Source organism: Ictalurus punctatus, chromosome 14 (assembly GCF_001660625.3).
Source record: "Ictalurus punctatus breed USDA103 chromosome 14, Coco_2.0, whole genome shotgun sequence".
NCBI lineage: Eukaryota > Metazoa > Chordata > Actinopteri > Siluriformes > Ictaluridae > Ictalurus > Ictalurus punctatus.
The window spans coordinates 16958315-17028494 of NC_030429.2; the positions used below are offsets into that span (position 1 = coordinate 16958315).

Below are 70180 nucleotides of genomic sequence, written 5' to 3' on the forward strand. Positions count from 1 at the left end.
GCTGTTCTCTGAAATTGTTCATTATTACAACTAGTTCAGACTAGCAAACTGTAGTGAAATCAAATCTTCCAGCTTACTGTTCTTTAATAATTAATTAATACATAATAATTTATGTATCATAAAAAAATATAATAAGTGTATTATGTATTGTCTTGATAAAATGTGTTAATTGTGGTAAATGTGCTCAGGACCATATTAGCAATGAGAAACCTATGTGAAATAAGAAATGAAATAAAATTATCATGCTGAATTATTATTTGGTCTAGTTTAGGTTGCTTCATTTCTCCTATAGACACACTAAGAATGGCAGTCCAACAGTGATTGTGGTCATTGCTTTGAATTTGGTACAACATGAGATTGAAAAGAAATACACTTTGCTTCTCTAGAACTCAATTTTATATCTTGCATGGTAGCATTACTTGTATTGTTCTCCGCTTGATATATCGCTTTGCTTGTGTTTCCTCATTTGTAAATCGCTTTGGATAAAAGCATCTGCTAAATGAATAAATTAATAAATATAAATGTAAATACACCCATTGGGCAATGGGAGCTGGGAATGTGCAATAAGGAAGTTACTGGTACTTTGAAAAGATTACTTTACTGTGCAACTTTACTCTGTTGAGAAACCTTTCTTTGTTTTCTGTCATGTGATAGCAGGTTAATGACTGGGAGTGAGCTGAGTTCCTTTCGAGAAATTCTTGTGAGGAACATTATGGAGGGTTGATTATTGCATAGTTATCCTTGTAATTATTTCTTGTATATATACAGTCTTATCGATAGAGGAAGAAGAATCAGATACAAAGGTGAATACACAAATCTTTAGGTCACACACTCTTGGTAAAATCATGACAATAGTACAATCTAGAAGAACGGTCACAAAAAACATTACAAAATCAAACTAGGCACATTAGACATCTACAGTGCCCTCCACTAATATTGGCACCCTTGGTAAATATGATCAAATAAGGCTGTGAAAAATTGTCTTCATTGTTTGACCAATTATCTTTTGTTAAAAAAAAATTGTTTAAAAAATTCACAAAAAAACACAACACAGGTTTACAAAAAATATCCTTGTTATAAATATATTTGTGAGCAGACAAACATTGCTGTCACCTATATGCTGGATAAAGAATTGAAATAGCTGATATATAGTCTGATTTACCAATGTCACTATATGGTAAACTGTAATAGTGTTCTATAATAATACTTTTTATAAAATATACAATACATTATGCTTATTAAAAAAACATTTTATTTATTTATTATCAATTTGTAATTGTTAATATTATAATATAATGACTTTTCATTATAAATGATATTGATAATATTGATAATGATAATATTATATTATAATATAATGACAAATCATTATAATATAATGACTTGAAATTTAAGATACATTTGTTGACTTAAATCTGTCTTACATCAAAATTTAGTTCCCCAACTAAGAACTTTTGAATGCAACATGTAATTTATTATAATTCACTGTCTTGCTGTTGCTTTGATTGCCACTGCAATGTATCATAGCAGCCCAAAGACCTGCCAAGTACATTATTCACCTGGACACACACCCCATGCTCTGCAGTAATAATTGATAGCCAGTGGTAGAAGATCATAAATTATGGCACATTAAATGGTCACCAGGTGTGTTTAGCTGTCATTAAATATTGCATTGTTGATTTTATTCAATCTTATCAAATTGCTTTGTTAATTGTACCATATTGTTCAGTTCATAGCTACAGTGATGGGATGGCCTCTCAATAATTTAAGAGCCTCATACATACAGTTATTTTATTGAGTCTATGCACTGTTAGATGTTTTTATGGCCTTTTTAATTTTAACATTTTGTTGAGGGAATTGGTCATAATTTCCTTATGAAACAACCAGAGTGATCATTTTTATTTTTGTATTTCAGACTGTCACGATCTCGCTGGCAGATGGCACTGCAGCGGCGATGTGCACGGAGAGCCAGAGGGCGCGCGTGTGCACGAACCAGAGCGAGCACATGCTTGCGAGTTACATTGGAACCATGGAGACTTTGTTTACAATGGACATGTGCGTTTGTTTCTGTTTTGTCTCCTCCTTGTTAAGTTATTGGTGGATGTGTGAGGGCGCGTCTCAATTGTTACCAGCTGTCAGCATTTAAGGTAAATGACATTAGTTATTTAAACCCCTCGCGTTGCTGCGCACTTTGTGCAGTATTAAAGGTTTAAATGAGTTAAATATGTAATGGTGCCATGCGGTAGTGTTTCCATGCCCTGCTCTGGTTTCATGCTTCGTGCTTCATGCCTTAGTTCTAGTTATATGTTGATATGTGTAATGGTGCCATGAGGTAGTGTTTCCCTGCTCTGCTCTGGTTTCATGCTTCATGCTTCATGCCTTAGTTCTAGTTATATGTTGATATGTGTAATGGTGCCATGCGGTATTGTTTCCCTGTCCTGCTCTAGTTTCATGTTTCATGCCTTGGTTCTAGTTTCATGTTTCATGCCTCGGTTCAAGTTTTATGTTTAGACCTTGTTTACCGTTTTCTTGTACTTTGACTTTAGTTGTAAATAAAGACATTGATCTGCACTTGCTTCCTGTTCGAGTCCGTTTAGAGTCCGTTTCATTAAAGAATACTGCGCCCTCACCATGGAAGCAGCAGGAGAGCGTCATGAGAAATACACGGATTACTGGTCGCGTTTCTTGTCAGTGCAGTTCCCTCAGAGGACCGCCACCGAACTCCCGCTGAAGACATCAGGATTGGGGAGCTACCCGGTGTATTTCTGCAGCCTGGAGAATCCCAAGCCTGATAAGAGACAGTGACTTGGTTTCTTAGTGTCCCAGTTTTGCGGCCCAGTCCGGGACTGGGCAGCGCGACTGGTAAGTACTGGGTCCTCCGCCCTCCATGATGTCACCCAGTTTGCAGAACTTTTTCTCGAGTTCTCCCAGCCAGGGCATCTTCGTGGCCTGGATCTACTGGGGTGGCGAGTCCATGGGATGCCCCAGGCTGACCTGCCATTCCACCTGTATTACGAGTGGGTGGACAGGCTAGAATCTGCAGCTTCGGCGCTCCAGCCCGAGCTCAACAAGGCAACCTCGGGGTCCCAGCCCGAGGAGGCTGTCCCGCTGTCCTGTCCTGCCGAGGAAGCTGTACCGCTGTCCTGTCCCACCGAGGAAGCTGTCCTGCTGTCCTGTCCCACAGAGGACGTCTCTCCACATCCCAGCCACGCAGAGAATGTCTCTCCGAACTCCAGCCACGCAGAGGACATCTCTCCAAGCTCCAGCCCTGCTGAGGATGTTGCCCTGAGCTCCAGCCCCACGGAGGACGTCTCCCCGTGCCCCAGTCCCGCTGGGGGGGTCGGGGGGGGGGGGGGGGGGGGTTGTCCGCCTGCCTGCTGCCCAGCGGAGGCCGCTCAGTTTCCTGGTGCAGCGAAGGACAGGTTACCCAGGGGACCAGGACCTCCATTGGAGGGGAGTGTTCTTTGGCGCCTTTGGAGGGGGGTTCTGTAACGATCTCGCTGGCAGATGGCGCTGAGGTGGCGATGTGCACAGAGAGCCGGATGGCACGTGCGTGCACAAACCAGAGCGAGCACATGCTTGTGAATTACATAGAAACCATGGAGACTTTCTTTACAATGGACATGTGCGTTTGTTTCTGTTTTGTCTCCTCCTTGTTAAGTTATTGGTGGATATGTGAGGGCGCGTCTCAATTGTTACCAGCTGTCAGCATTTAAGGTAAATGACATTAGTTATTTAAACCCCTCGCGTTGCTGCGCACTTTGCGCAGTATTAAAGGTTTAAATGAGTTAAATATGTAATGGTGCCATGTGGTAGTGTTTCCATGCCCTGCTCTGGTTTCATGCTTCATGCTTCATGCCTTAGTTCTAGTTATATGTTGATATGTGTAATGATGCCATGCGGTATTGTTTCCCTGCCCTGCTCTAGTTTCATGTTTCATGCCTTGGTTCTAGTTTCATTTTTCATGCCTCGGTACAAGTTTTATGTTTAGACCTTGTTTCCCGTTTTCTTGTACATTGACTTTAGATGTAAATAAAGACTTTGATCTGCACTTGCTTCTGTTTATAGTCTTGTTACGTAACAGACTGAGTAAAATGTTCCATACTTACGACATATTAAACACACATATCATTCAAGTACTTCTGTCAATTAACCACTAAACTATCAATATTTAGAACGATCAAGGGCATGCATTAAATCCACCATATTAGACAAATAATTGATTGTAGTTTGGCACCAATTCTATTATATTTATGTAAAAAGGTGAAAATAGAACTTATAGAAGCTTGATACAAAATATGTTTTTATAAATGAAAGGGGGCAATACTATACTATGTATAGTATACTATGTTTTTATTTGATTATTATACTTTTTTCTACTTCAGTAAGTGTAAATGATGAACAGGGATATATGGTAAAAGCATGTTTTTTTGTTTGTTGAGCTTTATGTTGTGTGGTGATTTGATCATTTTTTAGTGATTTGGTAACTTCTTTAAATCCTATAAATGTTTTTAGAATTCATGCACCAAAGAGCCTGTATGCTGCAGGCTCGCAAAATTTGTGTTATTTGTGATTTCTCTAATAAAGTATAGGTAGATCAAACAAAAATTGGACAAACCCTTAAAATGCTTGTTAACATTGTGCTATAGCACATTTTCTTGGTGCTTCAAGTGTTCCAGTTCATTCTTGAAATTCATAAGTAATATTTCCATTTTTATGATAATACCAGCAGCAACACAAAACTATTGGTTTGAGCTTAATATATTATTAATGATTAATAAATAGAAAATATTTCATAAAATTCAAATAATTGGTAAGAGTAATAATAATAATTATGTTTGTAAAGTATATTGTAAGGTTTATTGTATATTTTGTATATCAAGAGTGTAAGATATTATTAATAATTAGAATAATATTTAGTGTTATTATAGTATATGTATTCTTCTTCTTATTATTATTATTATGTAATTTGAGAACCTTTATTTACCTTCATTAAGTATATTTTAATATGTATTGTTTATCATGAATGTGTTTGTTTGGCTAATTGAGCAGGATGGGAGTAACTGGAGCCTTAAGCATTTAAGTACTTCTGTGTGTGCCATATATCTGCAGCTTTGTTCAACAGTCTCTGAACCAGTTTTGTTTGCATTTGGGATTACACTATCCGCCAAAGAAAACAAGTTCTTATAGGTCTTTACACAAGAATATGATATAGACGTTGAAATTTTTATTTAGCTTTCAAGTATCATGTATTAAGTACAAATTGCCCTTATACCACAGTAAAGGTCAGAAAGAACATTTAATTTCACAAATCACATTTAAAAATATATTAATAAGGAAAAAAAGAAGTAAAGTATCCATCCATCCATGGATGGATGGAGAAGTAAAGTAGTTTAAAAAAGAAATTAATTAGTTGAAAATAAATCTAACAGTACTGCACTATGGTATCAAGTAAAATCAATGCATCTCACAATATCAACACATTTATAGTTAGATCACTTCATTGTTAATTGTTAGAAACAGTAAATTTAACATGTTAATCAACAGTAAATTTAGAAGCAATAGTCAAGTTAGAAGTTCTCAAAATGATGAATGAAATGTGCTTGATCTCGTTTGTTTATCTGCTGGCAGGCTTTCTCTACATTCTTTGTCAGACCAGGTGGACCACAGCTGAAGACACCAATCTTCCCCACCTTAGGAAAAGAATTAAATAAAGGAGTTAGGGATTAGGAAACAAGATCACTTGGTTCAGATTCATTAATGGTCAATATATAACCATTGTATCACCTTATTTATTGTCAACATTAAAATAAAATGCATGAATATTAGAAATAAAAGTAAATTATATATAAGTCTATATATTGTAAAAGCATATATGAGTTATTATGGGGTGATTCATTAATATTGAGCTGATCCTTCCTGAATTATTAATGGGCTAGATTATTTATAGCAACCAGCCATAAAATAAGATGACAACCATGCACCCCACAGATGGCAAATTGTGACCAAATGATAATTATGGGAGAGGTATATCTTAGAATGTGAGTCACCTCAGGGTGAACTTCCTGTAGGGAGCTGAAGAAAGCCAAAAATGGTGGACGACCAAAGTGTGTGACAGAACGCAGGCCAGTAAACAGACTCCTGTTCGACACTTTCTGGAAATGGCGCTCGCATACATACTAAGGAAAGAGGAAAAACCAGAAAAGCTGTAAAGCTATAACTAAAACATTTACTTTTCCATTTTGCAGAATAAAGTTGGTAAATATAGTGTGAAATTAAGCAGTGTGAAATGATGAAGGGTAACATATTAGCTAGTTCTTTAGTTCAATGCCTGATCAATTTAAGAAGTTCCCTACAAGCATGGTGGTCCTCAGATCAAACTTTTCTGCCAGCTGAGTGATGTATATGTGTACAGACACCAGCTCCTGTGCATCCATCTCCTCAACTTCTCGTATGATATCCGACACCCACTCAAACTGACGCTGAGTCCGCGTAACCCAGATAAAATATACCTGGAGAGAAATTGGGCACATTTTACTTCTCCAATAATAAACCACATAAAGCATAAAGTCAAGTGCTGGAACGTCATGTAAATTTTTTATATGTGTTGTGATGAAAGATAAAATCTATGAATGACCTTTTATTACCTTTTTGCACTGAACTTTGAGTTTCGCTGAAGACTTGAAAACTATATCCTTCAGTATAGAAGCAAATGGAGTTACTCCAATGCCTCCTCCCACTAGAACAGACACCTCAAAGTCTTTCCACTCCTGGTGGCCCTCCCCAAATGGTCCATCCAGATACAGCTGAGGAGATTAAAATGTTTCAGAAACGTCCACAAATCAGAACTATAGTAATTAAATCCAAAATCAAGCAAAATAATATATTTGTTTTTATGCAGAGCTGAAAAAAATGTAGGAAAAAAAATGCAGAAAAACTGCCTCTTACTTTAGGATAAGTCCCTAGTTCCTTCAGTCTCTCTAGGTTGTAGATCTCTCGCAGCTTGCTGGTCCATGGTCCCACAGCACGGATGTGCAGGCTGAGGGTCTCCTCATGAGGTGCTGAGGTCAGTGTGAAGGGGTGGTACTCATCTGTGCCCAACTCCAGACAGGCTACACGTACCCACTGTCCTGAACGGTAGGTAAATCCTTGGGGGCGCTTAAATTCCAGATATGTCACTCCTGCCATGGAGAAATTTCACAGCATGACTCACACCATGATGGAGAGTTCAGCCTGAAGTAGCTAAAGCAGACTAGGAAAAATAAATCCTTATCCATAAGCTGCTGCTTCTTAAGTATGTATATAATATTCGGTACCTGAGGGCAACAGCTCAGCATTCACTACAGGGATCTCCACCTTCTTCCTGCTGAGGCTGATGAGTTTATCCAGGAGGAAGAGGAGGGCAGGTGGGATCAGGTAGATGTAAAAGCGTGGCTGCTGGAGGAGGGCAAAGCTGCCATGGATCACTGTCTGCCAGGAAGAAAAGGCGAAGGAGTATTACATTATCTGATAGTCCTACCACAAACAGCAACTCACCCTACTGAAGGCTTATCAAATTATTCAAGCTTTATTCTCACCAGTATATAGATAAGCACATAAAAATAGTGAGTGATCCAAAACCCTCTGAAACTGATACGTCTGAAGTAATGCGAGGCAAAGACATACATAAAGGCTAAGACAAAGAGAAGAATGATCCCTGTCATGCCTGCAAGAGAAGGAAAGTAAGAGGGCGAATGAGAGTGAGAACAAGAAAACATAAAATATATGTACACACCCTGAAATCATTGCTTTTTACCCAAGCAGTAAACAGTATTCCTACCTGGTACTGTACAAAAGAACCAGAAGGTCCACTTCGCTGGTAGCTCTGACCTATAAACAGTTTGCACATGTATCCTCAGACATGGCTCATTCCAGCAGTATAAGGTTAAGGTAATATTACATAAGGACAATAGGAACAAAGATAATGATAATTTACCCGTTATTTGAAAACACTTTGGGAAACATGCAGGCGAGGATGCTGAGCTCACTGACAGAGAAGACGTATAGATTGACTAAATGACCCAAGCTGTGCGTAACTGTAAGATGAGAAGGGATAAAGGTTAGACTAAGATCGACATGACCTTAAGAGCGAGAAATTAAAAAGTACACTCCAACACAGTGATACAAACATAATGATACAGCAAACTCAACACACCAGCTTCTGCAGATGGAAAAGATTTTACTCTGAAACTTGCTGTGTAGATGCTAAGATCGGGTTACAGTTGCAATTTAAACAAATAAATTCTTTTGTATTTCCCCTAAACAGGCAAAAAATATGCCAAATTATCTCAAATTACTAATGTGCTATTGAAATGGAGACCATCACGATAAACTGCACCAAAATTTTGCCAAGAAGTTTTACCTGAAAGGATGATAGCCGTCATTGCCATGAGGCGATGGAGATCTATAGCAGAGTCAAAGGGAATGTAACTGTTGAGGAAGGTTTCCCTGCACATGGTTATGAGGTTGCGACACACTGTGAGCAGCATGTACGGGAACAAGAAAGAGATGCCAGCAGCAGAGCCTCGGGACACTATAATGCCAACCATGGAAGACTCTGTGACACCAGAGCTGCGATCCTGAAAACCGTAGTCTACACACAGAGACATTAGTTTGAATTAAATTTAAATTTGAATTAAAGTCATTTACATTTAGCAACTTAAATCAGTGCAAAAAAAAAACAACAACTAAAATACGCTTAATGTACTCATAATGTACTTTATGATTTGTCATTAAATATGTGACAATTATGGTTACATAATGAGGGAAATGAAAAGGTGAGCCTAGACTCACAATAGCATCTCTCCAGAGCAACCCCAGCAGTGATCCCATAGATGACACCAATGCACACAATATGGCGACGGTAGTTTTCCACAAAGCGTTTAAACTGCTGGATCTTCTGTTGGACGCGACTCCTAATGTAGCGCTCTCTCTGAGGCTTCACATACAGCTTAGGGCTGTAGAGGCCTGATCTGGAAAAAAAAAGTGCAACGAGTACTCTATTAGGTGATCATAATCTCTTACTTCAAGTGATGCCACATGCCACCATTGAGGTATTCAGACCATATATGACTGGTTTAAAAGATGATTTAACTCATAGTGAAATTTTGCAGACATCATGTCACTGCATTACACCAAGCCCACAAACACAGCTGGTTTTAGGATGGTAATCTGTAAATAACAGGGATCACTGTAGCTTAGGTAAAGCCTAATGGATCATCCTGTAATCATACGTGGACATCTGGACATGCAACATGACAAATGGTAGAGCGCGTGTGTAAAACAATAAAGCAGCAATTTCCAGCATCTAACATCTTTTGATATCTTTGTACTCCTGGGTGACACGCAATAGATTAGAAAACCACAATTACAAACATGATGCTAAAGTCCTCACTTTTTTCTTTGGCGAAGTTCCGGGCCATCATCTACGGGGCAATTGTATACAAAGTCACCATCTTTTTTAAAAGAGGAGCTGAAAAAAAAAAGAAGACATTTGTTTGTAGAGTGAACAAATACATTTTGCCATCAGAATTAGGCTTTGAGATAAATTTGAACAGACATTAAAATATATATATATATATATATATATATATATATATATATATATATATATATATATATATATATATATATATATTTACCTGTGTTTCTTTGTGATGATAAAGGACACCCGATGTTGGCTTAGTCTGTTCATGTCATGCATTTCAATTCCTGCAGTTATGTGAAAGATAACACAAGAAAAGGCAAATTAAACGCTGGCTCAACAGAACCCACGAATAGACTGAATATTGGACAATTATCCACATTCTCGCTTGTACAGAAAAATGATGGGCTGCCATCTGGCTATTTCTGTAGTATAGTTGTATGACAAAGTAGAATGCTTGCTATTACATTGAGTGCTCAAAAGTGATGCTATCTAAAAATAAATTGAGCTCAGCACGGGAGAAGGGGAGAGACCCACCACATTTAGAAACAACGTGGAAATTATTTAAAAGCATAGGCAGATAGAACAAATGAGCTTTAGTTTATAAATGTGGTTTGTACACACCTGGACATGTTTTCACCTGCATTTAAGAGACTTTGAGCACAATATGCTGTTGTGATTGTTGTAAAATAAAAGTACAGAGTGAGAAAACACCTTTGATGTTAAGTTGTGCAAACTGCAGGACATTCTCATGGTCTTGTAGTAAGATGTGAAAGTCTTCCCAGGTGATGTGATCTTTGTTATCAAAGCCTGCAGCATGAAGCATAGCTGCTATAGCTTCCTCTGCCTGGTTCTTAGAAAGGACATTACTCGAGATCTCCAAAAAAGATCTAAGCAGATATATGAAAAGACAGAGAAGAATTTTATACGTACTATAATATGGAAGTTAATTGCATACTGCAGTGTAAAATAATGTTTAAAAATTTAAGTATGCATTGACATTATGACAAATTCATTGATTGTTATAGCTGACCAAATAAGTCAATGCTTAATATTACAATATTTACCTTAGTAAAGAACAAAAATCTTCCTTAGACAGGAAACCTTCTCCTTTAATGTCATGCATGGAGAACAAGAGCTTGGACTTCTCCTCTGGGGTTCCTGAAGAAGAGACCATTAATAAGGTAACAGAGGGTTAAATGGGTTTCAAAAATAAAAAGTATTGCATTTAAGAACATCTTCTGGCTACATTGTCCTTATTTAAGTCAGAATTCTTTTTTTGAATAAGTTGACCTTTCATGAAGATGACCAGAACATCGAGAAACTCTTGAAAAGAGAGATATCCATTGCCATCCTTATCTGCCAGAGAAAACATGGACTCCACAAAAGGCGAATCAGGCTTCAGCCCAAGCGCATGGGCAAACTCAGCTCCTGTGAGCTCACACTGAAGAGCCTCTTTGGTTCTCTTGGAGGACACAGCACTCAAATCTCCAGCATCATTTTTATCAATATCTAGAATCTGAGGCCAGAAAAGAGATTTAAGATGCTAAAATGTCAGACTTCATACCCAATTACAAACTCCATTGCAAGAAGCAGCACACTCAACACACACTCACCCACTCACCCACTCACACACCCACACACACGCACATACAAATGATTACTGATTCAGGTGTCCAGTTCCTACCTTTGCAAACGCATGTCTGAAAAAAGTCTCCACAATCTGAGCTCGCTGCTCTTTGGTCACTGCCTCCTTCAGCAGTTCTTTCTCACTCATCTCGGTCACTATCAGATGAAGAGTCATTTCCTTCAGGTCAGACTGAAGCTGATCCAAAAACTGAGATCTCTGCACAATGTTCTCAAAAAGCAAAACCTGAAAACATTTTAAATAGATGTTAAGTACTGCATTTCGACAACGAACACATTTCAACATATCAGATTTTCAACTTATTACATGCAGTTTGTGATTGGATTTGAATATGTGGAAATGTTAAACATAATTATTTCCTACCAGATCATATTCCTTGGGGATCTTCAAAAGTAGGGCACGGTGCTGGTGATCATTAGACAGAAACACCTCAAGGAGGTCCTGAGTACCAAGGTTATGAGTGCGCACAGGGGATCCATTTTCACCATAAATCTGGAGCCGTTTCTTCTCATCAATCTCCAGGCTGACGTACTGAGGAGAATCTGAATATCCTTGCCACTCACAAGCTATACAAATAGAAGCACAGGATGTAACACTTCTCTGATAACACAGGATCATCCAGTAACAATATCGACTGCACAAACTACCTCTGATTCCATGAGGGGTGGTTTTGTCTTTAGTGGGGCCTTGGGTCCTTTTCAGAAACCTTTTGTACTTGGTTGCCCGGATGTAGGCCACTACGTAAGCCACGAGGAAACTCACTGTTTAAGTTTGAAAGAGAAAGAAGAAATAAGTCTAATTTTGGAACCTCTGATAAAAGTTAAAGATCTCAGTCTTGTATCTAAATTAATACACACATCTGTAGTCCTACTGACCTACAGGGAAGAAGAAAAGGGCAATGACAAAAATGCCAAAGCCTGCTTTGCTGCCACTGTCGAAGTAACTCATAGAAGTAGCATTAGTGCAAGGGTAAAGCATGGAGGCTGTGATTGTCTGAGGCTGAGGGCAGGGATCACCTGTAAGTGACAGAGAATCATTGGTTGAAATATCTGAGAACATATGGCAAAAGTAATAATAGGTGATGTGTAAGTTTTGAATGAATTGTACCATTTAGCCAGAAAAACACATTCTCTTGTATGTCTCCACTCTCTGCACAAGTGGTCCTGAGAAGTACATCATGATATGTGGTGCTTCGTATAGCTTGGATCTCCTCCTCTGTAAACAAGCTATGAAGAGAGGACAAAAAGTCAAATTTTAGCCAATAAAAGAGGAAATGATCATACAAACCAACAATCAATCAATAAAAAACAATTCTATATCAAAGCTACAGATCATAGGATTTTTTTTTAAAGTCAGTATTGTGTTAGGGGTCTTGGGTTGGAATTTGTACACATGCATCAAGCATCAGCTAAAATACGTCAAATGTTATCACACGCCAAATTTAGACGTGACAGAAATCTGTTTCTCTTGCTGAAAAAGGAATGTATTTATTCTCAAATTTGGTGGAAAGCTGATGAATGATATTTAGCTGATTTATTCTAGGTGTGGAATTTGTACTGTTAGACAGTCGAGAGGTTGTTAAGCTCATTTAGTCAGCAATGGATTAACAGTGGTTGTTTGTATGTACAGTTGAAATCAAAATGATTCAACCCCCATTGCAAATCAGATTTTTTGTCAAAATTTACAGACTTTCAGCTGTCTGCAATGAACAAATCAAACAAAAGCAATTGAAATAGTTGAGCACAATGAATGCTTCAAGTAGTTTCCCCAAATTCAACTGAAAATGCAACTTATAATGATTTCTCCAGTTACAAAATTTTTCAACCCCCTGAATAGAATCCTTCACAACAGCACAAATGCAAATGTAAATGCAAAACAGGTGTTGCCTCAAGCACACCTTATGCAACTAATCAAGGGCTTCATTAGTTGCAACCAAGTGTGTTTGAGCTGGTACACATGAAATACCTTAACTAGCTAGGGGTAGAAAACATATGAAATACCTGAACTGGCTAGGGGTAGAAAGTGTATGAAATACCTGGACTGCCTAGGGGCAGAAAATTTATGAAATACCTGGAAAGGGCAGAAAAAGGAAGCGATCAACGGCTGCAAGAGAAGGCAGCCTTTCTGAAAAGGCACGTTGTGAAAAACCCTCAAGTGGCTTGCAAAATACCTGCAGCAAGACTTGGTGGCAACAGGCACTGAGGTTTCAGTGAGCACAGTAAGGTGTGTACTAAATGAAGGTTTCCATGCCAGAACTCCAAGACATACACCACTACTGACCCAAAAGCACAAGAAAAGTCGCTCAAAATCATATAAATAAGCCTTGGAAGTTTTGGAATTCTGTTCTGTGGAACTTTTTGGCACGATGGATAAGCAGTATATCTGTAGGAAGAAGAATGAAGAAAGAACACTCTGTCCATAGTCAAGCATGGTGGTGGCTCGATGATGCTCTGGGGCTGCTTTGCATCCCCTGGCACTGGAAACCTGCAGCGTGTGGGAGGCAAGATGGATTCATTGAAGTATCAGGAAATCCTAGGAGAAAACGTCATGCCATCTGTGAGGAAGCTGAAGCTTGGGCGTCATTGGATCTTCCAACAGGACAATGATCCCAAGCATACCTCAGATTTCACCAAGGCTTGGTTGCAGAAGAAGTCCTGGAAGATTCTACAGGGCCATCACTGACACCTGACTTGACCCCCATAGAAAATCACTGGCAGGATTTGAAGAAGGCGATTTCAGCACGCAAATCCAAGAATATTACTGAACTGGAGGCCATTGCTCTTGAGGAATAGGCTAAGATTCCTCAGGAACGCTGCCAGAAGCTATGCATCTTGAAACTGGAGAAGTCAACATTAAAAGTTGTACTTTCAGTTGAATTTGGGGAAACCACTTGAAGCATTCCTTGTGGTGAACTATTTCAATTGCTTTTGTTTGATTTGTTCACTGCAGACAGCTGAAAGTCTGTACATTTTGACAATGAACCTTATTTGCAATTTTGACTGCAACTGTATTTCAAACTCGGTTGTATCAGGCTAGAGTGAGTCAGTCGAGGTGTTTACTCACCTTGTTGTGTGCATTTATTACTCTGAGTTTTAGCTAGCATGTTTACACTATTTAGCTTACAGTATAGTGAAAACAGTATTTGCTCTTTCACTTGGGTCCACATGTTTAGGTCCCAGTACCAACCTTGCAGTCCCAGTACCAAACTACACACTGGTCAGTACACCATTGGTGTCATTACTAGTTTTTAGGGACACAGGCTTGAATTCTCTCTGAATGTGTATTACTTTGCACACACAGCCACGAGGTCAATCAGTGCCATGTAGAACAATATGTCATGATCCTTTTTACCAAACATTCTTCTGCGAGTGGCTTGCAATAACATTTTTCTACCAGAGGAGACGAATTTCCAAATCTTACATCCAACAGCTTTAAAGTTCTGAAATACTTAACAGAAAACAGTGAGGAAATATGACATGTTTTTCATGTAATTAATATCCTACCCATTTTGTTGGTTTTCAAACCAGAATCGGTCTGCATTTCTGATGCGTTCAAACTGGTCCAGGACAATGGAGGAAACTACCGGACCTGGTCCATTGTTTATCTCAAGCAGAACTCCCACAGACAGCTCCAACCTGTTGATATCGTTTTCATATAGCTTGGACAGCTCCAAAAATAACTAAAACAAAACCAGATATTGAAAATCGACCATTAGGGGAAAGCAATACAGATGTCGTTACTAAATATTACATTTCATGAATTAATGTATTACAGCCGATATTCCTACATAGTCTACTGTATATACCTCTGGATTAGTCTTGTTTAGATTGGGATTAATCTCTTCCCAGGTCTTGACAGGTGGAAGGTTGAGGGCCTCTCTGACTTGGTTATAGCTGGCCAGCCCAAAGTCTCTGCCTCTCTCAATGGCTATGGCCAAGGCATCAGTACGTGAGAGCTGCAAGGATCCATACATGTAGTCTGTACAGGAAAAGTAAAAGAGAGGATATGAGTTCATCACTTGCTCAGCATTTCAAAAAGAAGAGCTATAGGAGAAGAAAGCAACAAAAATAAAGAGTAACCTTGCAAATCCTCAACAATTATGTTGTCCTCTCTCTCAGCTGGCTGCGAAGCCATACCCATTATCAGATCGTCCACATCTTGACCAGAGTTTAAATTTGGGTTCTGCAGCAAAGAACCACATTTTAAATAGCTGCTTCATCATTAAATTTGAAAAAGTTTTAAACTTTATCTAGAATGATTTGAATTTTGAACACATTTTTTAAAATTCTTGACTCACATGTCTGTTCCAAAAACTGTTGCATAAGCGGAGTGCTGGAGAAGTACTTCCATCCAGGTTCACAACTGTTCTGTAGTGACAAGTCCTGTTTCTATTAAAACAATCAAACAAACAAACAAAAAGAAAAAATGGTGAACACTGTTCATTTTTAAACAATTACACTACCAATATAATTCAAAGAATACACATTATCGAAGAGAAGTTTATTTAGTAATAAATAAGTCTCGTTTGATGTGTATTTGCATGTATTTACCTCATATAGACACCAGAGGGAACCAGAGTTAAATCAAAGCATGTTGTTACAATCTGAAACTCGGGAGAAATTCCTGGATCAACAGATTTCTGATAGCCTGGAAGTGTTTTAGAAAAAAATACTCATCAAAGCATTCAAGAAATATTGTATCCAGTGTTAAATGATTTTCAGAATAAAATTGTCACCGCATACACTAGCCTATATTTTATGGACTGTTATGTCAAGCACAACGTCTGATTTTGGACAGGGGGAAAAAAGCAGTTCCATGAAACACATCTGAATTCTAACTAAAACTCAGTTGAAATGTTTGATACAACCTTTAAGACTATTCATGTTCTGTTTCTACAGGAAGGATAATCCAACAAAAATAGCTTCCTCAGTAGAAATGATAACCCTGGCTTCACTGACGTAGCTAGCGCCCACTGTGCCCATTAAACAGATCCTCAAGTGGTAACTCACTAAACCACAGGTAAGTAGAGCATGTCAGCTCACCACAACTAACATACACACACACACACACACACACACACACACACACACACACACACACACACACACGCACACACACACACACACACACACACACACACACCCACACCTTCCCTGTGACCTCTCACCTGGGTATGAAGGCACTGAGACTCCTAGATATTTAGGCAACCATTCATAGAATGCAATGTTCTGGTGAAAGAATAAAAGATTATAACACTTCTTATGGAGAGATAAACCATACAAGCATATCAAATAATAATCAGTATCAGGTATGAGTCTTGCTTAATAGTTTTCTTCACCTTTCTGTACCATGTACTGACTCATGACTTGGGCAACTATTTATTTTGCACATGGAGTAGCCTGTAGTTCAAACAAAAGTGTCTTAAGCCCTGTTGCAGAAAGTGCGTGAGGCAACCATACAAGCGGACAGACTACCAAATTAGCACTTCCATCTACACCTTGTGGTTTCTAAATAATAGATGACTTTTCTCTTTACCTGAAATGTGGCAATAACCATCTTCCTGGCACTTTGAAAAAGCTCCTCATCTGACCATGATGGGTGTTCCTTGTGTAGTTGAGTAGCAAGATAATTATGGTAACGGAACCAAATAATCGCCTCAGCTACCATGAAGATATTCTCATTGGCCCAGGCATTCCCAAATTCTGTGGAGACATAATAATCAGTAAACGCAACGAAAGATTAAGAAACCTCAAACCTGTACTGTTTATTTTGTGTTTGTGTCTGTTTTTGACATCAAAGATGTCTTCTATTTACGTAACCTGCATAGTGAGCTCTGGCAGCTGAAAGAAATCCCAACAATAGCACATCTGACAATAGGCTAAATGCGTTTCTTAAAGCAGACAAGCTCCCATGGATAGCATTTTTCTATCTAGACATTGCTCAAAGACTTACATTCATTGAGACATGCATTACAACAGATTATGTGGCAGAAATAAAGAACAGCACCATAAAAAGGCAACAACACAAACAACAACAATACAGTCACCATAGGATTTAATGAGGTTTAGCAAGAATGTAGGACCAGGTGGACAACATAAAAAAGACAACAATGAAGATTGAGTTTGTTTTGTGGAATGAATGAGGTCATTCTAAACTTTTCAGAAAACATTACACTGTTTAGTAGTCTGAAGAAGCATAGAAAACATACACCTCAGTACAGGCGTCACATCACATGTTAAAGCTCCACCATCCTAAATACAGCTGAGTGAAACTACCCACAAATATTGTTAAATTAAATCCTTAATTTCAGTATATGCAACAGCACTTTTTTTCAACTGATTCTTTTTGAAGAACATAAAATCTCTAATGATTTTACCATAGAGCCCCTCTGGGCCGGTCTGTCCGTTGCAAGGGTTTGGAGCACTCCACATGAAATTGTTACTGGCAGTCTGCTTTGGCATGTCAGAAGAAGAGCCTGAGGACAGGAGCCCTCCATGGAAACTCCTCAGGGCATCACACCAAGAGCTGGAGGAACCATAGATTGAGCTGCCATCAATCCAAGCTGTCACATGGTTCACCTGTTAGGAAATGAACCATCAGCTTTTATTCAGTTATTCACTTAAAGCATATTTAATTTGCTCATTAAACTGCTCATTTAATTTCTACACCAGAAAAGTTTCTATGAATATCAGTCATAAAAATATATTTTGTTATGTTACTTCATTTATTGGCTTTAAATGTTGGTACTCATAGAGTACATTTCTTATATCGGTTCTGCCCAGTCTTTATGGGTGTAGTTCTTGTCTTTAATCTAAATTCACTACACTCATCTCTACAGGAAGTGTTACCTGTTTTCTCGGGTTGTTTGGACTCTGTCCACTACTATGGTCCCATTGTACACGTTGGAATTGGAGCAGGACTTCTTCTTTGGAGTTACGCCCAAAGACAGGGTCATCCTTTGGGACTGGGACGTTCATGAACTCAGAAGGGCAACCAGGTCTTCGGGATTCCACAATCTCATACACTACATGAAAACCTATTGGCCACCAGTAAATTTATAGTTGTCTTGTCAGAATGAAACAGTGTATAATGGTTCAGTCAAAAAATCAAGGAGGAATGTTAGCATAAACAGTCTGACAGACTTTCTGCTATGGTAAATTTACACACACACACACACACACACACACACACACACACACACACACACACACACACTTATTTATTTATTTATTTATTTATTGAAGGTGTCACTCACCAAAAAACAATGAAAGAACCGTTCGGTTCTGGACTGACAGTTGGCCAGAGGGGCCACGTGACACTGTGTTACTGATGCGCCGTGAGTTGGGCAGATGCAGTCCTTTGATTTGAAAAACTCCGTCTGAGTAGTGAGCGGACAGGAGGCGCATGAGAGGTGCACCTGTTCAACAAACATTCACAGTGCTGGGATCAGGTTCCTTAGATGCAGACTATGGCCACATCCCATTTTGTTTTACAACTTTTTTTTTTTTTTTTTTTTTACAACTTCCTTGGTAATATTTATAATACTAAATATTACATGAATATAATTTGTTGCCAGGCACCAGTACCTTTCACATATTTGTACTGCAAAAATTGGGTCTTTAACATTTTTGTTGGTGCCACAATACACTGAAAAACAATTCCCTCCATAAAAAACCATAAAGATACAAATATTTAATATATAAAATGATTGTTTGGATCACTGTGAAGCCAACAAAAAACCCCATAAAGAATCATCCATCAGAGACAGTTCTCAATGCTGTAAAGAAGGTAATTTAATTCATACGCCTGTATGGTACAGTTTTGTCTGGGATGTACATCCATCCATCCATCTTCTATACCGCTTATCCTTTTCAGGGTCACGGGGAACCTGGAGCCTATCGTCTGGGATCTACACACTCTTTGTAAAAATGATTGCATCTAGCACCCTAAAGGATCTTTGGTTTGTTGCTACAACGAAGGTTTCCATTTCAGAATAGATTCCAAGTAGAGCCCTTTTACCAAGCTTGAACCTAACTATCCAAGGACCAATAAGAAACCTATGTATCTAATATTGCAGCATAGTTTACACTACTGATAGGTATATATCAGGCTGTTACCTGCTGTCCCCCGACGATGATAGGCCAAGTTATTATACCAGCCATCATATCTCTGAACTTCCCAAGTGATGCCGGATTCTGAGTGACAAAAAAGACAACTACAATTGTGGTGTGAATAACATAGTGTGTGGACCTCCCTAATTAAGCAATGACCCTACATACAGTATCAGAAACACATGGTGCCATTGCTGGTCCCAATTGTCCTCTGATTTGGAGGTAAAAATTAAAAACACTGTAAGTAGAAAGCAATTTTTTTTTTTACATTGGCCTATTATAGGTACCAACTTATACAGGCCTAAATACCATGTGTCCAAATGTTTGTGGACACATGGCCATCACACCCATATGTGTTCCTTCCCCAAACTGTTGACACAAAGTTGAAAGCACCAACATATTCCAGCATGACAATGCCCCTGTGCACAAAGTGAGCTCCATGAAGACATGGTTTGCCAAATTTGGAGTGGAAAAACTGGAGTGGACTGCACAGAGCCCTGACCTCAGGGATGACCTGGAACGCCCACTGTGCCCCAGGCCTTCTTTCCCAAAGTTAGTGTCTGACTACATTAATGCTCTTGTGCCTGAAGGGGAAAATCCCCACAGCCACATTCCAAAGCTTTCCCATATAACTGGAGGTTATTATACTAGCAAAGGGGGACTAAATATGGAATGGGATGTTCACATATGGGTGTAATGATCAGGTGTCCAAAAACAATTGGCCATAGAGTGTATATCATGATCCTTCTTTATGTGCAAACTCGCTTATAGTTAATACATTTCAGTAATGACCAATTGGTGACTAGTAATCATACTATATCATGTTGTCATTTCTGAAAAGAAGGGCGCAAAAGCTACAGAAATAAAGTGTTGTTATGTTCTTGTTACGTTGTAAGACCCAAATGTTTGTTCTGATGTCATATTAACACATATATTAAAACATGCAGCTGACTCCTCCAGCTCTCACACAGCGTCACTAAAATGTTATGGTTGAGATCCCTCATAATACCTGTGCAATTAGCCTTAGGTCTATATGACAGCATTCAACATTATTGTATTACATGAAGAGCTTTACATGCTTTTACATGCTGTTGTGTCTTTATATTCCAGGAGCTTTTCCCTCCCTGTCCACCTGCTGGATCACCTCTCCCTTGGCACACCATGATTTACAAAGTAGCACTGTATTACTTGGGCTAGTAAATACAGTTAATAGACAAGAACATTTAGAACAGCTTTGTAATCATATTAGAAGCCCAGTGGGTTTGCTTACCTGCTGCACAGAGTGTCAGAGTCAGTGAGACTAGCGTCCACCATGCGCTCCTGTGCAAATCCATTCTGGAGAAAGTGGAGCACTTCAGGAGCCAAGACACTTGGAGAACCGTGGAGTGGAGAAGTCACAGCCAGAACTCACTCAGAGGCAGGAGACACTGAACGTAACAGTAGTGCGAAAGAAAACCAAGAAGCAGATCGGTTTCCAGTTAGCACACTGCACACCGTAGGCAGGAGTGAAGCACTGGGGACTGGCAGCGCCTGAGCAGTGTTATCTGAGCGCAACTAAAAAAAACAACAACAGCAAAAAAAAAAAAACCCAAAGCGCAGGGAGTGTGTGGACACAACTGGAGAGTATGTGCCGCTGAAACCCAGTGCCAGGCTTATCAGAGAAGGGATGGTCGTTCAGGTTGACACCTCCATTCCTCAACATACTATCTATGCAAATTAAAGCGAACCCCAGGAGGTGTGAGGATATAAAAGATGCTCAACGCCGTGGAAACACAATTCCCTCTGGACTGCGACTATCTTGCACGTTTTGTGCACACTTTGCGTTGTTTCTTGTGCTTACAGGTAAGCCACAACGATTACATTTAATAGCACTTTTCTCGTTTTTTTTTTTTTTTTTTTTTTTTTTTAAATTTTTTTTTAAAATGTGTATCACATGAACGCAAATTCGAGGAGAAACCGGATCAAATCATAGAATTAGGCCTACATCATTAATTAGCATAATAATGGGACTGATTTTGCACATTTTTTCCCCTGAATAATATGCTATATAATAGTAATTAAAAAAAAAAAAAAACCCGCACAAATAGGCTATGCAAGAAGCTTCAGAGGATATGTGTGTAATGAAGGCAGTATTAAATCAGAGATGCTCCAGTTAAAGCAGGCTCTTATCTGAGTATCTACCGGTAACTGAGCTCCTGTCCTCACTGTGGCGCGGTGTGCTTTCAGCTTTAGCGCACGGATTTGGAGGGAAGATGACTTTCTACGATGACATTTACCCATTCTACCCGCTACAAAGAACCTCGTTCATATTCAGCGGCAGCCTGCTCGCTGTCATCCTGGTTTTCCTGACGCTGCTCGTCACCTTGCTCCTCATTGTGCCTGGGATACGTGGCCGATCGGTAAGGGCACTCAAATACAAGAGCCCATGAACAAAGAACACCTCACTGACTGAGAGGATACTTGTGCTTTTAGGAGACCACAGTTTTTTTTCTTGTCAATAATAAATGATTTAAAAAATTGTATATATCATATATATAATTAATTGCATGTTAACATTAAAACTCTTTTTTTTTCCAGCGGATACTTTGGACATTCAGGATCATCATTAGTTTATTCATAGGAGTGGTTATAGTTGGTGAGTACTTTTTAACCTAACTGTTAAAACACACCCTTAACAACTATTCAGTTACTATCTTGTTCACCTTAGCACTAAGGAAACTGACTTGATCAAGTCCTATGATTAACTTTACTGTCATATGATATAACCTGGAAACTAGTGACTACATCCCAATGTTAAACACATTCATTATGCATTAAGCTGGAAATGATATGCTTCTGACATCATAACTTTATATAACAGCTCTAAACTTCACCTGTGACTGGGCTGAAGGAAGCTTGAAGGCCAACACGACTTACAAATCCTTCAGTAATTTTGTGGTGAATGCTGAGGTGGGGCTACATGTAGGCCTGTATGGAATTAACATCACGCTCAGAGGTCAGTCAACCAGAAACTACAGCTTTTGCTTTTTTCGTAAATATATTGTGATAAATGAAATTAGATGTGTAGTAAAGAAGAATCATGTACATATTTTGTACAAGCTTACGCAAATGATTTAAGTTAGCTCAGGTCAGAAGAGGCTGCATATATATTTGATGTTTATTTCTGTCTCTGTAGGAGATCCTGTAGTACAGTTCAACGAGACCATAGACTACAATGAAATGTTCACATGGACTGGTGTCACAGAGGATGATTATTCTGATGCCCTGGAAAAAGGTCTTCCTAACCCCATCCTGTACATTGCTGAGAAGTTCACCCTCGACAGCCCCTGCAGTCTCATCTATCAGTACCAATACTCAGGCAGATACGCCTCGGCCACCTTGTGGTAAGTCTCAGTGATCACTGACACCGTCTTTAGAGTGAAGAAACAAGGCCTATTCAACAAATGCAAACAGGTACAGTAAAGATTGGTGTCTCTCTCACTCTTTCCCACAGGACGGCTTTTTGCTGCTGGATGGTGGCCAACATCCTCTTCTCAATGCCCGTCATCCTGTACGCCGGCTTCATGATGCTTGCTACGGCGGCTTTTATCTTCTTCTCCTTGGCCTCCTTTTCCACAATATACAACATCCCACAGTGCAGCTTCTCTATAGGCACAGAATCCTTTGAACCTGAATATAGCCATTCCTTCTGGTTAGCTATAGCTACTGGTACGTATACTTATACTTCACGTATACATATATGCATAGTGATTTAACACTTTAACATGTCTCTCTGGTATATTGAGTGTTGTAGACTATACATGAAACATTAATGACACAAAAGATATTGTAAATCACAACTGAGAAAAGCAGATCTCTTGTGAATAACACACTATTCTGGTTTACAGGTTTATTGTCAGCAGTGATTGGTATTGTAGTTATTCTGCTGGACTGCCTGATCCCAGAGAAGATGAGGGAAGCTTTCAGTGTCGGGGTGGATGAGGATGACGATAACGACATGCACTCAATATCAGAGGGCTACATCAACACCAGCTTCCTAGAAGGAGTAAGTTTAGAAGGCGTGACTGTAAAAACAACGAACCAAGAACCACAGCAGATCTCCACTTTAACTGTAAGTCTCAATACCCTTATCGAACAAGCATTGCAACTTATATAAACCTTCAGATGATTCCTGACATTAATAAAACTCAACATCTTAATAGTAATTAATAAAATGATGTACTTTACTTGTTTCCGCAGAAGCTTTGAGAAACCAACTGAAGTCAACATGGCCATCATTTCCTATACTTGAAAATCCTACAAAATTAAGCTTTTTTTTGTGCTGTGGGCTGCTGTAAATACAAATGTAAACATTTTTTTTTCTGTTGTACCTTCACGTACGTATATGTGTAAATATGTATATACATATGTTTGAGTTGAGAAAAATAAAGATATATGAAAAACATTGTTTACAGAGTAATCAAATTAATAATGCATAAAACAAATGTACTCTTATGTTGTATGATAATGCCAGTTCCCCTTATTCCCAAATGCCAGTTCCCATACATACCTACTTGTATGTTTTCTAGTACAGTCATCTGGCATAGGTTGCTGGCATAGGAAACTCCAGGGAGTAAAACTATCTTATATATGCACTGTATTCTTTAGATGCAGTTCATAGAATAATATATATATATTTTTTAACACAAGTGGTGAGATAATTCACTCTGCAATGTGCATCACTGTCACCAGTGAACATCTTTATTTGTTTGGTATTAGTGTCACAGGATGATGTCTGTTTTCAATTAGTTGCTTGTTTCCTCCATATTAAAACGCTCGCATCCACATAGATATAGGGTTTTTTTTTTTTTTTAAATACTACTTATTACATTATTGGTGAATGAATTCATTTATATATAGAAAACTACCATACTTGTGTTGTTAGATATGAAAACAAATTAAGGCGTTTTACCATTTATTCTGCTCAAGTCAATCAGCCTGCAGAATTGCACATTTCCCCACTTTCTATCTAATGGCCTCCCAATGGAGACAAAATGCTTTAACTAAAATTTACAGGCCCTTCCAAGGCCAATTAAACACAGCATGTAGCAGTAGTTAAATTCTTCTCTCTCTTTTTGCATGATCAAATTAACCAACCAGCATCATGGTAGCCAAAAACTACAGGTATTTTGGGCTTTTTTGAGGTGGAGGGTCAAAGGCACAGATTCAAATACAGTATACAATAATGCAATTTAAATCAGCCCATTGTGTTATATCATGGGTGTTACAATATATTCTAATCAGAATGTGAAATATTTCTATTTTTGGAAGTCAGGCAATCGTCCCCAAATGACTGAAGTCTTATGAAATGAATGAAACATTAATGGATAAATATGAGCAAGAATAGCATTATGCCCAGTTTAGCTGATGAATCTGCATAGATATCTAGTCTTAGTAAGTACAAGTCAGCTGATAAACAAGTCTACTATGTACAGCAATAAAAATAAATCCCAATATTAATACATATAAAAAAAATCATGCAAGGCAGAGCAAGCAGGGGAACTACAACTGTCAGGGTAGATTTCATATGACCAGAGCTGTATTTGTACTAGTTATAACAGAGGTGAGTTGACATTCTATAAGCTACAGCTCACCTGCATGGAACAAAATCGTGCATTGTATTTCCCCAAGTTAAAAACAAGAGGAGGAGAGTATCATTCAGAAGATTCATTCAACTACCTTGGACCGGTTGAGGCCTGGAAACCAAATTTAATCTGAGAGTCTTGTACTTTATGTCAGTGTTAGGCTTAAACACCTTCTCAAACACTCCAACAAAGACCTTGTCCCCAACATGAGAATCAAAAATAGCTTGCTCTTACTTCTCTTTTTATGACAAAGCATACACAGTGTAATTGCGCTGAAGAGCATGATCAAATAAGGATTAGGCCTGATGTCAGTTTCATTATTGTATGTACTGATGTAGAATTAGTAAACTAATATATTACAACAAGAGTGCACAACAAGGATGCTGTGTTCACAGAAGGGATTAAAACTATACTTATAAGGGGAAAAAAGGTTATTGGGAGATTTTTTTTTGTTTTCTACTTGGAAGGGTAGGGAACCGCTCTGTTGTAGGGTTCTACGTAAAATCTTTAGAAGTTCCTCCACAGGAACAAGCCAAAGAAATCCTTATTCCAGATTTTTTGTAAGTGTATGGAAAATTTTGAGTTACATAGGCAGGGCAGAGCATCACAGAGCTTCCGGAGCACAAGCATTGCCATTAGATGTACATCGGGGTTTCCTGTCCAGTTAGCAGTCTGAACATCACGGCTGGCATAGTTTTCATATGAATCTGTCAATAAGAGATAAAGCATTCTGAGTCTCAAGTAATGCAACATAATAAAAAAATACAGCTTCAGTTTAAATCATAAAGAACATACTGACCTCTCCGACAGACACCGATAGGGCATGGACAATTTTCTCATGTGCCATGGCAACTACACTCTGTCCATTAATCTCAATTATTCTATGACCCACACGCACTCCTCCACGTTCTGCTATTCCACCTCGCATCAGGCTACAGATCTGGAAAGACAGTTCATTCATACCAGTAAATATAACAGAATGTACTTCTGGTAATCTTAGTCAACATAGTTGTGCATGCAACGCACCATGCTCTTCTCAATCTCTTATATCCCCCAATTAAAGTGGACTCACTATGCCATTCTGTACACTGAAGCCTAAAGGGTACTGCAGATCTGGTCTCTTTATTAGCACCGTGGTCACAGGAGGACAGCTTACTACACTCAGCTTTACCTGTAACTGATTCTTCAAGCCCTGGAATAAACATAAATATAAATATAAACACACACACACACACACACACACACACACACACACACACACACACACACACACACACACACAAACAGGTTATCAGAACTTTAAGCACCATCATAAACAGTGGAAAATATACAGAAATATTATAATAAGTACAGAAATAATATGCTTAAGTGAACCAAAATACTGTATCAACATACTGCTCAGTTGTGGAAGTGGAAGTAGCTAAATAGAACTATAAACTGAGACAAATTAAAAGAAGAAATGGTGGCTCTGTTATGCTGTGGAGGGCATTTTACTGGTATAGTTTGTGTCCCTTAGAGTTAAGGTTCACTGCAAAACAGTACAAACTTATTCTGCCTGATCATCTTTATCCAGTGGTGTATCATTTCTATCCTGATGGGAGTGTTCTCTTCCTGAATGACTCAGCCCCCATCCACAGTGCATTGATGAGCATGAAAATTATGCTACGCTATGGCTTTTGCAGACAACGGATCTCAACTTAACTTGTAATGCTGTGTAACCCTTCACTATATAAATTTATGAGTTCAGGTTTTTTTATTTTTTTTATTATTAAAGTACACAAACTTTTCTGAATTAAGAGCAAGTGAGATTAATATGCAAATCGGCTTTGACTTGATACAGCAACTAAAGAAATATAAAATGTACGATTTACAAATCGGATGCAAATCGGCTTTGACTTGATACAGCAAATAAAGAAATTTAAAATACACGATTTACAGAACTTGTTATAGGGGAAGTATGTTTTATACCAAGTTCTTTGAGGATCTAAATACAAATTTAAGGAGCACAACTGAGAACAACATGAATTTATAAAAATGCATAAAAACCTTGATGATGCCCTGGCAAGTAGCTAAGGGCAAGCCCACCAGACTTGTGTCATTGACAGCCATGATCTGATCACCCACGTTGAGCTTCCCTGAACGAGCAGCTGGCCCACTGTTCAACATGCAAGCCAGGATAACTGTGGGCAGGATAGACCCCCAGCCAGATTCTACTATCACAACCCCAAGAATCTCCCCTTTCTGCTTCTCCAGGTGCAGCTACCAAAAGAAAAAGGACAGGTCAGGGCCAACAGGGAGAGGAGGGAACAAAATACTCCACACTAACTGTTATTTAGTACAGAATGCTGTCTGAGTAGCTTTGATACTCCAAGACTCCCCATACCTCTTTACAGTTCTCAGAGTTTGAAAAGTGGATGAGATCATCGTTGTACATCTCTTGTGAATTGAGGATATCACTGTAGTCTTTCTGGCTGAGGTCCTTAGGGTTGATCCCGTTTGCTCTCAGAAATTCTTGGTAAGCCATGCTAAACGCCTGACCAATGGACTGTGCAATGAGCTGGGCCTGAAGATGGACAGGGGAGAGTAAAGGCTCAGAAGAGAGGAGAACACTTGAGTGAGATGGCCTGCTCAGTCAAGTCAAATCAGGGAATGAAAGTGAAGTCGTGAGCAATTGCATAATCATACACTTTTCAGGGCATTGCCCCTGCTTCATTGAGACAGTCTACAATCAGGCACATGGAAATTATATGGATTAGTGATAATTACATAAAGTGATAAAACAAGGTCTAGAATTGACGTTTTTAATCTGATTTGTGACCAGATAGCATGAGGCCATTCATCTGCCCTTAGAAAATATACTATAATGTTTTGATGCTTGTGTTTAGGCAGTAGACCTAGATAAGCATAAATTATAATTAAGCATCTATTCCAGAAAAAAAAAACCACCTGAAACTATTTGTACCTTATCTCTTATACAAGCAATATGATAGTATCAGTTGCAATCAGGGTACAGTCTTGACTTACATCCTCAGACTCAAAGACGTAACAGATCATTCGGTACTGCTTCCTGCTCTCTGCAGAGTTCAGGCTGGTTTCATTACAGTCGAGTGCAGCAGACTGAGACACTCGTCTGCGAGCCATCAAGACTACCACGCTCCCAATGTCTGCAATGTAGGAGATGGTCCGAAGAGCATTGTCTATCATTGTCTCCTGAATCAGAAGAGATACAATATCAGCCAACATGCTTTAAAAACACACACACACACACACACACACACACACACAAACACAAAAACTGCTAAAGAATATAGGAATTCATTTTATGTATTGCTTCACTACCTTGGTTGTATGTGTATGGTGGTCTAGGAAAGTCTATCAGGTGTCGATGTGGCTGAATTTTGGCAAACATCCAAAACTACTTTTAAATCCTGCCTAGGCTATCTTCCTTTAAATTCCATCTTGGGTAAGGAGCCAATTTAACAAATGTGGCTGCAAAAACAGTCAGTCTTTCTAAAGATATCTAAAACCTTGCTAGCTAAGTGCGCGTTCTTCATGTAATGAATGTCACACATTGATACCATTTTTGGATAGTTACATGCCATAACAAAATCAACACACGCTTAATCTGTTTGTAATCTGATCTTAATCTGATCAGATACAAGCTGGCAACATGTTGCTCCTGTCTCTGCAGTCAGGATAGGATTTTTAAATGGAATGTTCCCGCTTTTGATTTTTTGGGATAACCAGCCTTTAAAATGCTAGAACTTTACTTATGATTGAGATCCATGCAAAAAGAGAAACACAATTCAGCATAGGATAGTTTCTTACAGTCAGAGCTATCTATAGTTGAAAATGTCCAAATTTCACTATGTGAAAGGTTTCCCCATTCTGCCACACATATACTGAAGAGTTAAGCATTAAAATTCATATCTTCACTTTGTTTAGAGTCTGGTTGACTGTTATTGCCTTAATGAAAATGGAAACAATGATTCTTAATAATATATTATAAATAATATAAATAATATAAATGTAAATTAGAACCTTGCCAACCTGTGTGTCAGCATTTAGCACTTTTATATCCTTTGTTGAAATGAAGAGGTCAACCTCAATTGGGCCCTGGCTCTCACTTTCCACACACTAAAACACACAGCAGAGTTATGGCTACATCTTGTGGCCAGAGTATACATTTTTCATAGCCATCAACAACATCCAACCTAACAGCCATAAGTGGATTGTGATATATAATGTTTATTTTCAAGCTTAACGGAAAAAAGTCACCAGATATGGATCTAAAGATTCTAAAGCTTTATTAAAATATATTATGTCTCTACCTTTACTCTGTCCACAGCTTCCTGAGCTTGCATCATGCGCACACTCTTGGATGGGTTTCTGTCTGAGAGAAGTTGAGTGGACCCGAGGTAGTTGGCAGCGAAGATGATCCCGTCGATGAGGTCCTCTGGTTCACATGGGCCTGGGACTGCATAAGAGACATAAATACCTCAGTAATAGTTTTTGCCATAAGAAAAAATATATGAATGGACATTTAAAAGCTAATTCCAAACTTACAAAAACATTTTGTTTTCTTGAAATTCTTTGTAATTAAAAATTAGATATTGACCCAAATTTCCCCTTGGCGATCAATTAAGTAAATCTACAACCCCCTATGAAACTATTCGAGCAGCAAGGCCAATTCATTTGTTTTTGCTGTAGACTGATGACACTTGGGTTTGAGATCAAAGGATGAATATGAGAAGAGAGTTTAGAATTGCAGTTTTTATTTGTAGATGTGTTAAACAACATAACTCATAACAGATTTTGTACCCGACCACCCAATCTGTAGGCAGGCAAAAAGAATGGAATATGTGACTGACAGGTGTTTCTTGTTACACAGGTGTGTCCTGTTAGATTGATTGTTCAAACTATAAACAACTCTGAACGTCTACTCTTGGTTTTAGCCCTCAGTTTCACCTGTGAAGGATAAGCCAACATGAAGATCAAAGCGCTCTCTATGGGAGAAAAACAAGCCATTTTGAAGCTATCAAAAGAGGGGAAATCAATCAGAGCATTGTACAAACAATAGGCATAGCCAATACAACAATTGAATGTCCTGAAAAATAAAGAAAGCACTGGTGTACTGAGCAACAGATGGGTCGGCCAATTAAAACAACAACAGTTGATGACAGAAACACTGTGACAGCTGTGATGAAAAACCCAAAAACAGTTAGTGACATCAACAAACTTCACAAGGAAGTTTTCACATTGTGAAGATATCACAATCCACAGTTCGAAGAAGACTTTGAGAGCAGAAATACAGAGGCCATACCTCTGTATTTACAATTACAAGATGCAAATTACAAGATACAAGGCCATTACAAGATGCAAACCACTCATCAGCAGTAAGAATCAGAAAGTCAGATTGGAATTCGGAAAGAAATACAGAGATGAGCCACAAAAGTTCTGGAACCAAGATTTAAAAAGGCCAAAGTGTGGAGAAAGAAAGGATCTACTCATGATCCAACACATACAAGCTCATCAGTGAAACATGGTGGAGGTAGTGTCATGGCTTGGGTTTGCATGGCTACTTCTGGAACGGGCTAACTAATCTTTATTGATGATGTACAGTAGCTCATGATGTAGCTCAGAATGAATTCAGAAGTTTACAGTAACATTTTGTCTGCCAATTTATAGAGAAATGCATCCAAATTAATTAGGAGGAAATTTATCATGCAGCAAGACAATGATCCAAAACACACTGACAACTCAACAAAGGACACGGGGGAAAGTGGAAGGCCTTAGACTGGCCAAGTCAATCACCAGACCTTAACCCAGTTGATCATGGACTGAAGGGAGAAACCTCCTGGAACAAACAACATCTGAAAGAGGCTGCAGTAAAAGCCTGGGAAAGCATCACAAAAGAAGAAACCAACAATTTGGTGATGTCAGTGAGTCACAGGCTGGATGAAGTTATTGCAAGCAAGGGATATGCAACCAAATATTAAGTGTTATTTATTTTAATTTACTCAGAGACTTATCTCTTCCAATTCTTTTGGTCACCTAAAAATAAGGTGGTCTGATACATAAGGTTCTATGTTTTCTGTTGTTGAACACATCTAGATGTACAAAAGTTTCTATGACAATAAAATCTTAAATCCAAAATGCTCATCTCATATCCATGTTTTGATCTCAAACACAAATGTCTTTGGTGTGTAGTACAAACAAATGAATTGGCCTTGCCGTTCCAATAGTTTCGGAGGGGCCTTTATTCTATCTATCTATTATTTAATTTACATAATCACAATACATGACTTAGTTACTTAATATGTTTTGGACATATAGCACTTCAGCTTTCATCGAAGAGTGAAAGATGCTTACCATCCACAAAGCTTGGGAAAGAGTGATTTCTCTTTCCTTGCTGTAAAGCAAAGGAAATCTGTTAGGCTGCAGTTTCACACAGCTTCCCAATTTTTTGGCATGGAGCCATTTCTGAAACAGCTGTAAAGGAAGCCCCTGTGTGTTGTTAGTTTCTTACCTGAGGGAGGTTATGGTTGCTAGCAGCTGTGTCAGTTTCAGATTGTGGATTTACTGTGCAGTGCTGTGGGCTGCTGTGAGTTACCTAAGGATTGTGTGAAACTTTAAATTATGCCTTTTAAATCTCTAGCAGTCTTCTGAACATAAACTTAAATTAAATAAGGTGCTCTACACTCCAAATATATTTGAATACCCTGTGCAACCATGCATGCAAGTGTTATTAACTGAATTGAACTGTTACCTGGGCCTGATTGGATTTCAGGCAGTCTTCTTGAGTAGGTCTGGCTAGGTCTTTCTGGCCAGGGTTGAGAGGCTGCTTGGGTGTGTTGGGGGCACTGGATCTGCTTTCATCCCTGTGTGGTCTAAGCACTGATACTTGTGAACTTTCTGGAAACCTTCTCTCATCACATGACTTCTCAGATATACCCCTGTCTGTCCCAGTGCTCTGAGGTCCTACTTTCTTTTTTGTTCTAACTTCATTTACAATCTGATCCACACCCTCGCCTGTGTCCACTGATTGTTCCCTATCCCTCTCGGTCTTTGCTCTATAGCTATGAGGACACCCCTGTCCCCTGCCTATACTGCCTTCAGGACTGTCATTCCCCACATGAGAACGCCTGTCTTCTCTTTTTTCTCTTCCATGATCTCTGTATGAATGTCTCTTTTTAAAATCTACTCTATTCTCAGGTCCTTCAGGTTTGGTTATACCATTAAGTCTGCAGTTTCTACTGCCTCTGTCCTCCTTACAAATTGGCTGCCCTCTGAATATAGACCCTTGCTTTGGGTTTTTATCTGCCCTGCCCACTTCACAGTTTCCTGAATAATCAGCTTTAACTTCAGCATTGCTCTTTTTACTGCCTTCTCTGTGACCAATAAATGATTTCTGGGCATCACCCTTACACTTCTCTGGGATATTTTTATCCACTCCGTAATCTTTACTTAAATCCTCTTCTCCTCTAATCATTCCTTTACTGTAATTTGATCCCTGATGAGGGTTTTTACTGCCCTCTGGTAAATCACATTGCCCTTTGCAGATAATTCCATCCTGACTTCCTCCTGCCTTCCCTCGTTCGTAAGCAAAATATGTTTCATCTTCCTCCACAGCATCATCATCATTATCATCATCATCATCATCATCATCATCTTCTTCTACTTCCTCTGCATCTTCTTCATCATCTTCATCCTCAGCCATGGGAGCCTGAATGAAAGTAGACTCAGTAATAGGCTCAGGACATTTGTGGACCAGCTCCTCTGTACCTTGCTGGAGTACTTCATAAAACCCCTCAGAGAATTCCCAGGCATCTTTAGGATTTCCACCAGCATCTGGTTCTCTGGAGGTACCTGGTTTATAAATGCTTTCAGCACCCTCATGACAGTCCATTCCTTCCAAATAGCTCTCATCTTCAGGGCAACAGTGAACATAGTAAGTCATCCCATCTGCATCGGTATGCAGTTCCTCATCATCCTCATAGTCCTGTTCTTCTTCCTCCTCTGATCTCACATTATCATATTCAGACAGTGAGTCTTCTTCCATGCTGTCATGATGACTAGGGCTATCTCCACGGTCAAAATCCTCCCCTGAGACAGAGCCATCAGTGGGACAGAAGCTGGCTGGAACGGGTGTGCTTGACTGGCTTTCTGTGTTACTGCTATGAGGTTCTTCAGGATCCACTCTGTCTCTGGAGTGTTTAGCTGTCTGCTCTGGTAAAGACGAGATGCATTGTGGATGATCAGGCACTGCCCTGGAAACATGGCTTTGTCTGAGAGCCATAACTGGCTTCAGTAAGCCCACACAAGTGGGATTCCTATGGTGCTGTAAAACAGAGCATAAAACAGTACAGTAATGGACACCCAGTAACTGACATGTCACTGTAGAATAGTTAAATCATTCATTCATTCATTTTCCTTCCACTTTTCTTGGTGTGGGTCATGGCAGCAGGCTGAATAGGTTAGTTTAGATTTTTAACCCCTAGTCACAGAATCCAGCTCATCCTGGGGGATTCCCACATGTTCCCAAGCCAACTGCAAGATATAATGTCTCCAGTTGGTCTTGGGTCATGTGGTTGAAAAAGCTCTACTGGTGGCTGACCAGGGGAACTAGAAACATTCTTCTGTTATCCACTACTGATTACTTATTTTCTTAATTAAGTTGAGTCTTTTTCCTAAATGGTTTACTATCAATAGAAGGACAGTTCTTCATTCATTTATCATCTGTTAACCACTTTCTCCTGGTCAGAGTCGCAGTGAATCCAGAGCATCCTGGATGTAATGTCACTGAAGCGAATCATGCACGCACACATTCACACTGTCATTCAAACCTAGGATCAATTTATAGTCACCAATCTAACTATTGGCATGTTTTTGGGAGCTGGGAGGAAACCAGAGAACGTGAAGGAAACCTAATGGAGGAGAACATGTGAAAATCCTATACAGTATAGAGAGTAACTGGAGCTCAGGCTCAATCTGGGGAACCTGTAGCTGTGAAGCAGCAACAATATCTGCTGCACGATCTTGATCCAAACTAAAATCGAACCCACACAGCTTCAGGAGGAAGGTCATCATAATTAAGCACCATGTCTCAGTGTGAATGTTTAGGCTACATGCTGATGTAGACTGCAGTAATTCCTCTTTTCTCGTGAGAGACATTATTTTCCCACATGGGTCAATAAAGTGTCACTGCAGAAAGCTTTACATGGCTACAAGTATGTGGACACCTAACCGATCACATGCATATGTGCTTTTTGAACGTTCCATTCCAGATTTAGTCCCATTGTACTGTTATAATCTCCACTCTTCTGGGAAGGCTTTCCATGAGATTTTGGAGTGTGGCTTTGTGGATTTGTACTCATTCAGCCACAAAATTATTAGAAAGGTTGGGCACTGATTTTGTGAGATTAGCGTTCCAGTTCATCCTAAATGTGTTCAGTGGAGTTGCCGTCAGTGCTCTATTCGGGACACTTAAGTTCTTCCATAACAGCCTTTGCAAACCATGTCTTCATGGAGCTTACTTTGTGCATAGGGGCACTGTCATGCTGGAAGAGATTTGGGCCTCTTAGTTCCAGTGAAGGGAGAATGTAATGCTATAGCATATATAGCATACAAAGACATCCTATACAATTGTGTGCTTCAAACTTTGTGGCAACAGTTTGGGGAAGAACCACGTATGGGTGTGATGCTCAGGTGTCCAAAAGGTCATTTACACCACTACCACCTGACACCATTTACCAAAAGGTGTACTTTTGGTAAATGGTCTGCACTTATAAAGCACCTTTTTTAAAACCTTTTTTTAACCTTCAAGAAAGCGCTTTACACTGGTTCTCATTCATCCATTCAAACACACACACAAACAGTAGCAGAGCTGCCATGCAAGGCTCTAGCTTGCCATCGGCATAATTCCTTTAGCTTGCCATCAGGTTCAGTGTCTTGCCCAAGGACACTTCGCATGTGGAGCCATGTGGGCCAGGAATCAAATTGCCAACCCTACGATTAGTGGACAACCCGCGCTACCCCCTGAGCCACAGCCACCCTTTTGGCCATGTAGTGTAGTTTTTAGTTTGTTGGAGGTACACATCCTCTTCACCTACATGCTGCATGGCATAATTCCTTTAGAGCAGGAAACAGTAGTATTAAGAGGACAACAAATATAAATAGGGGAAAGTAAAAACAGAGAGTGAATATTAAAGAACTTTATTAAATCAGAGAAACCAAAGGGTTATAAAAAAAGTTACAACAATATTAGGCTACTTGGAAGTTCATAAATATCTTGAAATTATTTATAAGAATAACTGAGACATACAGTATAAAGGGTGGGCTTGTTTGCCCAGATTGAAAGTCCTAAAACAACAGCCATTTATTCTTTTCAGTCTTTGCTAGCACTTGCTGTTTCATACAAAATCCCTTCATACTGTAAGTTTAAAGATATTCATTGTGATAGTAATAAAAGCTCTCCTTCACACAGCAAAAAAAGTCTTCTATAACAGAGGTAAGAGTATTAGACCACAGCTCAATTAGGAGTTGCTGTCTCATCGAAATGTCATTGCTTTGCATCTTTTGCAGGACAGTTTGACTGTGTTTTTGATGAGTCATATGAATGAAATAAAACCAGATCTTAAGTGTACTGTCTGGTTCGGGCCAGACAGTAACAGCAGTGGGAGATTAAAACACACACACACACACACACACACACACACACACACACACACACACACACACATACACAGAAAGAGAGAGAGAGAGAGAGAGCGATAGAGAGATAGATATATAGAGAGACATAGAGATAGATAGATCAAGAGATAGTGAGAGAGACTGTGAGAGAAAGAAAGAGACAGACATAGATAGATAGATAGAAAGAGAGATTGAGAGAGCAATAGAGAGATAGATATATAGAGAGTGAGAGAAAGAGAGACAGAGATAGATAGAGAGTGAGAGAGATTGTGAGAAAGAAAGAGACAGACATAGATAGAAAGAGAGAGAGAAAGAGAGTCATATAGATAGATAGAGAGAGAGATAGTGAGAGACAGAGATAGATAGATAGAAAGAGAGAGAGAGAGAAAGAGACAGAGAGAGATGGGTAGAAAGAGAGTGAGAGAGAGAGTGAGAGAAAGAGACAGATAGATACATAGATAGATAGAAAGAGAGAGATTGAGAGAGAGAGCAATAGATAAATAGATATATAGAGTGAGAGAGATTGAGAGAGAGCAATAGAGAGATATATAGAGTGAGAGAAAGAGAGACATAGATAGAGTGAGAGAGATTGTGAGAGAAAGAAAGAGACAGACATAGATAGAGAGAGAGAGAGTCATATAGATAGATAGATAGATAGATAGATAGAGAGAGATAGTGAGAGAGACAGATAGATAGAAAGAGAGTGAGAGACAGTGAGAGAAAGAGAAACAGAGATATATAGATAGAGAGAGAGATAGAGAGAGAGAGAGAGATTGTGTGAGAGAGAAAGAGACAGCCAGATAGAGAGAGTGTGTGAGAGAAAGAGACATAGATAGATAGATAGATAGATAGATAGATAGATAGATAGAAAGAGAGTGAGAGAAAGAGAGACATAGAGATAGATAGATACGGAGAGTGAGAGAGAGAAAGAGACAGAGAGAGATGGGAAGAGGGAGAGTGAGAGAAAGAGACAGAGATAGATAGATACATAGATAGATAGATAGATAGATAGAGAGAGAGAGACTGAGAGAGCAATAGAGAGATATATAGAGAGTGAGAGAAAGAGAGACATAGATAGATAGAGTGAGAGATTGTGAGAGAAAGAAAGAGAGACATAGATAGAAAGAGAGAGTCATAGATAGATAGATAGATAGATAGAGAGAGAGATAGTGAGAGAGACAGAGATAGATAGAGAGTGAGAGACAGTGAGAGAGAGAAAGAGAAACAGAGAGAGAGAGAGAGAGAGAGAGAGAGAGAGAGAGAGAGAGAGAGATTGTGTGAGAGAGAAAGAGACAGACAGATAGAGAGTGTGTGTGAGAGAGAAAGAGACATAGATAGATAGAAAGAGAGTGAGAGAAAGAGAGACAGATAGATAGATAGATACAGAGAGTGAGAGAGAGAAAGAGACAGAGAGAGATGGGTAGAGAGAGAGTGAGAGAAAGAGAGAGAGAGTGAGAGAGAGAGAGAGAGAGAGAGAGAGAGAGAGAGAGAGAGAGAGAGAGAGAGAAGCATTGCATTCAGAATTGCACTTTGCAGGTTTGAAGATGGGCAGTCAGGCAGTGTAAGATGCACATTTAGATATTTACTTAACTATTTGCTGTAATCAGCATTTCATATGTCACAGTCAGAGAGAAATGTAAGATTACACTCACAGGCTGTCATTTCTATCCACGCGCCCACAAACCTTCGAGATGCGTCATTACAGACATCAAGCACAGACATAACATCCCACACTGCAGACATAATACACTTCTGTTTTGGTGCAGTTGTCTTGTCTCCCCACGTAATTGTGTCCAAGGATTGCAGCCACTCACAGAAAACATGACTAATGAAAACACCACAGATATACATTGTACGCATTTTCACACACACTTTTCACACAGAGCTTACCAGAGGATTCAGGTGAACAGGCTTGGGCGCTGGGAGGTTATTGTTTTATACATCTACAAGCTTAAAGCGTGGATAAGGGGAAAGGTATAAGACACACACACACACACACACACACACACACACACACACACACACACACTCAGCATCCCGGGACAGAGCATTAGAGTCTTAAAGATGCAGAGACCAAAAAAAAAAAAACCCACAAAAACGGATGCCTTTACACATGCAAGCCAACTTATTGTTGTTGTTTTTTGTGGTGGTTCAAAACGTGCATTAAATTCAATTAAAATCATGTTGCGTTCACTTTACCTTTTACTGCATTAAATAAGCAGAATTCCAGTAGCCATCCCGTTTCAATGGTAACCGCAGCAATTGTCAGAAAACTGGACAAAGCCAGCAGCATTTAAACCACGAGCAGTACTGAAAGGTATTATAGATCAAAATAAAAGTCATCTTACCGCCCTAATCACTTATGCATTGTGCAATCTCTTTAGCAAAAATTATAGCACTTATATATTATATATACTGTATAAGGATATCCCGCTTATCCTACATAGGGTTTATCCCAGGGAAGTCGGGGTACAAAGCGGGGGACACCCTGGATGGCGTGCCAACCTATTGCAGGGCACAATCACACACACACACACACACACACACACACACACACACACACACACTACAGACAATTCGGAAATGCCAATCAGCCTACAGTGCATGTCTTTGGACTGGGGAAGGAAACCGGAGTACCCGGAGGAAACCCCTGAAGCACAGAGAGAACATGCATACTCCACGCACATAGAGCAGAGGAGGGATACAAAGCCCCAGCCCGGAGGTGAGACGTAAACATGCTAACCAATAAACCACCCTGCCCCTCTGTATAACAATATAATAACTTATATCTTATACAAGAGTGGGTATAAGTGCTGGCCGGCTGACAAGTTCTTGGTATTAATGGAGACCTGCAGAACACTAAGCTATATGAAGTACCTCACTGTCAGTGTAAATGTATCTGAGTGGGTGAGCATAACAGTTAATGTAAGTGATCAGAAGAACAAACTTGTTTCGCGGAAGTCCTCCAACATTAAATGTAACTATAAAAGGACAAAACGTTTAACTTGATCTTGAATAAATAAATAAAAATTGTTAGTGCTGGCAAATTGCTGTGGTATAAGAGGAATAAAACATTTTGGAACACACTGTTTAAAGGAAAATAATCAACTTTGAGGTTTTAACACTATCCCTGCTTCACAACAGGCCACATCACGCCACATTACATGAGTAAACAGCAGAAGTGAAAACAAAATCATTATTTAATGTTTTCTTGCACTGTGACAGTGATACTTGGTCTATTGGTTTGATCTTTAACTAATTCTCTGTAAGGAATTCTCTTCATTAACAGAAAAACACAATAGTCATCTTTGCGGTCGTAAGTCTTTATTCTAGCCAAATTCTAGCCACAGTTAATAACTGTTTGAAGTCCAAGATGAATTGTTTAAATAAGTGGAAATCAGACGTGGCTCCTGCTTGGTTAAATGAAAACCTGCAAAGAGCTTGTGCACAAGATTGAAAATCTCTGATATAACAGTGTAGATTAAATTTTCACTGCATTTAAAAAAAATTCAGGTATTAAAAAAAACTCTATAATATCCAGATAATATTATTGCATTTTTAACACTTACTTTTCCAGCCTTTTGTTGCCGCGTACCAACTTGTTTGGGACGTGTTGCGGCCATCAAATTCAAAATTACCGTATTTTTTTCCTTAAAATTTCCTCAGTTGAAACATTTGACATGTTTTCCATGTTTTATTGTGAATAACATATGGGTTTATGAGATTTTCAAATCATTGAATTATTTACAGTTGTTTACATTTTACACAGCTTCCCAACTTTTTTGGAATTGGGGTTGTAGTAGTAGTAAATGGTAAATTTACTATAATAGTAGTAATATTAGCAGTAGTGGTGGTATTATTATTATTATTATTATTATTATTAGTAGTAGTAGTAGTAGTAGTAGTAGTAGCTGTAATATTAGCAGTAGTGGTGGTATTATTATTATTATTAGTAGTAGTAGTAGTAGTAGTAGTAGCAGTAATATTAGCAGTAGTGGTGGTATTATTATTATTATTATTATTATTATTATTAGTAGTAGTAGTAGTAGTTGTAGTAATATTAGCAGTAGTGGTGGTATTATTATTATTAGTAGTAGTAGTAGTAGTAGTAGTAGTAGTAGAAGTAGCAGTAGCAGTAGTAATATTAGCAATAGTGGTGGTATTATTATTATTATTAGTAGTAGTAGTAGTAGTAGTAGTAGTAGTAGTGGTGGTGGTAGTAGTAGTAGTAGTAGTAGTAGTAGTGGTGGTGGTAGTGGTAGTAGCAGTAGTAGTAGTAGTAATAATATTAGCAGCAGTGACGGGAACAGTATGAACTTTTCTTTTGAAATATGTCTCCAGTTTCCCGGCGGAAGTAGCTCTGTTGTGGGCTATTCACTACACTGCACATCAGTGGTCCTTCCGAAATGGCGGACGCCGATTCTTGGGGTGAGAAATATACAGCGCGTTTGCTGTTTATTCACACACTCGCTATTCAGAAGAAATGTGCAGTCTGTGTAACAGCGTGTCGCTGTCTCTTCTAATGAAACGCTTTCTCCTTCCGCCCCAGATGCCGAGAGTTTTGAGCCAGAAGAGCCCATCAAGAAGGCGCCAGGACATGACAAGTGGGAGGGCGAGGATGAGGATGAAGATGTCAAAGTTAGTAACTTAGCCTTCTGAATGCCTGCTGATCTTTTCTGCACACATTGCCGGTTTTCTTTGCCTTTATCGAGACTGACCGTTCCTAAAGCAACCATAACGTGTCGATCGGGTCTTCAGACCAGCTAGCAAGCCGGAGTAGCCGATTAGGCGCTTTGTTTTCCCCATCGTTAGCAGTGCTAGCTAATGTAAATGATGTTGGCGAGGAGGGATGCTGGGAGAAGCGTGTAGTAGTGACTCACTGGGACAGGGATCAGAGCAGCACGACTGAATGAGAAAGCATACATGTACTCTTAATCATATTATTCACTGTAACATGAACAGAAGAACAGTACATCATAGTGTAAGGATCTTGAAATGTATGAGCCTGCTTTCTGGCATAAGTCATCAAACATACACTATATGACCAAAAGTATGTGGACACCTGACCATCACACTCATATTTTGGTTCTAACCCCAAAAGTTGAAAGCATACAATTGTCTAGAATGTCTTTGTATGCTGTAGCTCTAAGATGTCCCTTCACTGGGGCTAAAGGACCCAAACACATTCTAGCATAACAGTGCACCTGTGCACAAAGCCATGTCCACTGGTTAACTAGGTTAGTCTGGAAGAACTTGATTGTCCTGAACAGAGCTCTGACCTCAACCCCACTGAACACCTTCAGGATGATCTGATTGTGCACCCCAGGCATCCTCGCTGTACATTTCAACTCACTAATGCTGTTGTAGCTGAATGAACACAAATCCCCACAGCCACACTCCAAAATCCAGGGGAAAGCCTTCTCAGAAAAGTGGAGGTGATTATGGTTATGATGGTCAGGTATCCACAAACCTTTGGCCATATAGTATATTTCCAGAAGTGCTAAAAATGTCTTCATTGACCCATAGCTCCATTTATTTGTTAAAAAAAACCCAAACATGACAGACCCTGGAGTTGAATGTACATAAGTGATTTAATCTGCTGTTGTTAGTGTCTCATGTAAGTTAATCCCCCCAAAAATCTGATCCGGAAACTTTTCTTGATGTGTAATGAAGTGTTAAGCAAGCAGTGTTGCTGCAGTCATTTACAGAAATAGCGTTAATGTAATTGAGAATGGAAAAAGAGGGGGAGGAGCGGGTGACTTTATTTTAATCCTGCAGTTTGTTACTGTGAGCAATAATGTAGCTGGTCAGTGTTGTAGAAGTACTGTCAATAGCCCAAAAGGTTTATATTAATGCACTCATTCTAACACATGATCAGTACGATTGTAACAACTTACACAGGGACTTGTATGGCGGACGCTTCACATAAGCAGATTTAAAATCTGTGTGTAATTGTTGATACGGTTTTGTTTCCTTTTATGGAAGGAGCCGCCAGTGTCAGCACTTTCTAACAACTTTCTAAAGCTGGTCCTTTATGCTTCCCGACATGGGAGAGTCATCAGAACATGGAGCTTTCTTGTTTCTCAGTAACATGACAAACTACTTTTTGCCTTATTAACTTTGAAAGAGATTTTAAAAAACGAGAGGCTATATCGTAAGTTATAACAGGAAATAACTTGTTTTGCAGAAGTTCAAACAATAAGTGTAACTAAAAAAGGACAAAAGGCCCAAGAGAGCAAAATTGGCCATGCTCTCAGGGAAGGAGGGGTGGCATACGCTCTATCCTGTGAGTCCCAGTGACACTAGCCAATCATGCGCATCTGTGAGCTCATGCGTGGAAGTACTTACATAAGCACGAGAATTAAAAAAATAAATTTGTGTTGTCTGTTCAAGTTCAAGTGGCTTTATTGTTATTTCAAACATATACAGCTGGTACCGTACATAGTAACACGAAACAATGTTCCTCCAGGACCATGGTGCTACATAAAACAACACACTAACCACATGAGATGAGACAGAACTAAATAAGATCTACACATTTTTACATAAAGTGCAAGTGCGGATGTGTGCTAACAACAAAGGACAGATTCAGTAACTACTAAAACAGGACAATAGGCACAGTAATTGACAGTGTAGCTCCGACCAGTACACAGTTTTAGTGTGGAAGTGTCTGATACAAAAGAGAGTGCGAAAGAGTAACAATATAATTTATAAATGGTATAAATGTAAATATAACCTGCTTACTATTCGACAGATTAACTTATACCAAACATGGACATAGCAGTTATAACAGTAGCAGCCAGGTAAAGTGTCAAATAGTTACATGAAATTAAAATACGATATTTACCTATATACATCTGTGTGCATTTCTTACTATATTACGTCCTCGACAGAGTTAGAGTTTTTTGACTGATGGTATTCTTAGTCCATGACCTAGTGAACTAGTATCAGGATGTATTTATTGATCGAGACGTCAAAGCACTTCTGTAAAATGCTCTGGATAAGGGGCAGATGCCTTAAAAGTAAATGCATGTGTATGTGGGAAGATAGCATTTTCCTCGGAGAGTGTTACACTGCCCCTGACGTTGCATAAGCAGCAGTTTGAAAAGATGTGGTCAGCTGGCTTCACCTGCCTCAGAGGAAGCATGGGAAAGCCTCCCTGGTTGGCAGCTATCGTGTGATAGGGGAGAGCTGCCTGATGAGTGAGAATTGTCCATGTCTAAACTAGGAAGAAAATCTTGGGGGAGAAAACAAAACTTGATGTGGTCTAGAATAAATAAATAATGGTAATGTTGGTAAATTGCTGTGGTAGAAGCAAAATAAAACACTTTCGAGAGTTACTGTTCAAAGGAAAAAGGTATATTCTCCACATCACATCGCCCTGTCATGGTTTATTTCCCTATAACAGCACGTCCCGTGATATTTTATTCTTTACATCCCATACTGCCCTCATATAGATATATTTGCTTGTCTGTTTTCTCATTCAGGATAACTGGGATGATGAAGAGGAGGAAGAAGAAAAGGTGACCGAGACTAAAACAGGTGAATTAAAGTGCAATTTGACATCCTTTGAGCAATCCAGTGTTTGCTTCAGCTCACACATTTTTATCTCGTAGTTGCAGTGACAAAGCCATCAGAGAAGAAAAAACTTAGTGATAAAATCAAAGAGAAGGAGAGTTTACAAAAGAAAAAACAAGAAGAGTTTCGAAAGCAGGTGAGGAATTCATGTCATGGTGCATCTTTTCGTTCTTAAATATGTGTTTACTGTATTGCACCTGCGTGTACTACTGGTCAGGAGCTACCATGGTCTTAATAATAACTAATGGTGCTGTAGTGTACATGTGAATACAGTAGAGAAGGAGAATGCCCAGTGAATTGTTTGTAGTGTTGTGATTTAACTTTCTGCTGTGTTGTTGGTGATGCTCATGGCATGAGGGAGTGCAGTTTTATCTCAACGCAGACACGTTTTATCTTTAGACACCGTTTGATCCTATTACTCAAACACAAATTGGAAGTAGTCTTTATTGAACAGACCACAAAACTGTCTGAGCTAGAAGGGTGTGAACGCAGTGTTCATGTTGACGTATTAGGCTCCCAGTGTAGAGATAGATAAGCCTATGAGAACAGTATTTAGTCAGTGACTATATAAAAGCAGGAACTATTTGAAATTGTGGATTGACTAGAGTGCAACAGCATTTGGTGTTAGAAAAACAAACAACAACATTCTGTCAATCAGAACCCCTTTTATTACAAATAAAAACAACAAATTTCTCAGCACAGTTTCATTTATGAACATATTTAGGAACATATTCAAACTGTTCACATTTTAGGATCATATATTTTTTGTGTAGACAAAATCTTGGGCTATTTATTGGAATCTGAGTGCTTTTTATTTCTAAATGTTTGATTCACATAAAATTTTTTATTACATATTTGTCAAGATTCAAGTTGATATGTTTGGTTTGGATTAAACCCATTCAAGTCACAGACTGATGACTCAATAATAAACATAATAACTTTGATTATTGTGGTATGTTTTCCAGCACTGTAGTAAATGTTTCTAAATCACAGACCCTACTTTGAAAACCATGGCTCTAAGAGATGTAAATAATTTCCCTGGTGTTGTACTCCATGTGTTACCTTCCAAATTTGATACCAGTTTTTTCTTAAAAGATCAATATAATCTATTGTACGAATAAGCATTAGGTAAATATTCGTCCTTGTATCAAACCGTATAGACATTAGTTTTATAAATTGGTAATTTTACTAATTGAAAAGGGATTAGTGTATAACGTTTGTTTATTTTTTTTTGGGGGGGGGGTTGACTTCTGATGTCTGTGTTTGTGTCTGGGCTCAAATTTATTAATACAGATCATCAAAGTTCAGTCTGTCGTGTCCCAACCCGAGGGAACATAAGAAAAAAGAGTTGCTCCTAGTCTTAGGTTTGCATGTATGAAGCATTTGGGTAGTCATGATCTAAAATGAGGCCCTTATAATAGAATTCATTATGGCATTAAAAGCAATGAGTGATGCTCGATATATGGTCTTGTTCTGAGAAATGAACTCCCTAGTAATAAATATGGAACACTGAATGGAGCACTAGTAAATTGTTGTTGTTAATTGATGAGATCTATGTCTGTGGCAGATAGAGGAATCTAAAGACAGCACAGAAAACACACCTGAGGAGGAGTTAGCAGAAAAACTTCGACTGAAGAAACTTCAGGAGGATTCAGATTTGGAACTAGCCAAAGATGCTTTTGGTGAGTGCTGTCTTTATATCTCCACAGTATATGAAATGCACGCTTTATCTGTTATTATGCTAAGGATGTCGAGACATTCTCATCCACGCTTAACATACTTTTGAGGTTGTGATTTTTGTGTTTTCCCCCTTAAGGCATTGTATCGAATAACGTAACAGGAATAGATGCCATGAGCCCCTCCTCCAAAGAAGACTTTACAGAGTTTGAGCGGTTGCTGAAAGAGAAAATAAGTCTCTACGAGAAGTCAATACACTATTCCAGCTTTTTAGAGTCACTGTTCAGAGACCTATGTCTTTCATGTGAGTTTGGCTTTCACACAATGTCAGTATCTGTTTTGTGATACAGTCAGTCCTGGGGCCTGTACCATGAAGCAAACTCAGAGTGATGAAATTAGTTTCAAGTTGACAAAACCAAACCAATCCAATCAGGCTTTATTGGCACACTGACGCTGGTTATCAACATACTCTGTCAACTCAGGCTTTGATCCTTAAGCTATGATTAGTCCACAGTGGCGCGTGTGCATAAACGTGTGACGTCGGCACCGAACAGCCAATATTTCGCGGATATATGAGGAAATTACACATACACTAACCGCAAAAAAAAGCAACTCCGATGTGGCTGCCAAAGCTCTGGGACATCTGACAATTCTGATTGTGTAAATGCGTAAGTTTACTTTTATAGGCTCACGATGAGAATAAATGGATAGAAAGCTTATAACCCCGGCATGTTTCATGTCATTTCATTTAATATAAATGTAAATTGATTTAATTAAATGTTTCTCTGCAAAGTGCTCTTACAGTTTGCGCTGTGGAGTTGAATTAGTTGCATCACTTATGTCACTTTGCTCACAGCTGATTGGTCCAAGTTGGGTTTGAGTTCTCTTACCCAGAACATAACCTGCCATGGAGCATGAGTTACTATGGTGATAAACACTGGTAAAAGCTGAGCCAATTTCATAGTACCTAAAACCCAGGGATGGCACAAACTGAACTGAAACTTACCTGGCTAGCCACTTAAACCAGCTTCATGGTACAAGCCCCTGGTCAAATGTGTTTGTTTACAATTAGTCTCAGTGTTCTTACACATGTTTCAGCTGTAACTTGTATTTTGTTATAGTGGAAGTTGAAGACTTGAAAAAAATTAACAACTCACTCACAGTGTTACTCAGTGAGAAGCAGAAGCAAGAAAAGGTACGGTGTCTGGTTTATTGTCAAGCACATAAATAATCATATATTATAAATTATATGTAAGACTACTTATTTATCTGTACACTTAATGGCTGTGCAAGGGCAAATATATATATATATATATATATATATATATATATATATATATATATATATATATATATATATATATATATATATATATATATATATGTATGTATGTATAAAATGTGTATGGGAATCAGTATATTATGTATGCTAGCATAGCATTTTGTTCTGTAATGGATGATGTCAAATCTACAGCCAGAACGTCTTCTACGGTCACACCATCTTGATCAAAATATTTAAGATTTAAATTGTTATGGCCCCAGGATATTTATAGTTTGCTGCCTAATTCTGTGGTGTTTTTTCCCCCCTCTTTGAACAGCAAAATAAAGGAAAGAAGAAAAAGAAAGGTGGTTTACCAGGAGGTGGTTTAAAAGCCAAGATGAAAGATGACTTTGGTGACTACGGCGAGTTTGATGGAGGTTATGTACAAGACTTTGAAGATTTTATGTGACCTCCGCTTCGTAACCCATCATATTCTTTGAGTGATGAAACATATGAAACTCTACAGCGCATGGCCTCTCCCTACAGTCAGACCCACGTCCAGAATCAAGCTAGAAAACTTGAACCACATCCCATGTAACACACTAGCCTAAGCTTAAGTGGTTTACTCTGAGAAAGACTTGAGTGAAGCATATTTCTCTGGTTTATATTGACTGTAGGACATTGTAGTGTTTGCTGTGGAAAAAAGGTCATAGTCAGGTAATGTCCTTTTGGTCAAAAATTGAAAGTTACAAAAAAATAAAAAATTTAAATGAAAACTGACCGATGTGAAACAGAAGCTTCACATGAAAGTGTATAAAAGAGTTGACAGTATTACTGTTTAAAAGAGCTACTTTACATTAAAATAAATTTGACATTCTATGCAAATTTCAGAAGAAATGTCTGTTATGTATTTTGATTACATTTCTGCTGTCCTTGCATTGAGACAACTATAGACATTACTGGTCACTGCTTTTGCTGAATAAGACAACACATAAAGTGATTGCCATTAAAAGCAGTATTGCTTTACGTTACGCTTTCCTTAACTGACATTTAGTTTACATGAACAGCAGCATTAATACATAACATTAACAAAATAACATACACTTGTATTATTATTATTATTATTATTATTGTTGTTATTATTATTTATTTGAATAATGATCTAACCAAACAAGCTAAATAATCAACACCTACAATAATCAGTGTTTATCCCATCAGTGAGTAAAATTAAGTCCAGAATGAATCAAAATTATTTGCGGCTGTTAACTGACAAAATTCAGAAATAAACAACATAGTGAAGATTAATTATTGTTAATTTAAGCGTGTGTATTTTTAGTCATAGATACAATAAAGATCAGACAGTGCAAAATTGCAGTGCAGTATTTATTTAACAATCCAACATTAGTTAGTAACTATTTACGTATTGTTTAGGAATGTTAAAGTTTATGGTTTGGTAATATTAATGAATACATTAATTAATTAATGATGTTAGTTAAGATAAACATAATGTAAAGCATTACCTTAGAAGCAGTCACATGCCTATGGAAGTTGTGTAAAGAGTTTCACTTTTCTACTTCTAGGTGATCATGTATAAATCTTTCTTTAGATGCATTGAGCCTAACGTGTTGAGTATAGTGTACCAAATCTGATAAGAGCTTATTTCTACATGCAGAGATAGAGCAGTTAATGGTTGCATTCCGTTTGAATCAGAAATATGGAGCTATATTCAGTCACGTATTTAAAATATTGTGTTTTATCGTGTGTTGCAATTTTTTCTCTCACTTTTTTGCAGTGCTAATTTTGTGAACATCATGTTATGTTATGTTTGCGGTTTAACATGTTCCTTTATGCACAGTGTCACTAAACCATACAGGTGGGTATTATTACAAGAGATTTTAAGAATATTACTATTGTTACTTTGCAAATGAAGTGCATATAAGACATCTTCTCATGGAACTTGGGAGTTTCCATTTTTAAAGTCTTGCGTTATGAAAATTTCATGTCAGCAAAGCAAACGATAGCATTCTGCCATGTTTTATAGAGATCTAATTTAATAAAAGTCTTCAAGAAGTAAATCCGTGTGCTCTCTTTAATGCATTTTGCAGTCAAATAATTTGGGAATTGTTGGTTCTAAAAAAAATGTGAATTAATTTTACTGACATTTTATTTCATGAAGTGCCATTTGGATAACATATTACAATAGTCTGTCTTATGAAACACAATGCATCGAAGATAAACACGTAACAGTGGTCAAGGTGTTGAGGTCTGCAGTGGAGTTTTATTACGACCATACTGACTCTCCTCAGATAACCTGCCAATGTCCTAATCTCGTCTTTGTTAGAAGAGGGTGATTATCTTGATCGTTCACAGAATTGCCGCTCTCTATTGACTACTTGACAAAGGGGCTAGTCTTTTCCCCATGAACCAACTTATCTCAAGTTTCTTAAAAGGTAGAAATGTTTTGGGTTTTTTTTTTAAAGAAAAAAAAGCAAAGAGACTATAAAGATAAGACTTGGGGTAATTAACAGTAAAAAAGTTTCTTTAATACACCATCATCCATTGGCTGTTGTGGGGGTGGAGGTTTTGTAAGTGTATGACTAGAGCATAAGATCTTACATGTAGGGATCTTTACAGAAAAAAGGGGAGTTGGTGGTTCAGGACACTTCATATTACCATGGATTACAGAGCATTTCATTTTTTGAGTGTGGTTTGTGCTGCAACAACTGTGATGTCCAGTTTAAATAGCACTAGATCTGGGTCACAGATTCTCCATGCCTTGCACTGTCCACCCTGTGAGCGCATCCACTGTTCACCTCGCAGAGCGCTGAGGCTCCAGTGTAAGGGGGGTGTTACTACAGGCGTCTGTGGCTGCTGCCCTGCATGTGCAAAACAAGCCGGGGAGAGCTGCGGAGGAACGTGGGACTACCTGGGGAAATGTGATGAAGGCTTGGTGTGTGTTTACCTGGAACCTACTGAGAGCAAGCCAGAAGCAGAGCATAAGGGGATCTGCAAGTCGGGTAACAAAGTTTCTCAATCCTTGGCCAGCTGGTATACAGTATGTTCTCTTAGCCAGGTAAACAGGTTCTGGAGAGTGCTTAATTACAAGATGTAGGTGCATTTCACATTGGTATAATAATAATCTAGTGTTATCTGTGCCCCAGTAACACTAAATCTGCGCATACCTGCTAATATTACATTTCCAAAACTGTGGCAGTGGAGACCTTGTAGAATAGACAGATATAATTTAGTTATTTACACAAGCTATCCAGTGCTGAAAAGTTTCTGGTTGGTCTCTTAATTTTTTTAGGTTGTTAAAAGATGGGCTAACATGAGGATCAATTCTTGATAAATTCATGAATTATGAACAGATAAAACGTTTGAAAAAAATCCTTTCATAAAGAAACTACCATATAGTGATGAAATCAGGCACAGGGGCAAATACAACATCTACAGTAAGTTACAGATACAAAATGACACAGATAAACTATGGAATTTGACAACATGTAACGAGACTAATGATAACTCGAGTGCCCCATAGTGCTTCATCTGTTTTTAAGTTTCTGCTCTTTTTTATGGATCTCATTTGTTCAGTATGTATTATTCTATTTTCAGTCATTTTATCCAGTATTAATAATCTGAGTTTGTTTCATTCATTGTGTGTGTGTGTGTGTGTGAATTCAGTACTTGAAGTCCTTGAGAGAGACGCTTGTCGTCCAGATTGTACATGGGAACTGTGTCAGGCAAACCCCAATGCAATCTGCTCAGCCAGGTGACTCCTAGTCAAACATACTATCATTAATCTTCACCAACTACTTAGGTCTGTGACAATTATTATAAAATTGTTTTAAAACTCCCACAAATATTCATTTTTATTTATAGCCGGTTTTCATTTAGCAGTTTTCACTGCCTAAAAGGCAGTCAGAAGTACACTCTACCTAATTTACCTACACAATACTATTATGTAACTTATAAGTCATAAAACAAACAGAAAACACATTGTTAATCATAATGATTTGTACAACAGCTAATCATCAGCCAAAATTTCATCATTGCGACAGGTCTAAAAAAAAAAAAAGGGGGGGGGGGATAGAGAATGATTTCATATATTGTATGCATGGAAATGTAGTCCTAACTCAACTATTTGAATTCTAAATAGTAGAATATCTCTAAAATGGTGTCAGTGTAGCCTGTTTGTTATTGCAGGTCTGTGTCAGTGGAAAAGCGTGAGTGTGGGGGTTTCTGTCAACACACCACCTGCTCCAGCTGTTTGGTTCTCAGGCGTCCAGCGTGTTCTCAGGCCTGTGCTCACACAGACCATGTCTGCCTGCATCGTTTTGGGAGGTGTGTGCACAGCCATCTGGAGGCACACAGAGAAACAGTGTGCCACCAAAACCTGCAGGTGAATACAGTTAAACTGCACTTAAAGCACTTCCTTTGGCATTAACATTAAAACGTTGCATTTGTTGATGCCATGTTAAAGTTTTTAAATGTTTTTGTCCCAACAGAGCAACAATGAGGGCTACTTCATGTGTTTGGCTCCTGCTTGTCCAAATGCAGCAGAATAATTATGCATTTGTGGAGGAACTGCTCCAAAGTGATCTAGGTTTAAAATGTAGAATATTAAGGCAGCTATTTTTGATATAATTTTTTTTGTAACCTTTGTGACTACAGATGACACATGAAAGAATAATGATGTGAATATGTTTTTATGTAATACTTTTTTTTTGTTTATTCAATTTGATTTAATTCCTGTACATTTGTATTTATTATGTCCAGAACATTAGCTATATGATCAGATGTTTACATTCATACAATGCCACAATTATTACAAGTATTAAATAAAATGGATTTTCGTTCCTAAATAAATGAAAGGAAATTCTAGTCATCTGATTTCATTGTTCATATTTGACTCTTCTCTTCGGTCCCTTCTAAATAGGACTGATAAGATCAGATAGTAAAGTGTTAAGACACAATGTGACCTCTGAGGAAAAGATGCCCACCCTGAACAATCTCTCACACCTGGTGGGCTGTTACTGAATAACAGGTGATTTATGGAGCCGTAATAAGACACTGATCGGCAGGGCAGAAAAAAAAAGTCTAGACGTACAATAGCAGTCTGTTCCTTTTGATGTCTGGTTTATATCACAATTCACAAGGAAAGGAAATAGTTAATTCTGATAAACATGCCTGAGAAATGCAGATTTATGGGTTTATGAGGTGCAAAACAGTTGGACTGCTACGTATGATGGTGAACACAGGAAGTTCTCTGTAATCTTAGTCAATAAGCATTAAAACATTAAAGTATTGAAATCTGCTCATTTTCTGCTCAGTGTGGGTGAAAATATTTTTGGACAAAAACAAAAAATAATTTTTATTTTTTCTGTCATTTAGCACATGCATTAACACATGAAGTTTTAGAAATAGTGGTGCTGAAATTTTTTTTCTGAGGTTTTCTTTCTTTCTCTTACTATAAAAACATGATGTACTGTACAACAGCATTACTGTAACTCGCCCCACCTTGTGCTCATTGTTCCCGAGATTGGCTCCGGCTCGGCCCTGACCAGGATAAAGCGGTTACTGAAGATGAATGAATGAATTATTGTAACAGTAAGAGCAACCTTTAAGTGCACCTGAACAAAGCTGCATTATCAAAGATGAAAGCTTCATACACATTTTTATCAGCTACTATCGCCACTATCGTGATAGGAGGATTGCTGCTGTTTTTGACTGATAACAGTGGATGAAAACAAAAGCTTTAGGGTGTCTGGTACAATAAAACAGTACAACAAAGACACTAATATTAGTTTTGTACATGTACTATTAAGAAACATGACAAAATCCTGGAAAGATATGTGTTTATTAACCCAAGTGTAAACTATTTTAGAGATTTATTCACAGAATAATAGGTCAATGGTCATGAACACATACTGCAAATTTTTTTAACATTAAAAACACACACACACACACACACACACACACACACACACACACACACACACACACACACACACACACACACACCTGGTCCTAGTTTATTGTTCTCCTGTTAGTCATATTTAGGCAACTAAACAATGAAGAATTTAAACAGTTCCCAAATCAACTATATTGAAAATGTATCATTCAACCTTTTCTAAACAAAAACTTTCATAAAGAGAAAACTCCCAACAGTCTCACAGTATATAAGACACACACACATACATTTTTTGTATATATATATATATATATATATATATATATATATATATATATATATATATATATATATATGTGTGTGTGTGTGTGTGTGTGTGTGTGTGTGTGTGTGTGTGTGTCTTATATACAGTATAAGAATGCAGTATCAGAAATCATTTTGTGAGATGGCTCAAACGGTGGAACATAAGGGATACATTCAATTAATCTCTCAGTCCTATAAACAGTAAAATTATCATTGTGGTCAACTACTGGTTCCCTATAATTAATTTACATTTAGGCAAGCAGGTGCTGACCTTGGCCAAGCACATTCCTGTAAAGACAGGTCACAATAGGACAGCACTTTGTCCCTCATAATTTGGTTGTACAGCTAATGTATGACAAGCTACATGCCACAGTGTTTAAAAAAAAGAATCCCACAGCCTAGATAGGCAGGCGTCTATCCCCACACTGTTCCTCAGATGTAAATGTTACATTGTGTTAACTTAAAAAGTTAATAAATGCATATTAAACGTTGATTAAATTATGTGTGCCTGCAGTACAACTTGCACACACTAACTGATGGATAAAATGTTCAGAGTTTCCTGAGCATTAAGTTCATTGCAAGTCTTGAACTAAATTCTTAAGTGATCTTTGTGAACCAAAGAAAAAGGCACTTTGGAAACGAGGCAAATGTGATGAAAAGTTGGATCACCGGAATATTCTATGCCAAAATGACTGAAAACTAGTAGAATTGAAGGCACCAATGAATATGAGAAGCAGAAGGTAGAGACCCATCATAATGGCAAAATGGTGTCTGACCAGCCATGATGTCCTTTGAGCATGTCTGAAAAAATAACCAGGGAATAGAAAAAAAAAAAATCCATCAAACAACAATCAAAATATTTATGAATTTAAAATGGACTTTTTATACAGTGTTTTTATTTAAATCTAGATACATTAAATAAATACATGGATAGAGGTATAAAATACATAAACTATAAGTATAAAAATAATAAAATCAAAGCTTGTATAATAATGCTTTAAAGAAAATAGAGTAAAATTCATTTGCATAAATATTTACATAAAAATAACTTTATAAATTTACATACATTTACAGGATCACAGATTCATGAAACAAGTTCATTCATTTACCTCTAAAAATATACACCTCTTTATTTTCACTTTCCTACTTTGTTTCCAGCGTTTCTAAAAAATACTGTGTTGTCCCCCCCCCAAAATTGGTAAAGTGCAAATCTGCCATCCGCTCAACTGCTATTCTGACTGTGCTTTCAACCATGCTATAAAATTCAGAATCCTGTGGCACATGTATTATTACAAATTATACAACCCCCAACCATCTGCAATCAGAATGTACAAGAAAAAGTCTCACCTGGTTCTAGAACGTTTCTGAGAGTATACCAGCAAGTACTTTACTCTCAGCAGCTCATTATTGGTGACCACAAAGTACTTCTCTGGCACGTCCCCACCCTCGCTGTTCCTTGCCCTCAAACGCTTGCGGTCAAGGTTCTCGGAGTCTAAAATATTTGAGAAGATCTTAACCCAAATTCTCTTGTCTTTAAAAAAAAAAAAAATATCCATCAAACTATTGTAACGACAAGAACTAGATGTTTACAAATAGCATTCACAGGCCAAAGTGTAGTATAAAAATGAATTCTGCATTAGGAAGACAAAAGTGAGGTCGTTAACATGGTAAATAACATTTCTGAACAGTTGAATAACAGACGGCACATTATTCTTGATCTGTGGTACATTACCTTTCTTCTTTACCTGACACTTTACATCTGGATGATCAATAATCTCACACAAGGCAATACAGCTTAGTACTGGCCCAAGGACACTGTCACACCATCCATTTCCATGGGGGCTATAGAGAAAAGCCATACTAAGGTCACTGGTCAGGTAAGTGCCTTCTCCAAACAGTGATGTCTGAAAGAAAAAGGACAGAATTACTAGAGATTTGCATGGGTATTCCAATACCCGGTTAGGTAACTGAGGTGCCAGTATTCAAATGCTGAAACCATTATCCGGGTATTTGTTATGCCCTACATCCTCATGAAGTGAGAAAATATGCTGCTGAAAATGAAAAGCCATGTCTGGTAATATTTTTTTAATGCAGAGAGCAAAAAAGAGAGATAAGGCGAAGAGGAGAGTAGAGTTAAAAGTTATATCCATTAATGAAGTATTATCGATGTTCAAATATTGCTGTTGCAACCACATGCAATACAATTAAGATAATTACATGTCTAGTACACTCAAAAAGACCTTCCCATCAATAAATTATAAAGGTTCAAATAAAATATTACCTCATGGTATGCTAAACTACATACACACGGAATAACACATTTTGTCAATTCCAACACCCCATTAAAAAAATAACAGTAACAGAAATGCTGGTCTGCCTGAATATACTACAGTCGCATGAAGTATTATTACTTGTTGTAATGTACTATGAAAAAAATGAGTGAAGGTGGTGGGTGTATCTAATAAACTGGCAACTCAGTAAACACCATTTATTAGATACATCTTTATTGTATTAGATGCACCTACCATATACACACTGTGTAGGTATATAATTACTGGCTGTTACCTTTTCCCTTCAATTAGTTTTACCATCTCCATCAGTTGAAATGAACAAATAAAACACCACTGAACATCATCTGATTGCAGACAGTAATTGTATACCTATAAAATCCACCTATTTGGTAGGTATGTCTGGCAAAATAGTGAGATCAAGGTTTCCCTAATAAACTGGAAACTCAGTGTATAAGATCTACCTACAGACTGATAAGACACAAATTGACTACCAATGTGAGAAACAGCTCCACAAAAAGTGCTAATTTTGTACTGATTGGATGAGTCTGTCTTAGAACCGAAGAGTCTATATTTTTTTGTATGAGGAAATGCAAAATTCTTCTAATGGTAGACTAGATGTAATCAAACTTATTTCCCATGAGGCCCACTTCCTAGTCTTTTGAGAACTTGGATCATTTTTCAGTTAATTTCAAGGCTTCTCCATTTACCTTGACAGAAAGTGGCTGGATGCCGCATCAGTGCATCTTTCAAACACTGCGAGCACGGTCCAAAACATTACGAATGTGAACTAGCGGGAAAAGGGCTGTGGCTCTCAAAGAGTGTCAGTTAATATCAGAAGGTTGTTGCAAATGTTATTCGGCTCATCTGTTGCTCCTATTACGGAAAAAAGACAGCACTATCAGTGTATTTTGGAGTAGCTAATAAATGGTGCTCCTACACAAAATGCATAAAGACTGGCAGGAAAAATACAGTCTTATTGCATTAATATTTTTTGTATTTTCCAACAGACCCCTCACCTGCACCCCTCATGCGATGCCCTACAGTTTGAATACCTTTGGGCTAGACCAAGAGAAAGCTGAATTTCACATATATTACAGACACTGACCTTATTCAGATGGCAGTGTAGACCATTGTGAATAATGGAATGAAAGTTCTCCAGTCGGCTGCCATGGAATGCATAGATAACATCCCGTCCTGCACGTGTCTTCTCAAACTTCGAATTCATTTGTTCACAGTATTCCAATTCAAAAAGGAAGTCTGGCACAGGAGAGGAGACCCCTGCATTTTGTGTCATCTGGCTGAGTCTGGTCCACTTAAATTGTTAAAGAAACAGAATGTAAAAAGAAAGTAGAGAATCACTGTTTTAAATTAAACACGATTATTTCAAACATTGTAAAATGATGACACACCGTATGCCATTTTCAGCGAATATCTACAAATCAACAATATTCAAACTTTAGAAGCACCTCTTCTTTCTGGATGGTCTTTATATCAAAACTCTTGGAGGAGAGCACCCAGTGTACTAGTGCCAGATGATGATCTCCATCTCCTGATTCCAGTCGGACCAGGTCTCTTATGCTTGGCAAGGAGCTCACATCTTTCTGCTGTAAGAATCAAAAGATGTTTTCCCCATACAGTTCAATATCTTTGGCTGGCTTGTGCTGAATCTTTGAACTGAGTGATGTGATGCTACAGTAATTCGTTCTGTAGGATGGATGCTGCATACTTCACCTTGTTTCAAGGAACTCAAATCCCAGATACAGAAGCCTATTCATAACATGGTATTGTAAATCACAATCAAAGAACAACAAAATGCAATCTCTTACCAACTCTTCAAAATCCTTTATCTCTCCTCGTAGATATCGAGGTGGGAACGGTCTCAGGACAGAGTCACGCTTGTAGTTCTGCACGGCAGCCACAAAAAGACTGCAGCGCAAATCTGCAGCAACAGGGTTAAGATGGAGATGGGAGCGCACCAGCTCTCTGACCGTGGCTGGTGCTAGAGGTGGCTGCATTCCCAAAACTGGAAAACAAGTAAGGGATTACAACAAACCTCTGTGCAGCAATAAGGTGAAAGATGTAAGCACAACCACTTCATTATATGCATTTTCATCCATCCATCCTTTCATCTTCTATACCACTTATCCTTCCTTCAGGGTCACGGGGAAACCTGGAGCCTCTCCCAGGGAGCATCAGGCACAAGGCGGGGTACACCCTGGACAGGGTGCCAATCCATCGCAGGGCACACACAAACACACTCACACACCCATTCATACACTACGGACACTTTGGACATGCCAATCTGCCTACCATGCATGTCTTTGGACTGGGGGAGGAAACCGGACTACCCGGATGAAACCCCCGCAGCACGGGGAGAACATGCAAACTCTGCACACACAGGGCCACGGTGGGAATCAAACCCCCGACCCTGGAGGTGTGAGGCAAATGTGCTAACCACTAAGCCACTGTGCGCCCTTATGCATTTTCAGTACATTAAAAAAAAAACCTATTATATGCGTTCATCCTGACACCCTGCTGAAAAAAACAACAGAAACAATCATAGAAATTGTAATCGTTTTAATGTTTATAATGGGAATTGCATTGGTTTTAATGGAAACCATAACGATCCCTGTGGGTCTCTACTGGTAATTTGTTGCCTTCTGTTGGTGGCACGTTATGTCTAGTGGATACCATTAAGGACCAATAATGGTAATGGTTTTAATGGTTAGCTGATGGTTTGTGTAGTGGAAACCATTAGAATTTCTCTGATGGTGTCTATTGTTTTTTTACAGCAGGTCAGAACAAGGGCTTTGTGTTATTTCTGCCTTAATATTTGTTAAGCAAATAATCTCAGCTATGAGTTGTACATTTTTCCAGGCACTCCTGTCATTGCAGCACAGAAAGTTTCATTTCCACTTTAATTTGTACGTATATTGATTAACTACCTTAGCAGGGAACTCCATCAGCCATCGGCTGTCACAACTGCAGTTGGTTCAAACAGGCATTTCTAAATCCAGTTTAACACTTGTTTATTCTCCCAGGGTTTAGAGTCTTCCTAAGGTGTAGTACAGGTGTCTGTTTTGACTACTGTGTCACCAGTTTAATGTTTTTAGGAGATGGTTAGACCTTTTATTGATACATTTTCATGATCTGGCCTTTCGAGGTATATTTTCATACAAACAGACCCTAGTTTTTGATTCGCGGCCTAGTTTTAACGTGGTGACTGCACAGTTGTGGCACATATGTTAGCACTTAAGGACAAAGCTTACAGAAGCTAGCTAGCTAACCAACAAGGTGGTGAGTTAAATAAGTTAGCATCAAGCTAAATAACGTAACGTCGATAGGGCCGACCTTATAACCTCTAACTTTTATTTAGCTATTTTGTCTGTTAGTTTTGACTCTTGTTATGGAACGACGAGGTAACAGAGACATTAGCTATTATTGTTATTAAGCTAGTTTGTTTACCTAATTCCACGAAGTTAATATGGACAGAGATAACTAGCCGTACCGTACATTAGTTACTAGCTTGTAACAATATTGCTAGCCGTTTGCTGACAAATGTTACAAATATTCAGCAACACCTCTGGCTAGTTAAGTACCCAAGCTAATCTTACTCACCTCGCTAAAGAGTTACAACTCAGCCGACACAGTCATCAGAGTATGTGTCCTGTAGCGCTTCCGGTGCTAATTCTCCGGACTATTTATCGCTACTTCATCCCGTAAAAGCAGTGTCTACTCCCAAAGATACCACAGCTACTGTATTTTGGATTTAGTATCAGTTTTTAACCTAGGCGTGGATAGAAAATGGAAACCGTGACCCAGCCCCTGTCGCCTGTGTAGTGTACAGTGTTCAGGCCAGGTTAGTGTTAGTTGATGCTTAATCTGACTGCGTGTGTTTGAGTAACTGATACTTCCCTGTATAATACAGAGCTGTACATATGTATAATTTGTAACATATTTATCACTTGGAAACCCCCATCCATGTAATATTAGTCTAACATCTTTCATTGACTATGCGTGAGCTTTTGCTCGAAATGTTCATGCATCTTTGATGTGCTGCTATGAAGGACCATCTCTTTGCGTGCACTACACTCCATCATGCTTTGAGTGACACTACCAGTGTTAATATTTTAGTTTTTGCTTTCTTTTGACTCGTTATCTCCATCATTCAGTGTTCTTTTTGCAACATGCAGTGTCTTCAGTGGTTTTGCTGAAAATCCAGCTTAGTGTGATCAGGTATGTGGGCGCCTAACTACCACACCCATATGTGGCGAACCACTGGTTTAATGACAACTAGATATCGAGCAGGTTGGCCAAGGAAACAACAGCAGTTGATGACAAACATTAAGAGAGCTGTGAAAAAACCCCCGGAAACAACAGTCAGTGACCTCACCAACAATCCCCTACAGGGCAGGGGTGAAGGTATCACAATCCACCATTTGAAGAAGACATTGAGAGAAAAAATATAGATGCAAACCACTCATACACAGTATGAATCAGAAGGCCAGATTGGAAATTAAAAAAGAAATAAAGAGATGATCCACAAACGTTCTGGAACCAAAATCAACCTCTACCAAAGTGATGGAGAAAGAAAGACTCTGCTCATGATCCAAAACATACAAGCTCATCAGTCAAGCATGGTGGAGGAAGTGTCATGGCTTGGGCTTTCACGGCTGCTTCTGGAACGGACTTATTAATCTTTATCGATGATGTAAATTATGATGGTAGCAGCGGAATGAATTCAGAAATTTACATAGAAATGCAACCAGTGTAATTGGGAGTAATTTCATCATGGGGGGAGTGATTTCAATGTGGGGTGTGGGGTGGGGTGTGGGGGGGTATGGTTGGCCATGTTATTCACCAGACCTTCACTCAATTGAGCATGCATTTCACCTCCTGAAGAGGAGACTGAAGGTAGAAACCCCCCTTAACAAACAAAAACTGAAAGAAGTTAGGATACAAGCCTGGAAAAGCATCACAAAATAAGAAAGCAACAGTATGGTGATGTCAGTGGGTCGACAGTTTGATACAGTTATTGCAAGGAAGGTATATGCAACCAAATATTAAATGTTATTTACTTTCATTTACTTTAAGACAATTTCTATATCTGTTCCAATAATTTTGCTCACAGACAAATTGAGTGGTCTGCCACGAAAGTGGCCATGTTCTATGATGTTTAACACATCTAGATGTAAATATCAGGACATAAAATCTGAAATCACCCTGCCTTGTGCCCGATGCTCCCTGGCATAGGCTCCAGGTTCCCCTGCGACCCTGAAAAGGAGTAAGCGGTTGAAGATGGATGGATGGATGGATGGAAAATCTGAAATTTTGATCTATTGTCTCATATTCGTCTTTTGATCTGAATTCCAAATGTCTTCAGTGTATAGCGAAAACAAAATAATTGGCCTTGCTGTTCCAATACTTTTGGAAGGGACTGTGTATTAGATTCGAGTTTCAAAATTAAGTGTTAAATACACATGAAATGCAATTGAAGCTGTTAGGAAGGGAAGAAGCCCATTCTATGACTGAAAAAAAATCCCATTGTGTTAATATTTTACAATGTCTCCATATTCAGTATTTCAGCTCAAAATATCACTTATTACATGTGCTATTCTTTACACAACTTCTAATAACTGTTTCATAAAGGACTGTAAAGATGACTGTATATTAAGGTTGATATATGGTATGTTAAATTTGTATGTGAAATGTGTGTCACTAACTCAGAGGTAGTCAGATGTAAGTGTGTGTCCAATCTTTAATGAAAAACCAAAGCAGCAGGTAGAAGCACGGTCAAAAATCAGGCAAGGGCCAAACAATCTAGTCAACAGAATGAACAGGCCAAACCAGGAACATAAAGAGAAAAATGTTCATTCGTTCATCTTCAGTAACCACTTTAACCTGGTCAGGGTTGCAGTGGATATGGAGCCTGTCCCTGCAACACTGGGTGCAAAGCAGGCGAATTCATCCCAGATGGGATGCCAGTCCATCAAAGAGCACCATGCACACACATTATCACACTCATTCACACCTAGGGGCAATTTAGCATGGCCAATCCACCTACCTGCATGTTTTTACACTGGGAGGAAATCAGAGAACCTTGAGGAAACCCATCCAAACGCGGAGAGAACATGCACCGAAACTCCATACAGAACGTAACCTGAGGTCAGGATTGAACATGGGATCCTGAAGCTGTGAGGCAGTAAGGCACTGTGCTGCCATGCCATCAGAATTTAAAAGAATGTTATTGTCCCGACTGGTATTAAAACATTAGTCTTGAATATAGGCCAGCGGTATGAATATAAATTGTTGGACTACTATTACTTGAACAAAGCTTCACTGTGTTCTTAGTGTAGTTAAGGAATCACGAAAACTTACCTGTGACAATATAACTGCAGTTTTTCCAATGTAATAATTAATACAATAACCCAAGATAGAGATTAATTTGAATTTTGTTTGTTTAAGAGCGTTTTGTGAATTATGTGTTTGGTGACTTTTTAAACTCACTTACAACAAATTGTAGCTGGGATTTTCCCCCTTTTGTAGTTTGCTGATGCACTTACTGAACTTTCTCTAAAATGACGCTATTATAGTGTGCATTCTGTTCTCCAAAGTGCATTCTGACATGTGTCAGGAATATTAAATGCTGGAGTGTGCTGTTATGAGATAATATCTTACGTAAAGCAGATGGATTATTTTAGATTCTTTCCCTATAAAAGCAAGTCCTGAAGTATTTTCTTCCTCTTATAACATGCGCCAGTGACTAAAAATTGTAATTATATTGTAATTGTTATATTTTAATTTGTAGCAGCTACTGTATAAACAGTTGGTCCTTCAACAGCCTGTCCTTTTTCCTCTCTGTTGAAGTTAGTAAGATGTATCTTGTCAATGTTACCATGAAACTAGAAAGCTCATAATCCTCTGTCTCAAATATTGGATCGTTGCAAAAACATATTCTTACAAAGTGCTGACAGCCACGATTCATTCCAGAAAAATATAAACAAATGTCACCTTGCAGAAAGCTTCATGATATCAGTGATTATACATTTTTCTTTGTTGCATAATTCTTTTTAAAAACCCATTTATTATTAGGCTAAATTACGTAAGTACCTGTGAATGAGTTATTATTTATAGAACGGGTAACACATTAGAAGAGCACATGAATATAAACATATGAGTTAAAATACAGCTGGAACTACTGCCAGAGCTGTCCGAGATTTTCCGAGAAAATTGATCAACACCTTCTGATTCGAGACTTCAAAGGTGCTGTGATCAAATCTACACACTTATGTGACAATTAGCATACCTAATAATCTGTTCCCCCCTCTCCCCCCCTAGTTGAGCTACACATGCTACACCTGAGATACCCATGATCCTGCCTGATCCATCCTGATGACCTACTTCGGGTTGGAGTTCTCATCACCTGAAAACCACTCGTTGCTACTGAGGATGGCCCCACATGGACAGCCTAAATATACATGAGATTACTGTGGATGGTATGACTTAAAAACCATGAAGATGGCTTAGGACTGCAGTTGCTACTAACAGTTTTGCTACCATGACTTAGTATTGCAACTGCTATGATAGCCTTAGGACTGCATTTGCTATGAACAGTTTTGCACTCAAGTCTCCACCATTGAACAGTTCAACAAAAATAGACTTCATGTTAAACCATTAATGAATTCAGAAATGACTCTGATGCTTACATTGATAAGTTGCTTATGAGATCATGAGTTCTTTTTTTACAGTTTCATTTTTTGACCACATAGTACGCAGTTAGTTAAAGGAAATTATTTACAATCACACTGTACGGTGTAACAGGTTCCCTTTCACGTCTGGTTCCTCTCTAGGTTTTTTCCTCATCTCATGGAGTTTTCCCTTGCCACCATTTATAATTTATATTTATATATTTCTGTAAAGCTGCTTTGCAACAGTGAGCTGTTAAAAGCGTTATACAAATAAAATTTAATTGAATCTAAATAAAATTTAAACAGATGGGTATGTCTAGGTAGACCTATATTATATTATATTGTATTGTATTATATTATATTATATTATATTATATTATATTATATTATATTAGGCTATATACAGTTTGCTTCAGCACTACTTCAGGAGAGCGACTAGTAAGCACACTGAAAACGGAAGAGACGGTACAGGAATGAAATATCGCGATTACTGAGCAGCTCTGCTCGTTGGTCGAATCTCTATAGCATCATCATCAGCATCATCATCTTCAGCATCATCACCATCCCTACATCTGAGTCCAAGCTCGGCAGCACACGGCGTGTAGGAGGATCGTGACGTGATTGTATTTACTCTTAAGTCCACAATCGGATGAAATGAAACCAGACATTTGGCGAAAAGAGGCTCGACTGTGAATGTAAAGTCACCTTGAATGGAAAGTTGTTTATTGGACTCGACGGATCAGCGTTCTTGGTTATAGCCTAAGGACCGAGGTAAGGCGATGTTTCTCAACCTGATGTTCTGCCCAACCTTTACAGATTATCAATTATTATACTGGATGTGCGTGAGTTAGATATTTCGGGTAAAGATCTGAGACGATGTGCAAACAGTGATGTGTGAATATAGCTGGTGGAGCATCGTATCCTCTGCTGAAGGGCGCGCTCTCCGACCTCCACACCAGAGAAACACTCAGTCTGAGCATTTCAGCGTAATCGGACCACACTACACTACTTTGTAGCTGATGGTCTTTATACACTTCGCAGAAGTAGGGTGGCCTACCGGATTCCGATTTCCAATACCAGGTAGAACATCAGGCTATTTTCATCATTCTGCGGCATGTCCTTCATTAGTATTACATGTTCATGCTGCTAGGAAAGTGACGAGATATTTGGTAAATCGTGTTAGGAAATTTGTAGGCTATTTGTCAGTTCGTTTCTCCGCTTCTCATTATTGTCCTTTTCCTGGTTCTCAGATGCCAGCCCTCTGCACAGGACAACTATAGGCTCTATAGGCTACATCATCTAAAGAAGAACATGGCGCTTATTTTGTCTTTGGCAACACGCAGAATCCTGTAACATTTGGTATAATAATATCGGCATGTAATAATATAGACAAAGATGTAATCTTTTACGGATGCTACAGTGTTTCAAATCTTGTCGGAGGCCTTTTGAATATCTTTATTCCAACCACTATGGGGCGCGGTATTGCCAACTTATGCGAGCGCCTCCTAGAGGAAATGGATGGAGGCTACCTGTGAAAACGCATAGACCTGCCAGTGTAGGGCACTGAACAGTATGTCAAAATAGTAGTCCACCATGCACGTCTAGCGTACTACCTAGTACAGTAATAAACCGTTTGGGACGAAGCCGGTTCTGGAGACTCTTTCCAAAGTATCCATTGGAAATGATCTCACGACCATTTTAGTAAACTATGTACTCACGGACAGTATTTCATTTAGGTTACAGAATATTGACATCTGACGCCAGGAATCTCAATAAAGAATCTTCATGGCAGGTAAGAGTTTATTTATTTGGATAGGATACATTTTAAGAATGTATTATAAATACAGCAGCTATGTCTTTCATCCAAATTTGGTGGAGATATCATTTTGTTAGTTTAAGAATAAAGAGTTACTGTGATACAATGGCTGACCTGTAATATATACTTTACACCCCCAGAAAACAATTTCCCACCTCTCCCCCGTTTCATTCCCCTGAAGCCATGCTTTTACCAGGACTTCAACGAGATCCCAGAACAGTTCCGCACCATGTGCAAACGCTTGTACTATCTCTGGATTTGTAAGTATTTAAAAAAAATCTATTAATATTTATGGTTTTATCATCACTGTAATTTTATACTTATTTCTACGTTTAGTTTCTTTATTTAATTCTATATATATTATGTATTTCTGAGTGAGCTGTGTATTGTTGGCCTAACAGTGCTGGCTGTGTTTTCACTCAAAACACTGCAGAAGTGAAAGCATTGTTTTGTAGACTGTTTACAAAACTGGTTGTTTCATTGATACAGCGCTTTGCATTGTATGCTCCTCAACCACCACTAATGGTGCGCTAGCACCCACCTGGATGATGTGACAGCAGTCATAGTGCGTCAGAACCGCCACCACACACCAGTTATTGGTGGAGTGGAGAGAGTGATGTAGCCAATTCAGAGATGGGGATTATTAGAGAATGATAGGGAACGGGGAATTTCTTCAGGACACCAGGGTTATACCTCTACTCTTTTACTTTAAGTGTCCTGGGATTTTTAACAACCACAGAGTGTAACGTCACAACAAAAAACGGGTGCTGTTTTTATAGTATAGTGTCCCCATCACTATACTGGGGCATTAGGCTTCATACAGACCACAGGGTGAGCACCCCCTCATGGCCTCACTAATACCACTTCCAGCAGCAACCTTAGTTTTCCCCCAGAAGGTCTCCCATCCAGGTACTGGCCACACTCAATGCTGCTTAGCTTCAGTGGGAAACAGGCAAGAACTGCAGGGAGATATGGCTCTAGTTATAAGCACATCACAGGACATTAAATTCTCTTGCTTTGCTTCGTAACCAAAATCTAACACACCTGATGTAGCTGACCAAGAACTTCTTAAGGCAATGATTAGATGGTCAGGTGGGCATGATTATGGTTGGAGCTAAAGTTTTCAGGAAGGTAGATCTCCAGGAACACGGTTTGTCAGCCCTGCTGTACAGTACTTAACCACTTACACATGTACAGTAAGACTTTGATGCACTGTAGAATAGACTGACATTAATCTATGGACATATTAATTAACTTGTATGGGCTGTTTAAATTTAGCTGATTGTTGTGTGTCACCTGCATTATGACATAAAATAAGCATTATAATTCATAATCATTACTTAAGAAGATAAATAATAATTCATAATAGTTACTTAATAAGATGAATACATTAATCTTAAGTAACTACTATCCAATTAATAAAAAAAATTGTGCAGTTTTTGCAGACTACTACATGAAGTTCAGTATTTAATTTCGTTTATTATAAGCATTATAATTCATAATCATTACTTAAGAAGATAAATAATAATTCATAATAGTTACTTAATAAGATGAATACATTAATCTTAAGTAACTACTATGAATTATTATTTATCTTATTAATTCTAATTTGAGGGGTTAAGTAAGGAATAAAGGATAACAGGGTGTACTGTTATAAGAAAATGATCAACAATGGGGTTCAATGCTAGTGTGCCAATGTGTGTAATGTTATACATTTTATCTGTTAATAGTTACAGTTATTCTCGTGGAACCTCAGCAACATGTTAGCTCCTGTTGTCACTTACACTATAACATCTAGAAACAGTTGTTTACTCACCAGTCTCTCTTTTTTTTTTTTCACTTGAATTTAATAGGGAAAAAAAAATGTAGCTTGTCATGTTACTGAGAAACCGAAATGCCCAGAGATGCCCTGAAGGCTTTCCGTGTCATAAAACATTAAGGAAAAGTTTCACCTCTGACTGTTATAGAGTGCTGACAGTGGAGACTCTTTCCAAAAATGTAAAATAAATAACAGAAAACTTCAGCAAACACACATTTTCTTTTATTTTCCATTTATGTGGCGTTCAGCCATAGAAATCGCTGTTTAAGTTGATACTATAGACACAACAGTGTATTAGAATGAGTGCATTAATATTAATCCTGTAATTTGTTTTGCAGTCAGCACTACTGCTGAAGCTGCTGTTATAAAAACCAATCTGACCAATCAGAATCGAGACTTTAGCAGTGCAGTTGCTTAAGACTATGTAAACGATAGGAAGTAGACATTAGCTCCTGATTTATTTTGTATGTGTAATCATCCGATTACTAAAAAAACAATTGTGCAGTTTTTGCAGACTACTACATGAAGCTCAGTATTTAAATTCGTTTATTCTCTCTCACTCAGTGAACAGTGCTACATTGGCGACGAATCTGATTGGCTGTCTTGCATGGATGTGCGGTGGGGGTGGGGCCACTAACTTTGGAATGGCTATATTGTGGCTTATTCTATTCACCCCTTGCTCTTATGTATGCTGGTTCCGGCCCATCTACAAAGCTTTTAAGTGAGTTCAGGCAAACAACCATGTGTATCTTATTAAATATACCTTCTGCATTTTGCACATTATTAACTGTCAGAAAAATATTTTTTCAGAATATTTTAATTTCTGACCCCATTTACACTCGAATGGGTTGTTTCATGCATCTACAGTATCAGGATTATATCTCAATGTAGAATAGCCACATAAAATGAATGTGTAAATGCTCCCAAGGCATTTGATCACTCACACCACTGCAGGAGATCTAAGATGCATTTTAGCTGCATGTTGAATTAAATGTAAATGCATCTGTTTCTCCAAGATAACCATTTTTATTCATAAAACAACTACAATGGAAGAACAACAATAGAATTTGGTGTTTGAATGTAATAAGATGACTTGCATATTAACATGTAACAGAGGTATCAGATTTAAGTCTGGCCAATGTATTTGACTACAAGTGAAAATTTATGTGGTTAAAGTCTTATTAGGATACAATCCAGGACATATGAAGGACATATGAAGTAGTTATAAATAGAGTTTCTGAGAAAACAATTATAAATGATAGATCCTTTTGGCTGTTTACATTTCCTGGCAATATTTGTGAAAAAATAGATTCCTCTTGATTTGTCTCAGACAAGAGTGTATCATGGCAACAATGTATCATGTAAATCCCATGCTGTTTGAAACGATACCAGTTATTATTAATATATGGTCATAACTCTTTGCTTTTCTCTTTTTTCAGGAGCGACAGCTCTTTCAACTTTATGGCATTTTTCTTCGTATTCATGGCTCAGGTTGTGATCAGTATTATCCAGGCAGTGGGCATCCCAGGCTGGGGAGTCTGGTAAGGGCTTTGGATGTAGGGTTTGCTGAAAAGTTATAATTGTGGTACCTGTGTTTATTTAGATATTTGTTGTTACAGCTAGTCACAACAGTAAGGTAATTATTCTAATGTGTTCATGTCTCTCTCCACTACAGTGGGTGGCTGGCAACCATCACATTCTTCAGCACTAATATCGGCTCTGCTGTGGTCATGCTGATTCCCACTATTATGTTCACAGCTGTCGCTGTGCTGTCTTTCATCGCCCTCACCAAGGTACGTCATTCCCTTTCTGATACTGAAAACAGTTTCTTTGTCCATCACTTCCTTATTTGCAGTAAATGTGCACATTGATAAAAGCTTTGAGCTACTGATCAGATGGTTGTGAGTTCAAATCCCAACACTGCCAAGCTACAACTGTTGGGTCCTTGATCAAAGCCCATAAGCAACTGCTCAACTGTATGCTGTATCATTAGTAAAGTGCTTTGGATAAAAGCCAAATGAATAAATGTATTTGTAATGATGTTTATTATAAAGTGGTATCAAATAAAACTATTTCATTGATTGTATATAGAAACAGCAACGGTACTTAGGAAAGATTGTTTTCATACCTTTCTGTGTGCAGGTCCATAACTTCTACCGTGGCAGTGGTGGGAGCATGAGCAAGGCCCAGGAGGAATGGACAACAGGTGCTTGGAAAAACCCACATGTACAACAAGCAGCCCAGCAGGCAGCAATGGGTGCAGCCCAGGGGGCAATGCAGGGCCAACAGTACTCGCCCCCTCCCACCTACAACTATAATGACCCTATGTAATGTGTATTTATTAGGAAACAGTTAGGAGAGTTAGGCCCGTTTTATACTTGACACGTGACTATGCTTGTGTGTGCAGACTCAACCGCAATCTGAGTGAACAAACAATATCCACGTCACGTCACATGGCACGTCAGTGCCAAAACATCCCTGTCCAACAGGTTTCCATGTTGTATGCAAAACAGACGTTTCTTTTTCCTGTACTAGGGATCTTGATTAGTGTTAATGCACAAAAACTGTTTAGAATAGTGTGTAATTTGAGACACAACTCTAGTTTGTTCAGTCTGTGGCAGACATTGTGTCTAAACTGCCTGCACTATTTGGGTTGGGCACTGAACACTTGCCTGCATCAACAAACACTGCAGCACATGCACACAAACATGCACTATCAACATGCCAAATAAATACAGGATATGGGTATATCTTCCATACGCATGTGCATAGTAAAAGCAAGTATAAACCTGGCCTTACAAGGGTATTAGGGAGGGGGGACGTGTGTGTGTGTGGGGGTGTGTGTGGGGGGGGGGGTGTGGGGGGGTGGTTAACAAAAGGATTTAGAGCAAATAACTGACCGATTTCATTTTAAACAATAATACAATAATGCATATAATATTGCCTCAGTTGTGTGCATGGTAGAGTATTTGTTTTTGTTCTTAAGGCTAGGGTTTCTCAACTCTTACCACAGAGACCCACTGCCCTGCAGTTTCATGGTCCTTTCTCCTAGCACACCTGACTCAGCTCAGATACTAATCGTCAAGCCTCCTACAGGTTGAATAAAAATATTTGGGAGAGGGAAAGCTTGATAGTGGGACACTGGGCCTCCGGGACAGGAGCTGTGATATGCTACTCTAGACCCTACCAGTAATAGATTATGTCTTTGTGATATCAAGACATTTGTAATGGCTGTATTCTATTGCCCCCTAAAGTATGACTCAATTGAGGAAACATTCCATCGTGTTTATGTATTAATATAGCCCTTGATGAGCCATCTGTATCTTTGTATTTCTATATGGTTATTTGACATTAAGTTAGCTAAAGGCTAACACGTAATAATTGTAAATCAGTTGCAGTGGTATATGTGAAATAACTTAGTAATAAATACAGCAAGTGACACAGTTCCTTTTGCATTTCAGTTGGCGAGCCAGTCTTTATCCAGCATCATAATTCGCTGAGTCTTAACAATTTGTCTTGCTTTTTAATTACCTCATTCTAGTTTGCATTGTAGGACACAAATAGCCATATACTTATACACTTACTTTTGATTGATTGGTTTTGTAATTGTCTAGAGTGCAGAATTGTGGTTTAATATTTTCTGATTTCTTTAATCAAATTTTACAGTTTGGCTGTGTTGATATTTCTTTGTACCTCAAATAGGATTCAAATTGTTCTATTTTACTAGTGAAAGGTCAGTCTGAGAAAACCTATGATAAACTTATGACTTATGATATAAGTCCATAACTGCATTTAAAAAACAAAAAACAAAAACATGATGGCTCTAAAATGTTCATTAGATTATGACTTAGAAGAACTGAAGTGTATCCTAAAACCTTAACATAAACTGGACTTCAGTGCCAGCAGCAAGAATCACTGAGCCATGAAATGCTGATTTGTTATAAATCAATTTCGGCCTAATCTGCTTTAATGTTGTCTTTGCCATTATTGCATTGCAATATTGTTCTACTTCAGCTGTATTATATAATAATTAATTCCAAATTTGTGAGTAAAGGTTTCTGTCCGTTTTGGTGAAGACATACAGTGCATTGACATATTTTGTTGAGATGTTTATTGAGGAAAAGCAGGAGTTAAATGCCTGCAGGAAAAGCACACTAGTCTCCGTTTGAATTATTACCAGTTTGAATCCAATAAAACTCTGAATTTTGTTACTTCCTAATAGGAATATAGATTTTACCATAATACTCAATTTTGTGTAAATATTTGCTGTGATACAGTGACTAGTACTTGTTGTGAAA

The 70180-nt window shown here is 38.4% G+C and overlaps 7 protein-coding genes across 12 annotated transcripts; 4 read left to right on the top strand and 3 right to left on the bottom strand.

Moving 5' to 3' along the window:
• Positions 1–5207: 5207 nt before the first annotated feature.
• duox (dual oxidase) lies at positions 5208–20778 on the bottom strand. The gene is made up of 33 exons (XM_017485552.3): positions 20493–20778; positions 19229–19306; positions 18367–18528; positions 17960–18147; positions 17488–17689; positions 16647–16813; positions 16279–16339; positions 15662–15758; positions 15409–15499; positions 15191–15293; positions 14917–15089; positions 14615–14790; positions 12219–12337; positions 11987–12127; positions 11759–11872; positions 11475–11677; positions 11151–11336; positions 10757–10982; positions 10531–10624; positions 10178–10353; positions 9681–9750; positions 9434–9511; positions 8833–9011; positions 8402–8632; positions 7976–8075; positions 7820–7869; positions 7578–7705; positions 7317–7470; positions 6949–7181; positions 6648–6806; positions 6357–6512; positions 6051–6179; positions 5208–5693 (listed from the first exon to the last, which is right to left on the bottom strand). Exons 1-33 carry the CDS (start codon positions 20554–20556, stop codon positions 5571–5573), a joined length of 4611 nt encoding a protein of 1536 aa, XP_017341041.1. The 5' UTR covers positions 20557–20778; the 3' UTR covers positions 5208–5570.
• A 57-nt stretch (positions 20779–20835) lies between these two features.
• Positions 20836–23666, top strand: duox2 (dual oxidase 2). The gene is made up of 8 exons (XM_017485553.3): positions 20836–21064; positions 21449–21621; positions 21800–21857; positions 22083–22217; positions 22398–22605; positions 22716–22930; positions 23110–23333; positions 23462–23666. The coding sequence occupies exons 1-8, from the start codon at positions 20932–20934 to the stop codon at positions 23468–23470; spliced, it is 1155 nt and encodes a 384-aa protein (XP_017341042.1). The 5' UTR covers positions 20836–20931; the 3' UTR covers positions 23471–23666.
• apba2a (amyloid beta (A4) precursor protein-binding, family A, member 2a) lies at positions 23461–37848 on the bottom strand. Of its 2 annotated transcripts, XM_017485542.3 has the most exons (13): positions 37738–37812; positions 37429–37488; positions 31616–33187; positions 31376–31459; positions 31219–31258; positions 29178–29323; positions 28897–28983; positions 27871–28056; positions 27230–27409; positions 26893–27105; positions 25919–26038; positions 25646–25786; positions 23461–25553 (listed from the first exon to the last, which is right to left on the bottom strand). In XM_017485542.3, exons 3-13 carry the CDS (start codon positions 33143–33145, stop codon positions 25482–25484), a joined length of 2799 nt encoding a protein of 932 aa, XP_017341031.1. In that variant the 5' UTR covers positions 33146–33187; positions 37429–37488; positions 37738–37812; the 3' UTR covers positions 23461–25481. The 2 variants fall into 2 exon arrangements, with proteins under 2 accessions (XP_017341031.1, XP_017341030.1); XM_017485541.3 differs by lacking the exon at positions 37429–37488 and having other exon boundaries at positions 37738–37848.
• A 2049-nt stretch (positions 37849–39897) lies between these two features.
• eif3ja (eukaryotic translation initiation factor 3, subunit Ja) lies at positions 39898–48129 on the top strand. The gene is made up of 8 exons (XM_017485545.3): positions 39898–39966; positions 40088–40176; positions 43026–43080; positions 43155–43252; positions 44684–44798; positions 44933–45097; positions 45915–45988; positions 46392–48129. The coding sequence occupies exons 1-8, from the start codon at positions 39945–39947 to the stop codon at positions 46521–46523; spliced, it is 750 nt and encodes a 249-aa protein (XP_017341034.1). The 5' UTR covers positions 39898–39944; the 3' UTR covers positions 46524–48129.
• Positions 48130–48233: 104 nt separating this feature from the next.
• si:ch73-330k17.3 (IGFBP domain-containing protein) lies at positions 48234–50939 on the top strand. The gene is made up of 4 exons (XM_017485551.3): positions 48234–49071; positions 49736–49823; positions 50258–50453; positions 50560–50939. The coding sequence occupies exons 1-4, from the start codon at positions 48729–48731 to the stop codon at positions 50617–50619; spliced, it is 687 nt and encodes a 228-aa protein (XP_017341040.1). The 5' UTR covers positions 48234–48728; the 3' UTR covers positions 50620–50939.
• Positions 50940–51892: 953 nt separating this feature from the next.
• On the bottom strand, positions 51893–58416 carry parp16 (poly (ADP-ribose) polymerase family, member 16). 3 transcript variants are annotated; one of them, XM_017485543.3, is made up of 7 exons: positions 58178–58416; positions 56386–56582; positions 56026–56163; positions 55665–55871; positions 54001–54172; positions 53616–53799; positions 51893–53069 (listed from the first exon to the last, which is right to left on the bottom strand). In XM_017485543.3, exons 2-7 carry the CDS (start codon positions 56572–56574, stop codon positions 52934–52936), a joined length of 1026 nt encoding a protein of 341 aa, XP_017341032.1. In that variant the 5' UTR covers positions 56575–56582; positions 58178–58416; the 3' UTR covers positions 51893–52933. The 3 variants fall into 3 exon arrangements, with proteins under 3 accessions (XP_017341032.1, XP_017341033.1, XP_047015929.1); XM_017485544.3 differs by having other exon boundaries at positions 53616–53760; positions 58178–58413; XM_047159973.2 differs by lacking the exon at positions 58178–58416 and adding an exon at positions 57505–58171.
• A 4287-nt stretch (positions 58417–62703) lies between these two features.
• scamp5a (secretory carrier membrane protein 5a) lies at positions 62704–68722 on the top strand. Of its 3 annotated transcripts, none has more exons than XM_017485549.3 (7): positions 62704–63018; positions 63984–64039; positions 64204–64323; positions 66447–66603; positions 67322–67423; positions 67558–67675; positions 68025–68722. In XM_017485549.3, the coding sequence occupies exons 2-7, from the start codon at positions 64033–64035 to the stop codon at positions 68211–68213; spliced, it is 693 nt and encodes a 230-aa protein (XP_017341038.1). In that variant the 5' UTR covers positions 62704–63018; positions 63984–64032; the 3' UTR covers positions 68214–68722. The 3 variants fall into 3 exon arrangements, with proteins under 3 accessions (XP_017341038.1, XP_053541527.1, XP_053541526.1); XM_053685552.1 differs by lacking the exon at positions 62704–63018 and adding an exon at positions 63243–63327; XM_053685551.1 differs by lacking the exon at positions 62704–63018 and having other exon boundaries at positions 63584–64039.
• Positions 68723–70180: the final 1458 nt, after the last annotated feature.

Bases quoted from the DNA above. Each gene is read 5' to 3' on its own strand.
- eif3ja (XM_017485545.3), top strand. From the start codon at position 39,945: ATGGCGGACGCCGATTCTTGGG. The intron at 39,967-40,087 runs GTGAGAAATATA...CTTCCGCCCCAG, and splicing joins GGCGGACGCCGATTCTTGGG to ATGCCGAGAGTTTTGAGCCA. The intron at 43,253-44,683 runs GTGAGGAATTCA...TGTCTGTGGCAG, and splicing joins AAGAAGAGTTTCGAAAGCAG to ATAGAGGAATCTAAAGACAG.
- duox2 (XM_017485553.3), top strand. From the start codon at position 20,932: ATGCAAATTAAAGCGAACCCCAGGAGGTGTGAGGATATAAAAGATGCT. The intron at 21,622-21,799 runs GTAAGGGCACTC...TTTTTTTTCCAG, and splicing joins CTGGGATACGTGGCCGATCG to CGGATACTTTGGACATTCAG. The intron at 22,606-22,715 runs GTAAGTCTCAGT...TCTTTCCCACAG, and splicing joins TACGCCTCGGCCACCTTGTG to GACGGCTTTTTGCTGCTGGA.
- parp16 (XM_017485543.3), bottom strand. From the start codon at position 56,574: ATGCAGCCACCTCTAGCACCAGCCACGGTCAGAGAGCTGGTGCGCTCC. The intron at 56,164-56,385 runs GTAAGAGATTGC...TGATTCTTACAG, and splicing joins TAAAGGATTTTGAAGAGTTG to CAGAAAGATGTGAGCTCCTT. The intron at 54,173-55,664 runs GTCAGTGTCTGT...TTTTTCTTTCAG, and splicing joins TACACTGCCATCTGAATAAG to ACATCACTGTTTGGAGAAGG.
- duox (XM_017485552.3), bottom strand. From the start codon at position 20,556: ATGGATTTGCACAGGAGCGCATGGTGGACGCTAGTCTCACTGACTCTG. The intron at 18,148-18,366 runs GTGAGTGACACC...GGTGGCCAATAG, and splicing joins GGTTCTTTCATTGTTTTTTG to GTTTTCATGTAGTGTATGAG. The intron at 7,471-7,577 runs GTGAGAATAAAG...TCTTCCTGGCAG, and splicing joins ATGTGCTTATCTATATACTG to ACAGTGATCCATGGCAGCTT.
- apba2a (XM_017485541.3), bottom strand. From the start codon at position 33,145: ATGGCTCTCAGACAAAGCCATGTTTCCAGGGCAGTGCCTGATCATCCA. The intron at 27,410-27,870 runs GTAAGTCAAGAC...GTCCATCTTCAG, and splicing joins ACGTCTTTGAGTCTGAGGAT to GCCCAGCTCATTGCACAGTC. The intron at 26,039-26,892 runs GTTTTTATGCAT...TGTTTATTCCAG, and splicing joins CTTGCCAGGGCATCATCAAG to GGCTTGAAGAATCAGTTACA.
- si:ch73-330k17.3 (XM_017485551.3), top strand. From the start codon at position 48,729: ATGGATTACAGAGCATTTCATTTTTTGAGTGTGGTTTGTGCTGCAACA. The intron at 49,072-49,735 runs GTAACAAAGTTT...GTGTGAATTCAG, and splicing joins TAAGGGGATCTGCAAGTCGG to TACTTGAAGTCCTTGAGAGA. The intron at 49,824-50,257 runs GTGACTCCTAGT...TTGTTATTGCAG, and splicing joins AATGCAATCTGCTCAGCCAG to GTCTGTGTCAGTGGAAAAGC.
- scamp5a (XM_017485549.3), top strand. The intron at 64,324-66,446 runs GTAAGTATTTAA...TCTCTCACTCAG, and splicing joins CTTGTACTATCTCTGGATTT to TGAACAGTGCTACATTGGCG. The intron at 67,424-67,557 runs GTAAGGGCTTTG...TCTCCACTACAG, and splicing joins ATCCCAGGCTGGGGAGTCTG to TGGGTGGCTGGCAACCATCA.